At 37.4% G+C, this 72,089-nt stretch overlaps 2 protein-coding genes across 9 annotated transcripts; one reads left to right on the top strand and one right to left on the bottom strand.

Annotated features, from left to right (window-relative positions):
* Positions 1-20,964: 20,964 nt before the first annotated feature.
* Positions 20,965-55,261, top strand: CIBAR1 (CBY1 interacting BAR domain containing 1). 2 transcript variants are annotated; one of them, XM_066266078.1, is made up of 9 exons: positions 20,965-21,202; positions 21,620-21,854; positions 24,306-24,374; positions 25,504-25,605; positions 28,242-28,247; positions 30,106-30,210; positions 42,161-42,274; positions 48,203-48,322; positions 50,618-55,261. In XM_066266078.1, exons 1-9 carry the CDS (start codon positions 21,177-21,179, stop codon positions 50,702-50,704), a joined length of 864 nt encoding a protein of 287 aa, XP_066122175.1. In that variant the 5' UTR covers positions 20,965-21,176; the 3' UTR covers positions 50,705-55,261. The 2 variants fall into 2 exon arrangements, with proteins under 2 accessions (XP_066122175.1, XP_066122174.1); XM_066266077.1 differs by lacking the exons at positions 25,504-25,605; positions 28,242-28,247.
* Positions 54,859-63,047, bottom strand: RBM12B (RNA binding motif protein 12B). 7 transcript variants are annotated; one of them, XM_066266073.1, is made up of 4 exons: positions 62,807-63,009; positions 62,153-62,339; positions 58,816-58,869; positions 54,859-58,267 (listed from the first exon to the last, which is right to left on the bottom strand). In XM_066266073.1, the coding sequence occupies exon 4, from the start codon at positions 58,237-58,239 to the stop codon at positions 55,483-55,485; it is 2,757 nt and encodes a 918-aa protein (XP_066122170.1). In that variant the 5' UTR covers positions 58,240-58,267; positions 58,816-58,869; positions 62,153-62,339; positions 62,807-63,009; the 3' UTR covers positions 54,859-55,482. The 7 variants fall into 7 exon arrangements, with proteins under 7 accessions (XP_066122170.1, XP_066122167.1, XP_066122169.1 ...); XM_066266070.1 differs by lacking the exon at positions 62,153-62,339 and adding an exon at positions 59,119-59,275; XM_066266072.1 differs by lacking the exons at positions 62,153-62,339; positions 62,807-63,009 and adding exons at positions 59,119-59,275; positions 62,561-62,794.
* Between the last annotated feature and the right edge of the window lie 9,042 nt (positions 63,048-72,089).

Raw genomic sequence — 72,089 nt, 5'->3', positions numbered from 1 at the left:
CTGAAAGAGAGGAACTTTCAGCCAAGAATACTATACCCATCAAAGCTATCCTTCAAGTACGAAGGAGATATAAAAACATTCACAAATACAGAAAAGATGAGGGAATTTATCATCAGAAAGCCCCCACTCCAGGAAATACTAAAGGGGGTTTTCCAACCAGATTCAAAGAACAAAAAAAAACAAAACCACAAGTAACAGCTCCACCAAGAAAACAATAAAATCAAACTTAAACTGTGACAACAAAAGAAAAAAAGGGGGGGAAGGATGAAGATAAACAGTAGCAAAAGACAATGAAGCGCAGAAATACTCATAAGATAGGGTACTACAATGAATATGGTAGGTACCCTTTTCATTACTTAATGGTAACCACCCTTGAAAAAACCACCACAAAAACACTTGACTTAAAAAAGTTAGCAACAGAGGAAAGAAGTATAGAATACAAACAAACAAAAACAAATGATAGAAAAAAAAAAGAGAAGAATCAAACAAGATAAAAAACTAACAGAAAGCAATTTATAAAATGGCAATAGGGAACTCACAAGTGTCAGTAATTACACTAAATGTAAATGGATTAAACTCACCAATAAAAAGGCACAGAGTAGCAGAATGGATTAAAAAAGAAAATACAACTGTATGCTGCCTACAAGAAACACATCTAAGCAACAAGGATAAAAACAAATTCAAAGTGAAAGGCTGGACTACAATACTCCAAGCAAACAACACCCAAAAAAAGCAGGTGTAGCAATACTCATATCTAATAATGCTGACTACAAGACAGAAAAAGTACTCAGAGACAAAAATGGTCATTTCATAATGATTAAGGGGACACTGAATCAAGAAGACATAACAATCCTTAATATATATGCACCAAACCAAGGAGCACCAAAATATATAAGACAGCTACTTATTGACCTTAAAACAAAAACTGACAAAAATACAATCATACTTGGAGACCTCAATACACCGCTGACGACTCTAGATTGGTCATCCAAACAGAGAATCAATAAAGATATAGTGGCCTTAAATGAAATACTAGAACACTTGGATATGATAGACATCTACAGGACATTTCATCCCAAAGTGACAGAGTATACATTTTTCTCTAGTGTACATGGAACATTCTCAAGAATTGACCATATGTTGGGCCACAAAGACAATATCAGCAAATTTAGAAAAATTGAAATTGTACCAAGCATATTCTCTGATCATAAAGCCTTGAAACTAGAATTCAACTGTAAAAAAGAGGGGGGAAAACCCACAAAATTGTGGAAACTAAACAACATACTTATAAAAAATGAATGGGTCAAAGAAGAAATAAGCGCAGAGATCAAAAGATATACACAGACAAATGAAAATGAAAATACGACATATCAGAATCTATGGGATGCAGCAAAAGCAGTAATAAGAGGAAAGTTCATATCACTTCAGGCCTATATGAACAAACAAGAGAAAGCCCAGGTAAACCACTTAACTTCACACCTTAAGGAACTAGAAAAAGAAGAACAAAGACAACCCAAAACCAGCCGAAGAAAGGAGATAATAAAAATCAGAGCAGAAATAAACGAAATAGAGAACAGAAAAACTATAGAAAAAATCAATAAAACAAGGAGCTGATTCTTTGAAAAGATCAACAAAATTGACAAACCCTTGGCAAGACTCACCAAGGAAAAAAGGCACAGGACTCAAATAAATAAAATCCAAAATGAAAGAGGAGAGATCACCACAGACATCATAGATATACAAAGAATTATTGTAGAATACTATGAAAAACTATATGCCACCAAATACAACAATCTAAAAGAAATGGATAAATTCCTAGAACAATACAACCTTCCTAGACTGAGTCATGAAGTAGCAGAAAGCCTAGAGACCAATCAGCAGGGAGGAAATAGAAAAACTATTAAAAACCTCCCCAAAAATAAAAGTCCAGACCCAGACGGTTATACTAGTGAATTCTATCAAACATTCAAAGAAGACTTGGTTCCTATTCTACTCAAAGTCTTCCAAAAAATTGAAGAAGAAGCAATACTTCCAACACATTTTATGAGGCCAACATAACCCTCATACCAAAACCTGGTAAGGATGGCACAAAGAAAGAATACTGCAGACCAATATCTCTAATGAATACAGATGCTAAAATACTAAACAAAATACTGGCAAATCGAATACAACAACATATTAAAAAAATAATACATCATGATCAAGTGGGATTCATCCCAGAATCTCAAGGATGGTTCAACATACGTAAAACGGTTAATGTAATACACCATATCAACAAAACAAAGAACAAAAACCACATGATCTTATCAATAGACGCAGAAAAAGCTTTCGATAAAATACAACACAATTTTATGTTTAAGATTCTCAACAAAATGGGTATAGAAGGAAAATATCTCAACATGATAAAGGCCATATATGATAAACCATCAGCCAACATCCTATTAAACGGCATAAAACTGAGGACTTTCTACCTTAAATCAGGAACAAGACAGGGTTGTCCACTCTCTCCACTCTTATTCAACGTGGTGCTAGAAGTTCTGGCCAGAGCAATCAGACAAGACAAAGAAATAAAAGGCATCCATATTGGAAAAGAAGAAGTAAAGGTATCACTGTTTGCTGATGATATGATCCTATACATCGAAAACCCGAAGGACTCCACAAGAAGATTACTAGAAACAATAAGCCAATACAGTAAGGTTGCAGGATACAAAATTAACATACAAAAGTCCATAGCCTTTCTATATGCCAACAATGAAATATTAGAAAACGAACTCAAAAGAATAATCCCCTTCACGATTGCAACCAAAAAAATAAAATACCTAGGAATAAACATAACAAAGAATGTAAAGGACCTATATAACGAAAACTACAAGGCATTGTTAAGAGAAATAGAAAAAGACACAATAAGATGAAAAAAATATTCCTTGTTCTTGGATAGGAAGAATAAATATAATCAAGATGGCTATATTATCCAAAGCAATATATAAATTTAATGCAATTCCCATCAAAATTCCTATGACATTTTTTAAAGAAATGGAACAAAAAATCATCAGATTTACATGGAACTATAAAAAACCCCGAATAGCCAAAGCAATCCTAAAGAAAAAGAATGAAGCTGGGGGCATTACAATACCTGACTTTAAACTATATTATAGGGCCACGATAATCAAAACAGCATGGTATTCGCAGAAAAATAGACACTCAGACCAATGGAACAGAATAGAAAGCCCAGAAATAAAACCACATATATATGGTCAAATAATCTTTGATAAAGGGGCCAAAAACACACAATGGAGAAAAGAAAGCCTCTTCAACAAATGGTGTTGGGAAAACTGGAAAGCCACATGCAAAAGAATGAAACTTGACTACAGCCTGTCCCCGTGTACTAAAATTAATTCAAAATGGATCATAGACCTAAATATAAGACCTGAAACAATAAAGTACATAGAAGAAGACATAGGTACTAAACTCATGGACCTGGGTTTAAAAGAACATTTTATGAACCTGACTCCAATGGCAAGAGAAGTGAAGGCAAAGATAAATGAATGGGACTACATCAGAATAAAAAGTTTTTGCTCAGCAAGAGAAACTGATATCAAAATAAACAGAAAGCCAACTAAATGGGAAGTGATATTTTCAAACAACAGCTCAGATAAGGGCCTAATATCCAAAATTTACAAAGAACTCATAAAACTCAACAACAAACAAACAAACAATCCAATAAAAAAATGGGAAGAGGACATGAACAGACACTTCTCCCAGGAAGAAATACAAATGGCCAACAGATATATGAAAAGATGCTCAGCTTCATTAGTTATTAGAGAAATGCCAATCAAAACTACAATGAGATACCACCTCACCCCTGTTAGATTAGCTATTATCAACAAGACGGGTAATAGCAAATGTTGCAGAGGCTGCGGAGAAACGGGAACTCTCATCCACTGTTGGTGGAACTGTAAAGTAGTACAACCATTATGGAGGAAAGTATGGTGGTTCCTCAAAAAACTGCAAATAGAACTACCTTATGACCCAGCAATCCCTCTACTGGGTATATACCCCAAAACCTCAGAAACATTGATATGTAAAGACACATGTAGCCTCATGTTCATTGCAGCACTGTTCACAGTGGCCAAGACATGGAAACAACCAAAAAGCCCTTCAATAGAAGACTGGATAAAGAAGATGTGGCACATATACACTATGGAATACTACTCAGCCATAAGAAATGATGACATCAGATCATTTACAGCAAAATGGTGGGATCTTGATAACATTATATGGAGTGAAATAAGTAAATCAGAAAAAAACAAGAACTACATGATTCCATATACTGGTGGAACATAAAAATGAGACTAAGAGATATGGACAAGAGTGTAGTGGTTACCAGGGGTGGGGGGAGGGAGGGAGAGAGTTAGGGGGAGGGGGAGGGGCACAGAGAAAACTAGATAGAGGGTGACGGAGGACAATCTGACTCTGGGCGAGGGTTATACAACATAATTTAATGACAAGATAACCTAGACATGTTTTCTTTGAATATATGTACCCTGATTTATTAATGTCATCCCATTAACATTAATAAAAATTTATTTTAAAAAATTACTTAAATGAGTCAGATATAACCAAATTACCAGATGCAGAGTTTAAAATAATGATTGTTAGGATGCTCAAAGATCTTAGAACAACAATAGGTGGTCATAATGAACCCCTAAATAAAAAGCTAGCAAGTATGAAAAAGGACATTGAAATAATAAAAAAGAATCAGTCAGAAATGACAAATACAATATCAGAAATGAAGACCACAATGGAAGGAATTAAAAGCAGGATGGATGAAGCTGAGGATCGAATCAGCAAGTGAGAGGACAAGATAAATGAAGACATGGAAGTAGAACAGCAAAAAGAAGAGAGACTCAAAAAGTCTGAGGAAACTCTAAGACAGATCTGTGATAACATGAAGAGAAGTCACATCTGCATCATAGGGGTTCCTGAAGAAGAAGAGAAAGAACAAGGGATAGAGACCTTGTTCAATCAAATCAGAGCTGAAAATTTCCCTAAATTAATGCAGAAAAAGTTACATAATTTAAAGAAGCTCAGAAAATTATTAAAGAGAAACCCAAAGAAATCTACACCAAGACACAGCATAATTAAAATACAAAAGCTACGTGATAAAGAGAAAATATTAAAAGCTGCTAGAGAGAAAAAGGCTATCACCTACAAAGGAGCCCCCATAAGGATGACATCCGACTTCTCAACAGAAACATTTGAGGCCAGAAGGGAATGGCAAGAAATATTTAAAGTAATGCAGAACAAGAGCCTAGAACCAAGACTACTTTATCCAGCAAGGTTATCGTTTAAAATTGAAAGAGAAATAAAAAGCTTCCTAGACAAAAAATAAATAAAAAAATAAAAACCTCAAGAAATTCATTACAACCAAACCAATGCTGCAAGAAATGTTAAGGAGCCTGTTGAAAACAGATCAAAGGGGGAAAAGAATATAGCAAAAGAGAAATATAGCTTAAAAGAATAAAATGGCAATAAACAAATACATATCAATAATAACCTTAAATATAAATGAATTAAAGGATCCAATCAAAAGACATAGGGTAGCTACGTGGTTAAAAAAAATAGGACTAATACATATGCTGTCTATAAGAGACACACCTTAAAAAAAAAGATGCACATAAATTGAAGGTAAAAGGATGGAAAAAAATATTTCATGCAAATGAAATGAAAAAAAGCTGGGATAGCAATACTTATATTAGACAAAATGGACTTTAAAACAAAGGCTAGAGTAAAAGATAAGAAGGTCACTACATAATAATAAAGGGAACAATCCAACAGGAAGATACAACCATTATAAATATCTAGGCACCTACTATAGGAGCACCTAAATATATAAAGCAGACTTTGATAGATATAAAGGGCAAGATCAACAGCAATACTATAATAGTAGGGGATTTCAATACCCCACTAACATCACTAGATAGATCCTCAAGAAAAAAAATTAACAAAGAAACAGCAGACTTAAAGGACACACTAGATCAACTCAAATTAATAGATATCTTCAGAACCTTTCACCCTAAAGCAGCAGAATATACATTCTTTTCAAGTGCTCATGGTACATTCTCTAGGATAGACCACATGTTAGGGCACAAAAGAGGTCTCAACAAATGAAAAAAGATTGAAATCATATCAAGCATTTTCTCTGATGTTTCTCTTAGTTTCATAATGGCATGAAACTAAAAATCAACCACAACAGAAAAACTGAAAACTACTCAAACACGTAGAAACTAAATAGCATGTGATTAAATAACAAATGGGTTAACAATGAGATCAAAGAAGAAATAAAAAAATTCCTAGAAACGAATGACCATACAACAACTCAAAATTTATGACACACAGCAAAAGCAGTACTGAGAGGGAAGTTCATAGCATTACAGGCATACCTTAAGAAGCTAGAAAAAGCTCAAATAAACACTTAACCCTGCATTTATAAGAGGTCGAGAAAGAACAGCAAGTAAAGCACAAAGGTAGTAGAAGGAAGAAAATAATAAAGATCAGAGCAGAAATAAATGACATAGAGGCTAAAGAAGCAATACAGAGAATCAATGAAACAAGGAGCTGGTTCTTTGAAAAGGTAAACAAGATCGATGAACCTTTAACCAGACTCACCAAGAAAAAAAGAGAGAGGACTCAAATAAATAAAATTAGAAATGTGAGTGGAGAAATAACAACTGACACAACAGATATACAAAGGATTGTAAAAAAAAAATACTATGAAGAAATGTATGCCACAAAATTAGACAACCTCGATGAAATGGACAAATTCCTTGAAACATATAATATTATAAAAATCAATCTGGAAGAATCAGAAAACCTAAACAGACAGATTAAAACAAATGATCTCAAAACAGTTATCAAAAAACTATCAACAAATAAAAGTTCAGGGCCCAAAGGCTTCACAAGTGAATTCTACCAAATATTTAAAGAAGAGCTAACTCCTATCCTTCTCAAGCTATTTCAAAAAATTCAAGAGGAAGGAAGACTTCCAAGCTTCTTTTATTAGGCGTGCATTATTCTGATTCCAAAACCAGGCAAAGACAACACAAAAATAAAAATTATAGCCCATATTGCTGATGAATCAGATGCTAAAATTCTCAACAAAATATTAGCAAACCGGTAGCCCTGGCCAGTTGGCTCAGTGGTAGAGCATCAGACTGGCATGCAGGAGTCCCAGGTTTGATTCCTGGCCAGGGCACACAGGAGAAGTGCCCATCTGCTTCTCCACTCCTCCCCCTCTCCTTCCTCTCTGTCTCTCTCTTTCCCTCCCGCAGCCGAGACTCCATTGAAGCAAAGTTTGCCCGGGCGCTGAGGATGGCTCTGTGGCCTCTGCCTCAGGCGCTAGAATGGCTCTGGTTGCAGCAGAGCGACGCCCTAGATGGGCAGAGCATCACCCCCTGGTGGGCGTGCCGGGTGGATCCCAGTCGGGCGCATGCAGGAATCTGTCTGACTGCTTCCCATAATAAAATTAAAAAAAAAATAGCAAACCGGATCTAGGAATATATGAAAAATTCATACACCATGATCAAGTGAAATTTATTCTGGAAAGGCAAGGCTGGTACAATATTCACAAATCCATTAATGTGATTCATCACATAAACAAAAGGAAGGAGAAAAACCACATGATAATTTCAATAGATGCAGAAAAAGCATTTGTTAAAATCCAGTACCCATTCATGATCAAAACTCTCAGTGAAGTGGGAATACAAGGAATACATCTCAACATGATAAAGGCCATCTATGACAAACCCACAGCCAACATCATACTCAATGGGCAAAAATTAAAAGCAATCCCCTTAAGATCAGGAACTCAGAAATCAGAGGTTTTATTATACACCAACAATGAACTGTCAGAAAGAGAAATTAAGGAAACAATCCTCTTCACTATTGCAACCAAAAAAATAAAATACCTAGAAATAAATTTAACTAAAGATATTAAAGACTTGTACTCAGAAAATTATAAAAACATTGATAAAAGAAATCAGGGATGATAGAAACAACTGGAAGCGCATACCGTGCTCATGGTTAGGAAGAATAAACATCATTAAAATATTTATATTACCCAAAGCAATTTATAAATTCAATGCAATACTAATTAAAATACCAATGACATACTTCAAAGATATAGATCACATAATCCAGAAATTTATATGGAACCAAAAAAGAACACGAATAGCCCCAGCAATCTTGAAAAATAAAAATAAAGCAGGAGGTATCACACTTCCTGATATCAAGTTATACTACAAGGCCATTGTACTCAAAACAGCTTGGTATTGCCTTGGCCGGTTGGCTCAGCGGTAGAGCGTCGACCTAGCGTGCGGAGGACCCGGGTTCGATTCCCGGCCAGGGCACACAGGAGAAGCGCCCATTTGCTTCTCCACCCCTCCACCGCGCTTTCCTCTCTGTCTCTCTCTTCCCCTCCCGCAGCCAAGGCTCCATTGGAGCAAAGATGGCCCGGGCGCTGGGGATGGCTCTGTGGCCTCTGCCTCAGGCGCTAGAGTGGCTCTGGTCGCAATATGGCGACGCCCAGGATGGGCAGAGCATCGCCCCCTGGTGGGCAGAGCGTCGCCCCTGGTGGGCGTGCCGGGTGGATCCCGGTCGGGCGCATGCCGGAGTCTGTCTGACTGTCTCTCCCTGTTTCCAGCTTCAGAAAAATGGAAAAGAAAAAAAAAAAAAAAAAAAAAAAAAAAAAAAACAGCTTGGTATTGATATAAGAAAAGGCATATAGATCAATGGAACAGAACAGAAAACTCAGAAATACACCCACACTTTCATGGACAACTGATATTTGACAAAGGAGGTAAGAGCATAAAATAGAGTAAAGACAGCCTCTTCAACAAATGGTGTTGGGAAAATTGGACAGCTACCTGCAAAAAAATGAAACTAGACCACCAACTTACACCATTCAAAATAGATAAAAAACTTAAATGTAAGCTGTGAAACCATAAGCATCTTAGAAGAAAACATGGGCAGTAAGCTCTCCAACATCTCTCGCAGCAATATATTTGCTGATTTAACTCCACAGACAAGGGAAATAAAAGACAGTATAAACAAATAGGATTATATCAAACTAAAAACCTTTTGCTCAGCTAGAGACAATAAGAACAGAATAAAAAGACAAACTACACATTGGGAGAACATATTTGACAATACGACTAATAAGGGATTAATAACCAAAATTTATAAAGAACTTGTAAAACTCAACACCTGGAAGGTAAATAACCCAATCAAAAAATGGGCAAAAGAAATAAACACTTCTCCAAAGAGGACATACAGATGGCCAATAGACAGATAAAAAAATGTTCAACATCACTAATCATTAGAGTAATGCAAATTAAAACCACAATGAGATACCACCTCACACCAGTCAGAACGGCACTCATTAATAAAACAACACATGATAGGTGCTGGTGAGGATATGGAGAAAAGGGAAGCCTCCTGCACTGCTGGTGGGAATGCAGACTGGTGCAGCCACTGTGGAAAACAGTATGGAGATTCCTCAAAAAATTAAAAATAGTTCTGCCTTTTGACCCAGCCATCCTACTTTTAGGAATATATGCCAAGAACACCATATCACCGACTGAAAAAAAAGAAATGTACCCCCATGTTTATGGCAGCATTGTTCACAAGAGCAAAGACCTGGAAACAGCCCAAGTGTCCGTCAGTGGAAGAGTGGATTAAAAAGCTGTGGTACATATATACAATGAAATACTATGGGCCATGAAAAATAAGGAAATCTTATCTTTTGCGACAGCATGGATAACCTGGAAACTATTATGTTAAGTGAAATAAGCCAGACAGAGAAAGAAAAATATCATATGACCTCACTCATTTGAGAAATCCAAGGAACAATGAGAACTGAGGAACAAAATTGAGACAGAGGAGTTATCAAAGGGACCAGAGGAAAAGAAGACAGAGGGAAAGGGGATGATAAAATGGGATAAACCTGAAGGGAAGGGGGGAGGGCATTGAGGAAGGGGGACAGGGAGATATAGAGGGGAATATGGGGGAGGGAGGATGCATTTGGGGCGACCCTAGAATCTGTGTAAACACAATTAATTAATTAATTAAATAAAAATAAACCAGGATAGAAAAGTAGGAGGAAAAGAGAAAAAAAAGAACAGGAAGGGACTATAGATGAAGCAGTTGTGGGAAACTACTAATAAATGTAGACTCTGGGGGATAGACTTATGGGTGTTTGTTGTATTATTTTCTTTTGTGTTTTTCTATATGTTAAAATTTTTCATAATAAAATATTTAAGTAAAATAAATAAATAAATAAATAAAAAGATCATATACCATGATGAAGTGGTATTTGTGCCAGGGAGGCAGGACTGGCACAATCTTTGCAAATCAATAAACATGATTCATCACATTAACAAAAAGAAGGGTAAATATTACATGATCATATTATTAGATGCATAAAAAGCATTTGATAAAATCCAGCACTCATTTCAAATCAAAACTGTCAGCAAAGTGGGAATACAGGGGACAAACCTCAACAAAATAAAGGTCATGTATGACAGAGAGCCAACATCATACTCAATGGGCACAAATTAAAAGCAATTCCCTTAAGATCAGGAACAAGGCAGGAGTGTCCCTTTTCACCACTTTTATTTAATATAGTACTGAAAGTCCTAGCCATAGCAATCAGACGAGAAGAAATAAAAGCATCCAAATTGGAAAGGATCAGTAAAACTGTCATTACTTGCTGACGGCAGGATACTGTACATAGAAAAGCCTAAAGTCTCAGCCAAAAAACTATTAGACCTGAAAAATAAATTTGGCAAAGTGGCAGGACATAAAAGTGATATTCAGGAACCAGTGTCATGTTTATACACCAATAATGAATTGTCAGAAAGAGAAATTAAGAAAACAATCTCATTTACTATTCCAACAAAAATAAATAAATAAATAAATAAATAAATAAATAAATAAATGAAATACCTAGGAATAAATTTAACCAATGAGGTAAAAGACTTGTACTCAGAAAATCATAAGACATTGAAAAAATAAATTGAGGAAGATACAAACAAGTGGAAGCATATTCCATGTTTGTGGATAGAAAGAACTAACATCATTAAAATGTCTATATTACCCAAAGCAATCTACAGATTCACTGCAATTCCTTTTAAAATACCAATGCCATACTTCACAGGTATAAAATAAATATTCCAAAAATGTATATGAAACAAAAAAGAAGTAGAATAACCTCAGCAATATTGAAAATGAAGAATAAAGTGGGAGGTGTCACATTTCCTGATATCAAGCTCTACTACAAGGCTATTGTAATCAAAACAGACTGGTACTGGCATAAGAACAGGCATACAGATCAATGAAACAGAGCAAAGAACCTCAAAATAAATCCATGCCTTTATTGGCAATTAATAGTTGACAAAGAAGGCAAGAGTATACAATTTAGTGAAGATAGTTTCTAAGAAATGATGCTAGAAAAAAAACGGGCAGGTACATGCACAAAAAATTAAACTAGACCACCAACTTACACCATTCACAAAAATAAACTTAAATGGGATAAATCCTAAATGTAAGTTGCAAAACCATAAAAATTCTAGAAGAAAACATAAGCAGTAGACACAGACATCTCTTGTAGCAATATTTTTGCTGACATATCTCCTTGGGAAAGTGAAAAAAAGGACAAAATAAACAAATGAGACTATATCAAACTAAAAATGTTTTGCACAGCAAAAGACACCAGTAACAAAATAAAAAGACAACCCACACAATAGGAGAACATATTCACCAATACATCTGATAAGAGGTCAATAACAAAAATTTATAAAAACTTCTAAAACTGAACACCAGAAAGAGCCATTTTTTTAATCCATTTTTAAATCCAATTATAAAGTAGGCAAAGGAACTGAATTGACACTTCTCCAAAGAGGACATACAGATGGCCAATAGGCATATGAAAAAGAGTTCAACGTCACTAATCATCAGAGAAATGCAAATTAAAATCATAATGAGATATCACTTCACACCTGCCAAAATGGCTTTTATTAACAAATCAACAAATAAGTGCTGGTGAGGGTGTGTAGTAAAGGGAATCCTCCTGCACTGCTGGTGGAAATGCAGACTTGTGTAGCCACTGTGGAAAACAATATGGTGTTTCCTCAAAAAATTAAAAATGGATATGTCATATGACTCAGCTATCCCACTTCTAGGAATATATCCTAAGAATCCTAACACTCATTCAAAAGAAGACATGCACCTGCCCCCCAATGTTCATTGCAGCATTGCTTGCAATAGTCAAGATCTGGAAACAGCCCAAGTGTCCATCAGTGCTCAAGTGGATAAAAAGACTGTGTTATATTTACACATTGGAATACTATGTGGCCAAAAAAAAGAATGAAATCTTACCTTTTGTGACAGCATGGATGGACCTGTAGGTTATTATGTTAGGTGAAATAAGCCACACAGAGAAAGACAACTACCATATGATCCCACTTATCTGTAGAATCTAATGAACACAAGGAACAAAATAGAAACAGAGACAGGCTCACAGGGAACAAATGAATACCTGTCAGAGGGAAGGAGGAGTAGGAAGCTAGATCAAATAAGGTGAAAGGGCCCTGGCCGGTTGGCTCAGCAGTAGAGCGTCGGCCTGGCGTGCGGGGGACCCAGGTTCGATTCCCTGCCAGGGCACATAGGAGAAGCGCCCATTTGCTTCTCCACCCCCACCCCCTCCTTCCTCTCTGTCTCTCTCTTCCCCTCCCGCAGCCAAGGCTCCATTGGAGCAAAGATGGCCTGGGTGCTGGGGATGGCTCCTTGGCCTCTGCCCCAGGCGCTAGAGTGGCTCTGGTCGCAGCAGAACGACCCCCCCAGAGGGGCAGAGCATCGCCCCCTGGTGGGCAGAGCGTCGCCCCTGGTGGGCGTGCCGGGTGGATCCCGGTCGGGCGCATGCGGGAGTCTGTCTGACTGTCTCTCCCGTTTCCAGCTTCAGAAAAATACAAAAAAAACAAAAAACAAATAAGGTGAAGGGATGAGCCAAAAATATATACACATAGCACATATATACAAACAACAAAGTAGCAGTAGCCAGAGGGAAAGGGGTGGGTGGCGGTAGGAGAGTGCAAAAGAGGAGAATTGGAGGTGGAAAGAGACTTTGCATGGGCCACAGGGGTATGGGGGACACGATGAGGTATGTAGAGGGTTTTATATTGAGTGGGACACTTGAGAAACCATGTCAACCCAATAAATTAAAAATAATTCTTTTTTAATTTGCTTAAGCTACTTAACATGGAACAGCTACATTTGAACAGCTATATTGTTTATGCATAATCAATAGCAAATAAATACAATCTATCATCGTTCTTTATTTCCAAAATATGACAATGAGGAGGGGAGGAGAAAACTAAGATTGACAAAATAATAACTTAATTTAAATAAAATAATGTAATTTAAACTACTTCATTACCTCCAAATAAGACGTTTCTCAGAGCACTTGGGTTAAAGAATGGTAAATCCAGCACCTAGTACATGACAAGTTATCAGTAAGTCGTGCTGAATAAATGAGTAAATGAAGTTAATATAATTTTTTGCCTCTATTAGATCTCTCTTAAATCATTTTTAAATAAATTGGAATTCATCTAATGTGATGCAAAAAAAAAAGATTGTGCTGTTTTTACAAAAATATGCAAATATCATGTAGTAGTTCAGAAAAGTCTATAAATAGTCAGTAGTAATTTAAGAAAATTCACTGAAAAATCATGTTATACTGCCTGTAACCTGAAAAAGTAATTTCCAGTAATTTTAGAATATTATATCCAATGATTAACTGATCATAGACACACACTCTCCTTATTCCAAATAAGGAATAACATTGATTGATTACTTGAAGTAATTGATTTATATTTATATTTAACAACTTTGAAAAAAATATCAGAATGGGAGAGAAAAAGAGAGAGGGAAAGAGCCAGAGGAAGAGAAAGAAACATTGCTCCTGATACAGTGGAAAGAGCATTGGAGAGGGAAGATAAAGGATTTGATTCCAGCCCCTCTGCTTTCTCAAAATGTGACACTTGGCCTCCCTATTCCCAGCTCCTCTTCTTTGAGATGATATGTCCTAGGAGAAAGTATAGCAGTGAAAAGACTTGAGGATGGTTGTACTGATTCATGCTTTGAAATGTCTGTTTTAAGATCAAAGAGCCCAGGTCTCAGAATGTCTGTTTTAAGATCAAAGAGCCCAGGTCTCAGAAGAAGGGTTTCTAGAACACATTTATTTCATATACTGGGTTGAGACTAAAAGAGTATAATTCAATATATATTTGTTCAACAATTACTACTCTATACATGAGTCATTTACTAAGAGTTAAAGGTTACATGACTTGCTATGACACATTAATACCTTCACATTGATACTAAAATAAGGACTATAATGTTTAATTTGTGTCAACTTAATTGGACTACAAGATGCCCAGACTTTTGCCCAAACACTATTCTAGGTGTGTTGGTGAGGGTGTTTCTGGATGAGATTAACATTTGTTGTAAACTGTGTAAAACAGACTTGTCTCCCTAAAGTTGAGTGGGCCTCACCAAGTCAATTAAAGACCTGACCAAAAAAAAAGGATAAGGAAGAGAGGGAACTCTCCCTTCCTGATTATGTAAGCTGGGATATTGGTTTTTTGCTTGTTAGTTTGCTGTTTTTTCCCAGCCTTCAGATGCAGCCAGAAGGATCAGATCTTCTTTGGTCTTGAGCTTGTCAAGTTTTGGACCAGAATTTGTACTATTAGCTTTCCTGGGTCTGCAGCTTGCTGGCCACATACATTGGGATTTAGCCTACATGCTCACATGAACCAATTCTTTATTTAAAAAAAAAACAAAATCATACTTTTTTGCTATTTGTCTTGTTTGTCTGAAGAAATCTGATCAAACTCCTTATCATAGTCAAAATGCCCTGCCTGACCTACATACACCTCCAACTATATCACATTTCATGCCAACCTCCTCCAATCCACCCTCATTGGTTTTCCTCCATTCCCTCACATATACCATGCTCCCTCTTTCATGAGATTTTCACTCACTACCTCATTTATTCACTGATAAACTCAATAATTATTGAGTTCCTTCTATGAGTCAAGGATCATGGGGCACGAGAAATATAAGCAAATATAGCAAAATGTCTAGTTTAATAGAGGATATATTCTAGCCACGGAAACCAGAAATAGCATTTAAACAAATAGTTTAATTTTAGAGCATGATGTGCTTTAGAGGAAGCAAAACTGTGTGATGTGGTAATAAGTTGGTCATCAAAGAAAGGCTCACTCTGTAGGTACCTTTGAAGCAGAATTCTATGTGATAAGAAGGGGTTAGTTAGGTGATGATCTGAGGAAGGTGTATTCTAGGCAGAGAAAATAATAACAAAAATGAGTCTGAAATGAGCTAGATATATGCTAAGACCAGAAAGATATGGTAGTTATAACACAGTGTAACAGTGAGAGAAGGTAGATGGGTAGGCAATAATGAGATAAAACCTTAATAGTAGAACAAGAATTTAAATTTTTATTTTAAACATACTTAGTTCAGCCCTGGCCGAATAAGAATCAACCAAGGAATGCATAAATAAGAGATACAACAAATTGGGTGTGTGTGTGTGTGTGTGTGTGTGTGTGTGTGCGCGCGCGCGCGCGCGCACGCATGTGATTGCTTTTTCTTTCTCTTTCTCTCTCTCTATCCCCTTCCTCTCTGAAATCAATTATTTTTTAAAAATTTTTAAACATAAATTTAATTTGTACTGTTCTTGAGGCTGTGAAGTCCAAAATCATAGTACTGGCAAATTCAGTGTTTGGTAAGAGACTCTTTCTCTTTAGTGGCCATCTTTTTAGTGTAACCTGGCAAATGAGCTGAGGATTTCTCTGGGGTCTCTTTTTATAAGATCATAAATCCCATTCACAAGGGGTCTGTTCTCCTGATTTAAGCACATCCCAAAGGCCCTATGTCCTAATACCATCATCTCAGGGGTTAGGATTCAAACATATGAATTTGGGGGAGGCACAAACACTGGATCAGTCAGCAGAGGCTTTGAAAGGATAGCATGATCTGGTCTACATTTTTTATTTTGCATTGCAGTGTGTAACTATGGCATGAAGAGACCAGTAAAAAGATTTGTAATAAAGATAAATGATAGCAGCTTGGATTATGGTGTTGTAGAAGAAATGAAGAAGGAATGATTCAGGGTATTTGTTTTGAAGGTGCAACTAACAGGAATTGCCTGTATGCCTGGGGAAGAGAAAGAATGCCTCCTATGTCTTAAACAATCAGCTGGAAGGTGGTACCATTTTCTGAGAAGTTGAAGTTGGGTAGAGTTAAAAATGGGGTTGGAGGAGGGCAATTTACCTAGTGTCCCACTCTCTGAACTGTTTTTCCCTTTCTCTTCACCTAGCTAACCCCTTCCCAATCATTGGGTTCCAGCTCTAATGTTACTTTCTCAAATGAAGTCCGTTCCCTTGACAATGCAGTTCAGACCAAACTTGCACATGCTCTCTCGGTCCCATATACTTTTTCTTAGAACCTCCATTATGTTGTAAAAGTGGTCACTAACATGTTGCCTCTGTTGTTTCTATAACTGAGGCCATACTAGCTCATCCAGCCACCAGAAGACCCACCAGTTGACCAAAAAGGTATGAAAGAACCAAATGTAGCAGACCCAAAGTAAAGGCATCACCCAGCCCACTCATAGAATCCTGAGTTAGCTAAAGGATCGTTGTATGCCACAAGGTTATGTGGTGGTCTGTTATACAGCAAAAGTTGATACAATAGCACATATTCACATTTGCAATTTTACATATATTTGTTTGATTAGTGTCTATTCCTCCAAGAGACTGTGAGCTTTATAAAAGCAAAGACTCTCCCAATGTTTAGAGCCAGGCATAATATCTGTGATACACCAGGCATTCAGTAGATAACTTGCTGAATGAGCAGAAAGGGAGAGGAGAGGTATATACCGTAACATGTGAGAAGAGTAACATGTAACAAGAGCTCAGAGTGTAGACTACTAGAGACAGTACAAAATCAACAAAATATAGCGCAGAGGAAGGGGTCCTATGGCTGTCTGGAAAAGGGAAGTGTGAGAGTTGTCAAGGGAGGTTTCTTGAGAGAAATAAAGCTGGAATAGTCCTAAAGGGGTTTACTTGGAAGAGCAGCACAAACAAGGCCAAAAGGGCCAAAAACACAAAATAGGGTGTTTAAAGCAGTGTTTTTCAACCAGTGTGCCATGAGACATGGTCAAGTGTGCCGTGGGGAAATTAAACATGGGTCCCCAAACTATGGCCCGCGTGCCGGATACAGCCCGTGGAGGCTTCTATTTATCCAACCCGCCACCAGCCGCCTCCATCCAAACATAAACATTCCCCTCACAATCCCTCCAGCTATCAGTGACAGGAAGAGTGGAGGCACAGGGAACATTCACTGACCAGTCACCTTCTAGGATTCATCCCGTCCACTAGCAATGAACCAATAGTAGGCCGCCTCTCATCCACACCCAGGAAGGTCCCCGCTTGGGCTGCCGTGCACTTGTCATTGTGTGGCCGTGGCCAGTAGTTGAAGCTGCTACTCCTCCCCATGGTCCCGATTTCTAATCCTGGTCAGGACTGGAGGTAAATGTTGCCACCATTAGATGAAGCCTCAGCCTCAGCTATTTATGTCTATCCTGATGGTGTATATATTGTGATATACTACCTCATACCTGTTAGAATCAATACACAGTAAGTGCTGGTGAGGGTGTGGCTAAAAGGGAACCCTCCTACACTGCTGGTGGGAATGCAAACTTGTGCAGCCACTGTGGGAAACAATATGGCGTTTCCTCAAAAAAGTAAAAATGGAACTGCCTTTTGACCCAGCTATCCCACTTTTAGGAATATATCCCAAGAATCCCAGAACACTGATTCAAAAGAAGATATCCACCCTCATATTTATTACAGCATTGTTTAACAATAGCCAAGATCTGGAAACAGCTCAAGTGTCCATCAGTGGACGAGTGGGTAGAAAACTGTGGTACATATACACAATGGAATACTATACAGCTGTGAAAAAGAAGGAAATCTTACCTTTTGCAGTGGCATGGATGGACATAGAGATTATTACGCTAAGTGAAATAAGCCAGGCAGAGAAAGACAAATATCATATGATCTCAGTTGTATGTGGAATCTAATGAACACGGTAAGGAACAGAATAGGGGCAGAGGCAGGGTCAGGGGAAGCAGAGGGACAGCAGTCAGAGGGAAGAGGGATGAGGGGATGGGATCAGAGAAGGTGAAGGGATTAGTGAAATTACATATATATATATATACACACACACACACACACACACACACACACACAGATAACAAGACAGCAAATCGCAAAGGGAAAAGGGGAGGGAGTCAAGATGAGGGGGGCAAAAGGGTGATATTTTACCTTTTTCTTTTTAAAAGAGGCCCCCACAGAGGGTGATATACAATGCATCACAATGCATCACAATGTTACCTAACTTTAAAGCTAAAGTTTGCTGATCTTCCTTTGGACAGTTTTTGGTTATCTGTTGCCAAGGAGTTCCCCATTCTGGCCAACAAAGCTATTTTGACATTGCTCCCATTTTCAACCACATATCTATGTGAGCTGAGCTTCTCAAGCTTGACTGCGATAAAAACTAAAAACAGAGCGAGACTGAGAAGTTGAGGAAGAGCTTCGTGTGTGTCTTTCTACCATTCCTGCCAAGATATCCCTTTTGTGTTCATTGAAACAGGCGCAGGTTTCACATTAAGTGAGTATAAATACATTTAGAAACTATATTATTAACTATATGTATAATATGTACTGTGTTAGAGTGTCATTTTGGTAGGTGGTGTGCCCCAGGATTTTGTAAATGTAAAAAATGTGCCACGGCTCAAAAAAGGTTGAAAATCTCTGGTTTAAAGGTTTAAAAAAAAAAAGTCTTCTGTTCCGTTGTTTATCTTAGGATATTGTTACAATTTAAGTATCTCTCTCCTGGCTGAGGCGGGGGAAGGGGGGGGTGTGAGGGGTGATCTCATTATCTTTAAATTATTCCCAGTGTCCAAAACAACTTTTTCATTAAATTTTTTAATTTATTGTGTTAACATGGATTCAAGTGTCCCACTCAATGTAACACCCTCACCCCCCAACAATGTGCCCCCATTACACCCTTTTGCCCTCTTCATCTTGACTCCCTCCCCCTTTCCCTCTGCGATTTGCTGTCTTGTTATCTGTACATATATATATTATATATATATAATTTCACTAATCCCTTCACCTTCTCTGATCCCATCCCCTCATCCCTCTTCCCTCTGACTGCTGTCCCTCTGCTCCCCCTGACCCTGCCTCTGCCCCTATTCTGTTCCTCACCATGTTCATTAGATTCCACATACAACTGAGATCATATGATATTTGTCTTTCTCTGCCTGGCTTATTTCACTTAGCGTAATAATCTCTATGTCCATCCATGCCACTGCAAAAGGTAAGATTTCCTTCTTTTTCACAGCTGTATAGTATTCCATTGTGTATATGTACCACAGTTTTCTACCCACTCGTCCACTGATGGACACTTGAGCTGTTTCCAGATCTTGGCTATTGTTAAACAATGCTGTAATAAATATGAGGGTGGATATCTTCTTTTGAATCAGTGTTCTGGGATTCTTGGGATATATTCCTAAAAGTGGGATAGCTGGGTCAAAAGGCAGTTCCATTTTTACTTTTTTGAGGAAACGCCATATTGTTTCCCACAGTGACTGCACAAGTTTGCATTCCCACCAGCAGTGTAGGAGGGTTCCCTTTTAGCCACACCCTCACCAGCACTTACTGTGTATTGATTCTAACAGGTATGAGGTGGTATCTCATTGTGGTTTTAATTTGCATTTATCTGATGATAAGTGACATTGAACATTTTTTCATATGCCTATTGGCCATCTGTATGTCCTCTTTGGAGAAGTGTCTATTCAGTTCTTTTGCCCATTTTTTAATTGGGTTGTTTAGCTTCCTGATGTTGCGTTTTAGAAGTTCTTTATAAATTTTGGTTATTAACCCCTTATCAGATGTATGGGCAAATATGTTCACCCATTGTGTGTGTTGTCTTTTTATCTTGTTAATGGTGTCCTTTGCTGTGCAAAAGCTTTTTAGTTTGATATAGTCCCATTTGTTTATTTTGTCCTTTATTTCACTTGCCCGTGGAGATATATCAGCAAAAATATTGTTACGAGAGATATCGAAGAGTTTACTGTCTATGTTTTCTTCCAAGATGTTTATAGTTTCACAACTTACATTTAAGTCTTTTATCCATTTCGAGTTTATTTTTGTGAATAGTGTAAGTTGGTGGTCTAGTTTCATTTTTTTTCCCCATGTACCTGTCCAATTTTCCCAACACCATTTGTTAAAGAGACTGTCCTTACTCCCTTGTATACTCTTGCCTCCTTTGTCAAATATCAATTGCCCATAAAGGCGTGGGTTTATTTCTGGGTTCTCTGTTCTGTTGATCTATATGCCTGTTCTTATGCTAATACCAAGCTCTCTTCCAACACATTTTTTTCCACAAAATAGGAACTCAATAAACATTTGCCAAATAAATGAGAAATTAAAGATGACACAGCAAGCATTGCTCCTTCCAAAGGCAGGTTCCAAGAGGCTGCATTTTCAGACTCAACACGGAGACTCAGAGAAGTTGAACATATATCCTAAGGCTAAATGTCACATAAGCAGAAACTGGACCCCACTGGCCTTCAGTTTTGCGTTTCAGATGGGTTGGCTTGGAATTTTCCTCCTTTGCTTACAGTTCGACTTGCAGAGACTGGAGACACGCTATATCAGCTCTGCTCTTCAGGATGATGAAAAGCCCAGCTTCCGGAACGCGCGTGGAAATGCAGATACAGGATCCGCGGGATGAGGTGGCGGCCACAGCCCTCCGCCCTCTCGGCGCCCTCCCTGGCACAACTCCGGCATTGAACGCGGGGGCGCGCGCGCCGCGTTGCCGTAGAAACGCCGGGAAGACGCGGCCACGCGCGGGCGGGCTCTCGGGCTCCAGCGGCGGAGGCTCGCCCGTGCGGGCCATCGCACGCCGGGCACTCAAAGCCTGGTCGTTGAGCCCCAGTCCGCGGTTTCTGTGGTGCGTGGGACAAGATGTTGAGGCGCAGCTTGGAAAACCGGTAACAGCCCCGGGGCCCCTCCGCTGCCCAGGGTGCCACACGCGCGAGGGCTTGGTGGGAGGAAGGGGAACCTCTGTACTGGGACCCAGTTCTACCCCGGGTCGGCCGCTGGGCCCTCCCCGCTGCGCTACAGGGCCTAGCTCCCCGGGCTGCGGCGAGCCCCGGGGACAGCTGGGCGCCCAGGCGGAGCAGCCCTCGCAGCCACCACCCCGCAGGGAGCGGCCGCGGGAGCCGGGCCTCTGTGTGCGCCTAGTGTCGGGATAGGAAAGCAGGGCCGAATGGGGACTTAGAGGAGGGAAATCTGCCTCCGGAGAAGCTGCAAAAAAGCCCCGGAAATGATTGCCTATCAAATTAGCGTGAAGATGAAGCCATCTTGATCCTAACATGATTTCTTTTTGTGTCGCCTTTTTTTTCTAGGGACGCTCAAACCAGACAACTGCAAAATGCTGTCACAAATGTGGAGAAGCATTTTGGAGAGCTGTGCCAAATATTTGCTGCTTATGTGCGGAAAACTGCCAGACTTCGAGACAAAGCAGACCTCCTGGTGAATGAAATAAACGAGTATGCCAATACAGAGACCCCAAATTTAAAGCAGGGCCTGAAAAACTTTGCTGATGAGTTTGCCAAACTTCAGGATTATCGACAAGCAGAGGTATGAAGTGAAGTCACAGCGTCATTTTTATGAATGAGCCCCGAAGTAGTGGATGAAGGATCCATGAAGACTCACTCGTAATCTGCAGTAGTGAACACACACTTGATATACCTACCTTTTCGTGTCTGTAACACTGTGTGAGTCCATTAAAGGGAAGCTTCCTGTGATTTTACCGTTTTCAAACTAAACTTCAGGGTGTCTTGAAGTCTTGAATTTCCCCATTTCATTTTCCAACTTTTGGCCAAGGGGTGGCTGTTTACAGGGGGGTCTTAAACGTAGTGCTCATGGGGAAGAAAAGGAGCGTGACTTGTGTCTTGTGGTCAGTCAGGTAAGTATAATGTATGTCTGGAGATGGAAGCTGTTGGGAATGGTCATGTGAGTGGATATGTAATAAAATGGACAAGAGATCTTTGCTGTGTCTGTGCTCAGGGGAATTGACCAATGTTTCCCTGGGGGTGAGGGAGAAGTACTGATTTATGTTGTGGATGCAAACCAGTAGTGAGACTTTGTAGAAACTTTTTTGCTTGGGCGGGTGTGGAGGGAAGTGGAGGTGTACTTGTTTTTATTCCAAAAGCCCATTTTTTCCTTTAATACCTCATTATATTTATTTTAGGTTTCAAAATAGGTTAACTTGTCAGAAGTTGCCCAGTTAAAGCTGCATTGTTTCTGTGGCACTTTTCTCATCAGTTATTTTGGTCCTTTTTCTAGAGCCTAAAACAGAAATTTCAATTATTTAAAAAAAAAAAAACCATATACAAGCAAAATAAGTATATGGTCTTTGAACCTATAATTGCTATTCATACAGAAAAATGAGTAGTAATTACATTTGGGTGCACTCTTTTTGGGAAGCTTGAGTTTTTGTCATATATTCCTTCTGTAATAAACAAGCAACTCTCAGTTTTACATAATTGGTGACTTACTATTTCAGAAATAATCTATACTCACAGATAACCCTAAAAATCCCATATTAGCCAAAGATTGCAGTGTCCCTTTCTAGAAAATCTTTATGCTAGTTATCAAATAGCAAAGTGAATTGATTCACTTTTGTTCTCCTTTTTATTCCCTTGCTTACCAAATGGTGGAGGTGCTAAAGAACGAAAGGTAGGCAACAAAAAGGAGAACAGAAAAGACTTGGATAACTCTTACACTGAGTAATCAGTGTATGGATTATTCAAAACGGTATAGACTAAACTATTCTGAATATTCATGGTTTTGACTTTAGGATTCCTAATATTCAAATGCTCAAGGAGAACTTGATTTTCTTTGTTCTCCTAAAATCTTATAAAATATTCAGATACATGTTATTTATAGAAGCTAAAGAAAAATCAATATGAAATGTATTCACTATCTAAAACTGTATCATCAAAAAAGCCCTTTTTCTGCCACAAGAATAATACATGCTTCTTAAACAGTGAAATATATATCTTATATTACCTATCCTAAAAAAGAATATTTTAATGTCTGAGTTATTTATTTATTTAGGCAAGAGACAGAGACACACACAGGAAGGCAGAGAGATGAGAAACATCAACGCTTAGTTGCAGTACTTTAGTTGTTCACTGATTGCTTCTTATATGTGCCTTGACCAGGGGCTCCAACCGAGCCAGTAACCCCTTGCTCAAGCTGGCAACCTCAGGGTTTCAAACCTGGGTCCTCAGCATCCCAGGTCAAGGTTCTGTCCACTGTGCCACCACCGGTCAAGCCTATGTACTTGCATTTTTAAAATCAGTTTTTTCAGTGTCTTCCACTAATGATATTAGTAAAAGAATTATCCAATATGTAATAAAAATTGTAATGTTTCAAAAAACTTTATTTCTAAATAAAAGTGAGATCAACCATACAGAGTGACAGCTCAGGAACACTTGGGACTATTTATCTTGCTTTATAAGCTTTGATAATTTATGAATGGCTTCCTAGGAAAAAAAATTCAACTAATACAATGATCTGTAAGCTTTCTTGATTTTAAGGATTGTATTGCTTTAAATGTTTCTAATGAGTTGTATCTTTCAGCTGTGCTTTTTTTGTCTCTAAATCTGGGCTACTACATGTTAGAGATTATATGTATAAAGTACCCAACACTGTGCTAAACACACTCAAAGTGGAAACTGTTAAAATTTGAGATGTCTTAAAACTTACCCGAAAGCCACTTTGAGATACAAAAGTAATACAGAGATGGTGGTATGGTAAGAATGAGCTCCTTAGAAACCTGACACATTTTCTTGCCATATTACTCCGAGAGCTTTTCTGCTTTGTTACTGTACAGCTTAACGGTTTTTAATGTGTTTAAGTTGAGATTCTGAGTCTTATCAATTTAAGTTTAACTGTGACATTTTAATTTTTTTAAATTTAATTAGTCTGTGTAGTAATTATGTTCAGATTAAACAACACAGCTTTTATTTCAGAATTAAAATCTGTTTCTTTTCAGTTATATTTTATAATAATTTTCAATAGGTTGAAAGACTTGAAGCCAAAGTAGTTGAACCATTGAAAGCTTATGGAACCATTGTAAAAATGAAACGAGTAAGTAGTTCATTATTTTTCTATTATTAGGTATTCTGGCAAAGAGTATAAGATTTCCAATAATTGTTCTTTTAATAAAAAGTTCAACGTATTGTTTAGTCATTTTTTCACACACTCTGAAGAGTCATCATTTCTTGAACTTTGAGAATTATGAAATATTTTTAGTGAGCTCACTAAGTATATTACTGTAGCAACATAAAGTATTATTTTGTTTATTATGGACACTTTATATAGTCATGAATATATGAACAGAACTTATTTTACTAAATATGTTTATACTTTTTATTTTAAAGCAGGTAATAACATTAGACTAAAAATGAGTGTGACAAAGTTCTATTTTTTTATTGAGCTATAATTGACATTAGTTTCAAGTATACAACAATGATTTGATAATTACATATATTGTGAAATAATCACAATAGGTCTAGTTAATATCTGTCACCATACGTAATTACAAAAATTATTTTTGTGAAGAGGGCTTTAAGATCTACTCTCTTAGCAACTTTCAGATATACAGTACAGTACCGTTAACTAGTCAACATGCTGTATATTACATCTTCAGAGTTCTATTTTTTTAAATCAACTTGTGGTGTAATATACATGTCATAAAATTCTTCCATTTTAAGTCTTCATTGAGTTTTGACAAATGTGTTTATACATGTTATTACCGCCACAATCAAAATTACATATATTTATTTGTATTTACATGGTTACAGTTTTGTATTGAAATTATGTGTGATTATTTTGAGAGGATATTAAAGAAACATATATGTGTACACTATCACACAAAGATACTAATTATGCAGTAGTAATTCCAGTGGTAATGATGTCTGGATCAAACAAAACCATTCTCCCAGTCTTAATTTTTTTTATTATTATTTATTGGTCTGAGAGAGAGAAACATCAGTTTGTTGTCCACTTAATTTATGCATTCATTGGTTGATTCTTGTATGTGCCCTGACCCAGGATTGAACCCTCAATCTTGGTGGTATCGAGATGACACTAACCAACTGAGCCCCCCAGCCAGGGCCTCCATACTCCCATTCTCAAAACAGAGTGTGTGTATTTTATTTCTAAAATTATAGATTATTATTAACAAAAAAACAAACAAAAAAAACCCTTTTTGCAGGACGACCTCAAAGCAACATTAACAGCAAGGAATCGAGAAGCTAAACAGTTAACTCAGTTAGAAAGAACACGTCAGCGAAACCCATCTGACCGACATGTTATTGTATCCTTTGAATTTTGATCTTTAAAATTTTTTTGTAAGGTATGCAGTACAAAAGTAAATACATATGGAAATTATGCATTCTACTTTTAAATGTGTGTGCAGAGAATTGTAATATTAAGGTTGGAAAGAAACATGCATTTATGAATTCTCACTATAGAAATTAGATCATTCTAAAGAAAATACACCACCTGTTAGTCCCCTTTTATTGTTTTTCACACTAGATATTTTAAAAATTACTCATAACTGTAGATGTTTTTATAAAGAGTAAGTTCAAAAGTCTGAGATTTTTTCACATGATAATGACTAAGTATTTAGTATAAAATTAAAGATCTATCATTGTAATTTAGCAGTGCCATTTGCCCTGCTTTTAAGAAAAGGAAAAACTTGTTTTCACCAGTATAATTCCCTTTATCTTAAAAAACAAAACAAAACAAAAAAGAAAACCACAATTATGACTTCCACCCACAATCCTGAGAAGATTCAAGAGTATAATTGATGTCCACAGCTGAACACAAAGTGATCTAGATGGGAGTGTCTACTTAACAAAGTTCTTTCTGTTAAGAAAGACTTTCTTAAACTCTGCCTTGGTCCTGACTAAACAAAAGAATAGAAAATAATGCCTAGCTAATTCTAACTGCCAGCAATTGGGATAGGTGCAATTGTGTAGAAAGTACTAACTTATCCCACTGCCTCTTTTCCCCATTCCTTATGTCTCCTTCCTACTTCCTTAAGGTTTTTACTGCCTGTCTCAGCCAGAAACCACATGAGGAGTGGCTCCTTGGAGCCATTTGGGGTTCCAGAACACCTCCATGCCTGAGGGGAATGAATCCCTTGAGCAGTGATTTGGGGCTCCACCCATTGCCTGGTCCTTCTTTGTACCAAAGATACATATGCCCAACCTTGTAATACACAAAAATGGGCAGCCACAGGGCTGGGACTACCCATTGGCAGCTGGGACAGAAACATGTAGATAGTACTTGAGGCTTAAGATCTAAAAACTAGAGATTATAAAGTCTAGGTTTTAAGTAAGTCAGACAAACCAGAGAATGCTGGAAAATTTATGACTGACAGGGACTGAGGCAGAGGCCAGAGAGTGTCACTAGTTTTTTTGTTTTAATTTTTAATTAAGCCAGAGATCTTGTTGTTTTGTATATAGAAGAGTACATAAAGTCAGAAAAAATGTCACACCTGGAATTTTGAATGGTTGGCAAGGTTGAATGAGGGGTATTAGTATCGACACTCAGTATGAAAATAAATCTGTTCCTAAAACAAAGACATTACTGACTTAGATGCTGTTCTTTCAATACTACTGTGGAGGAGGTAGTCTTGTACTGTAAATGAAGCAGGTCTGCAGATTCACAAGGGGAGAAAAATTCAACAACTGAATAGCTTATTGCTATAGGTGAATTGCTGTGCTCACAGGAAAGATTTGTGAATCCAGTGGATTTTGACAACCTAAGACAAGAAAATAAAGGACAATCTACATATAAATGTATTTGATATAAATGCAAATATTAATATTTTCAATCATAGCATCATAGAATATTAACCAGGATAGGTCCTTAAAATTCATCAGGCTATTATTCAAAAGAAGCACATTAAAGTTCAATATGTAAAATAAAATGGAGTACTGGTACAAGAGGGTAAGGTAAAGAATCCAGGGGCTGTGCCTGCTTACCTTACCTCCCAAGACCCCCCACGGCTTGTGAACAGGCTTCCTGTAACACAATTTGAAAATCACCAAGCTGGCTCACCCTTTTATAAGCTGTTTTACACTCGTGACTACTTTTATTACATATACCGATATTCATAAAGTCATAAAGTACTTTAATCAAAACCATTTCCTACTCAAATTAGTCCATTATAGTTTGAGGAATTTTCAACAAAAGGAATAAACAGACATCTATGTCCTCTTTGTTAAAAATAGCTGCATAATTTGGGGAAGATGCTGTGCTGGAATAAAAAGATTTGAGACGTAAAGAAATGAAGAGTACTTGCTGCAGGGTGGTAGACTTAAGATACCGACGTTACGGCTTCTGCTTCCCCATTATTCCTCGTTTAGCCAAATCTACCTACCCTTCCAAAATTTAAAATGAAACCATAAATGGGGAGGGGAAAGACAGAAGTCAAAAGGAAATATTCACAAGAACTGTCTGAGTCACGTGTAATAAATGGTATTAAGAAATTAATCTGCTTGAAACTCATTAATAAAAGGTTAACATGCATCAAAGAACTAAAAACTTTTTCATACTAATGAATATTTAAAGGAGCTCTATTTTACTTTTGAATTTCCTTTGATGAAGTTATATTTTTTAAAATCCCAAGGCAGTAATTACAGAATTGTGTTTTACTACTAGTTATGATTAAAGTTAAAAGTTTGTATGGTTTTAAAAAACTTTACACCCTACATGGCAAACATACACACTGACACAAAAGGATAAATGAATATATTTTTAAATGCTTACTATCTTGAAACTGAATTAACCTAAGTGTAAGAGTAAATAACTAATATATAGTTATAATTAATGTATCATCTAATTGTAAGAGTATATAATTTTTTAAGAGTATATGATTTTAATTTATTGAAAAAAATTGTTCTCTTTGAAATGTATTTTTTCCTTTATAAAAAATTTCAGTCACAGGTGGGTAATAAAGTGGTGTGTCGAGATGGATCCTTAGAGTAAACCATTTTACTTATTTCAATTTTATACATTTTCTTGAAAAAGAAAGCAAGGGCTAAATGTCAGAATATTGTGTCAAAAATGTTGCTGACATGCAAATTTCTCCCATGAGTTACTGTTAAATGATGATATATGTGATACTTTTGAGCAAATACAATAGGCAGTCCCCAGGTTACAAATAAAATAATTTCTATAGGTTTGTTCCTAAGTTGAATTTGTCTGTAAGTTGGAACAGGTACATTTACCTGTTAAATACAACTTGGACAGATGTTTGTCTTAATGTAGTAATTATTTTTACCTCTCTGTGTATATAAATACTTATAACCTACAGAACCTATCTCATTTGTAACCTGGAGACTGCCTAATATTACCATAGGAGATAAAACTTTACTATTAAGAATTGAACCAGAAAATTGGCCAGTCTTTTACAACCTATGTCTTACTGTTTAACAAAAAAAAAATCTTAAATATTTTTGGGTAACTTGTCCTAAAAGAAGAGTTGCTTTTTTTTATTTTTAAGGGAAATACATGATTAGATTGGAAATGTTCTGCATTTTACAGTACTGTAGCCACTATCTATAAATAGCTATTGAACTCTTGAAATGTAACTAAGAGTGACTGAGACCAGATTTAAATTTTTCATTTAATTTTAATTTAAGTATAAGTAGCTGCATATGGCAAGTGCTACCATTGACTATAAAGCACACAGATCTAGATAGTATGAGTACTTATTAGAGTATATGAAGTAAAGCATTAGACTTGTCATCTAATTTTTTAGTTATTGGTATATATACATTTCTTATAATAAGCATTAACTAAATAGTAACAATGTAATATTGTTAGCTTTTAAGAATATACAGATAGCTCTGGCTGGTTGTCTTAGTGGTAGAACATCCACCCACTGGCATGTAGATGTCCCAGGTTCGATTTCCAATCAGGGCACATAGGAGAAGCTACCATCTGCTTCTCCACCCCTCCCCCTTTGTGTGTGTGTGTGTGTGTGTGTGTGTGTGTGTGTGTTTCTCTCTCTCTCTCTCTCTCTCTCTCTTTTTCTCTGTTCCCCTCCCTGCAGCCATGGTTCAATTGGTTCCAGCAAGTTGGCCCCAGGCATTGAGGATGGCTCTGTGGCCTCCACCTCAGGACCTAAAAATAGCTTGGCTGCCGAGCAACAAAGCAACAGCCCCAGATGGCCAGAACATCTCCCCATAGGGAGTTTGGCAGGTGGATCCCTGTCTGGGCGCATGTGGGAGTATGTCTCTCTGCTTCTCCTCCTCTCTTAAAAAAAAAAAAGAAGAAGAAGAATATACAAATAGAAACAATGCTAAAATAAGTATTTGTAGTGATATTCTGCTCTACCTGATTAGAATATTACAGAATTAGAAACATTTAATGCATTTGGAGAACTAGAAATTTGAAAATAATTAAATCACAGGCCCTTTGTTTTTGGGGGAGAGAAATGATGAGAAAATGAATAGTATGATGTACAGTGCTATACAACACAGTGATATAGGTGAAAGTGATAAAGTAGAAAAATACAGAAAATTGTTTAAATCATCCAAGGGTGATATAGGGAAAAAATTATTTTGTAGAAAGAAAGGGAGAAGTTTTTTCTTTTTTTGAGATCATGAGTCATGACACTTAATAGATTTTCTTTATTCTGCATGTGATTATTATATAGTTCATTTTATGTGGCAAGGAAATTATCCAACATTTATACTGTTATGCCAAAAAGCCAATTCTGCAATGGTAGCATTTACAAATAGACTCAAATTTCTGATTTAATTTCTTTCATATCTTTTGTTGACCAATACTTTTGTAGGCAGAAACTGAATTACAGAGAGCTACTATGGATGCCACCCGAACAACTCGTCATCTGGAAGAAACTATTGACAATTTTGAAAAGCAGAAAATAAAGGATATAAAGGTAATAAAGTAACTGTTAAGGTTCAAAACATGCTTTTAAATCTTTATATATTATTTAAGTTTATGAAAAATTTAAATTATTCTGATTTTTTGTTTTTCAATTACAGTTGACAATGTTTTTTATGTTAGTTTCAGATATACAGCATAGTGGTATAACTTACAAAGTGATCCCCCCAGTCAATTTTGCATCCGTCTGATACTTATTGACTACATTCCCTAAGCTGTACTTTAAATCTCCATGATTATTTTGTAAGTACCAGTTTGTACTTCTTAAAACCTTCACCTTTTTCACCCACTCCTCCCCTTGCAGTATTGCAAATTGGTGCAGCCACAATGGAAAACATTACAGTGTTCTCAAAAAAATAAAAATATAACTACCTTATGACCCAGCAGTTCTATTACCGGGTACTTATCTTAATAAATCTAAAACATGAATTCAAAAATATATATGAACCCCTATTTTCATTGCAGCATTGTTTACGGTAGCTAAGAAATGTAAGCAACCTTAATGCCCATCCATAGGTGATTGTATAAAAAAGAATGTGGTACATACATACAGTGGAATAATACTCAGCCATAAAAAAGGAATGAAGGCTACTCATTTACAAACACATGGATAGATCTAGAGGGTATTATACAGAGTGAAATAAGTCAGACAGAAAAAGAGAAATACCATATGATCTCACTTAAATCTGGAATGTAAAGAAAAAAATAACCAAAACAGAAACAGACTCATAGATACAAAGACTAAATTACTCTGATATTTTTAGCCCATAGTCTGAGTGAAAAAATACTATAAAAACACATTAAGTGTTATTTTCTTACAGAAAAGAAAATGGTATAAAGCCCTGGCCAGTTGGCTCAGAGGTTGAACGTTGGCCTGGCATGTGGAAGTCGTGGGTTTGATTTCCGGTCAGGGCACACTGGAGACGCACCCATCTGCTTCTCCACCCTTCCCACTGTCCTTTCTCTCTATCTCTCTCTTCCCCTCCCACAGCCAAGGCTCCATTGGAGCAAAGTTGGCCCAGGCACTGAGGATGGCTCTGTGTCCTCCACCTCAGGTACTAGAATGGCTCCCATTGCAATGGGAGCAACGACCCAGATGGGCAGAGAATCACTCACAAGTGGGCTTGCTAGCTGAATCCTGTTTGGGCAAATGCGGGAGTCTGTCTCTCTGCCTCCCTGCTTTTCACTTTAGAAAAATAAAAATAAAATTGAAAAATTTTAAAAATGGTGTAAAGGTGCTACATCCAACCAGAGGCCAGATATTCAACTTTTTATCACAAATACTGTTTAGTCAAAAGGAACTAACAACCTGACTGGTGGTGGCACAGTGGATAAAGCATTGACCCAGGACACTGAGGGCCCTAGTTCAAAACCCCAAGGTTACTGGTTAGAGCGTGGGCTTGTTGGCTTGAGAGCTGGGCATGCCAGTTTGAGCGTGAGGCGTTGGCATGAGCATGGGATCATCAATATGATTCCAAGGTTGCCGGCTTGAGCCCAAGGCCACAGGCTTGAGCATAAGGCTGCTGGTTTGAGCAAGGGGTCCCTGGCTCAGTTGAGTTCTCCAGTCCAGGCACACTAGAGAAGCAATCATTAAATAACTAAACTAAAGCAAGTATGAGTTGATGCTTCTCATCTCTCTTAAAAAACAAATGGAACTAACATTTATTATGTTTATATGTATCAGGTGCTGTTCCAGTACTTTATATAAATTATTTTTTATCTTTACAGCTACCCCTTGAAAATGAGATGGCATTATCTATATTATACAAAAAAATTAAGCAGAGCTGTAAAGTAACTTATCCAAAGTATCACAGCCAAAATTTGAACTATGTTTATAAAAATCTGTGCTTCCCATTATAATGCAAATATACTATTATTAATTTTTTAACATAATGCTAATAACTACATATTATCAAGTAAATTAATAGGGCAAAAGTAGCTAACCATGTAAACTTGGGTCCACCATGATAAGGTGTTACAAGAACTGCTTTACTTTATAGCCCATCAGTAGATAGAAAGCCTTTAGGATCATGGACACCAGGTCTTTTTCTAGGCATCAATGGGAAGATTTCAAGGATTGCTTATGACGACATTATGTCCTTTAAGACAAGTCATCTGAGGATGCCTTTTGGCTTACTGCAGATTTTCCTGTAATAAGCTTTTTAAAACAGTATTTTTGTCATTTTTCAACTGTTAGCAAAGAAAACATTGTTTTCAAAAGTTATGTTCTTATTAACAGGCCACTTAATTAGATCATTCCTCTCTACAATCCATGAAACAAAATCCATTTATTTGCACCTTTAATTTCTTTTAAGGCTCCCTGCCAGTTTCAAAGGACTTTAGAACTTGTTTTTCAAATAACTAGGCTCAAAGGTCTCCCATTTGGTCCTGAAAACCAAAAAAAAAAAAAATGATTTAAACCTGTCAGTTCAGTCTGCATTCTTCTGTGTAACAGTGGCTTGCTACACATGAGAAGAATCTCAGGAAGATGCCGAGACAAACATCTTTACTGAGGTGGGAGTGAATGAGCAGGATATATATTCTAGTTTAACCTGAAAAATGTGGAGACTTGTGAAATATGCGTGATTCCACTGCCACTCAAGGTCTTCTTGAGTGATGGGACTCAAGAAGAGTGATTCTTCACTCTCACCAGTGTTCCTCAGGTCTACAGAATTTTCTTTTACACATGGTAATCCTGTCTCTCCTCACTTCACTGTTCCACCTGCATGCTGACTGTTTCTACGGGTGCTGAGCACCACCAGTTACAAAACTAAGGCAGAGTGAGTGTGGAATTCCCAACTACAATTCCTAATACCTGGGATTTCCTGAAGCCACAGGACACGGATTGAGGGCCTGCACAGTGAAAGGTATACAAAGAAAGTGGCTTCCAGGTTCCTCTCTGCCTTTGCGTCATTCCCCTGAAAGATAGGTCTCCTGATGGTTACAAAAAAGGGAAGATAGGAAGACACCCACTTTTAAAAAATTGATATGACTCATTACTATACACTCACCCATTTAAAAAGTGGTTTTTCATATGTTCAAATACGCGCAACCACCACCACCACTCAGTTTTAGACCATTTTCACACTTTTATCATCTTCCGAGTAAAACCTAGTAAACTTTTGCTTTTACCTCCCTGCTCCCCCTACACCCATACCCCAGCCCTAAGCAACCACCTCTACTCTCCTGTGAATTTGCCTATTCTGGACATTTCATGAGTGGAATCCTAAAACACATGATTTTTGGAACTGGTTTCCTTCATTTAGCATAATGCTTTCCAAGCTCATCCATGTTACAGCGTATGTTGGTACTTTATTCCTTTTTACAACTGAGTAATATTCCACTGTATGAATATTGCTACATTTTACTTACTCATTTTTTAGGTGATGGACATTTGGGTTGTTTCTACCTCTTGGCTATTATGGTTAATGATATTTATGTACAGGTTTTTGCATGGACATATATTTTTATTTCTCTTAGGTATATACCTAGTTGAATTGCTGGATCAGATGGTAAACTCTTTCATCATTTGAGAAACTGCCAGACCATTTTCCAAAGTAACTGAACCACAAATATAAGGATAGCAGTTTCTCTAGATTTGCTGTTCATTAGGCTCTCATTATAGTCATCCTAGTGGATGTGAGTGAAGTACTATTTCACTGTGATTTGCATTTCCCTGCTGATACTTAGTGGCTTTTTATCTACCTTGAAGAAATGTCTACGTAAATTCCTCACCCATATTTTAGTTGGGTTGTCTTTATATTATTGGGTGAGAGAACTTTGTATATATATATTTTAAGATTTTATTCATTTTAGAGAGGAGAGAGAGAGAAGGGGAGAGAAAGAACAAACAAGGTAGAAAGAAGGGGGGAAGTGGCAGGAAGCTTCAACTCCCTTATGTACCTTGAATGGGCCAACTGGGGTTCCAAACCAGTGACTTCAACGTTCCAGGTTGATGCCTTATCCACTGCGCCACCACAGGTCAGGCATACTTTGTATATTCCCTTATCAGATATACAGTGCATTATTTTCTCCCATTTTGTGGATTCCTTTCACTATCCTTTTTTTCTTTTAAGTGAGAGGAGGGGAGATAGTGAGACAGACTCCCACATACACCCAGACTGGGATCCACCCAGCAACCCCATCTAGGGCTGATGCTTAATCAACTGAGCTATTTTTAGTACCTGAGGCTGATGTGCTCAGACCAACCAAGCTATCCTCAGCACCTGGGCCAATGCTCGAACCAGTTGAGCCACTGGCTGCGGAAGGGGAAGAGGGAGAAAAGGAGGAGTAGGGGGAAGAGGGAGTTCTCTTGTGTGCCCTGACCAGGAATTGAACCTGAGACATCCACACACTGGGCCAACATTCTATCCACTGAACCGATCAGCCAGGACTTCCTTTCACTTCATAATGGTGTTCACTGATGTGTAAAACTTTTAATGAGTTTTATTTACACATCATTGCAGAATTTATATATTAATACTTTAACTTAATATTGAGGGAATATCTCTAAACAGATCAAAACGGAAATCTCCCAAGTCAGCTCAGAAAACTTCTCGTAGATTGACAAAATCAATGTATTTTTTCTTTTGTTGCTCATACTTTTAGTGTTGTATCTAAGAATCCATTGCCTGATCCAAGATCATGAAGATTTGTTTTTTCTTACCAGTTTTTATAGTTTATTTCATGTTTTTGATCTGAGTTAATTTTTATATTGCATTAGCTAAAGGTTAAAACTTCATTTTCTTGCATGTGACTATACAGTTGTCGCAGTACCATTTGTTGAAGAGGCTGTTATTTTTCTGGTGAATAGTTTTGGTACCCTTGTTGATTTTTATATAGTTTAAATCGTTTCACATGATTTTGTTACTGGGTTCTTCTTCTCTTTCATTGATTTATGTCTGTCCTTATGCCAATACCACAATAATTTGGTTAATTAGCATTGCTTTAAAGTTTTAAAATCAGGATGTGTGTTCTTCCTCTTTGCTCTACTTTGGATCTGTTGCAATTCAGTATGAATTTTAGAATCAGCTTGTCAGTTTCTATAAGAAGTCAGCTGGGATCTGATAGGGATTACATCAAATCTGAAAATCAATTTAGGAAGTACTGCCATTTTAAGATTAACTCTTCCAATCAATGAACACGGGATGTTTTCCATTTATTTCAGTCTTACTTAATTTAACAATATTTATAGTTTTCACAGCTTTGTGCTCAAACTTTTTCCTAAGTATTTTATAATTCTTGATATTATAAATGAAATTTTCTTAATTTTACCTTTGAACTGTCATAAATGCACAGAAATACAATTTATTTTTGTACACTGATCCTAATCCTGCAACCGTGCAGAATTCATTAGCTCTGATATATTTTTAGTAGATTCCTTAGGTTTTTCTACATACTGATCATGTCATCTGCAACTGTACACTTTTAATGCTATGAGTCTAGCAAACTCCCAGAAATGAGTTCCAGAAATAATACCCTTGTCTATTAGGGTTTTAAATCTCTAATCAATGTCTTTCGCTGCTCATAACTGTTACCATGTTTGAGGTGGGGTTTAATCAAGTCCATCTGCATTTTGGTGGCAGCATTAATCAACAAGACACCACTATTTTATTTTTTATTTTTTTCAGTGAGAGAGGGACAGGCAGGGACAGAGAGCACAGACAGAAGGGAGAGATGAGAAGCATCAACTCATAGTTGTGGCACTTTTAATTCATCAATTGCCTTCTCATATGTACCTTGACCAGGGGGCTCCAGCCTAGCCAGCAACACCTTGCACAAGCCAGTGACCTTGGGGTCATGTCTGTGATCCATGCTCAAGCCTACAACCCACTCAAGCTGGTGAGCCCATGCTCAATCCAGCAACCTTATCCCAAACCATGGCTCTAACCACTGTGCTACTGCCTGATCAGACAGTAGCACAGTTGTTGTTTTTTCCTTTTTCAAGTGAGAGTAGGAGAGATAAGACAGACTCTGCATGTGCCCCAACCGGGAACCACCTAGCAATCCCCATCTGGGGCATGCTCGCAACCGAGCTATTTTTAGCACCTGAGGTGGAGGCTCCATCCACAGAGCCATCCTCAGCACCTGGACTCATGCACTTGAACTGATCAAGCCATGGCTGAGGGATGAGAAGGGGGAAGAATCAGATAGTTGCTTCTCCTGGGTGCTCTGACCAGGAATCAAACCCGGGACATCCACATGCCAGGCCAACACTCTACCACTGAACCAACCAACCAAGGAACACAATTTTTAAACAAAGACTTTTCATGGGAACCTTGCAAAGTATTTGTCTTTATAAGAAAAGCTGGTATGAAACTTAATATAAATAATGTGGAAGAAAAATCACAGTCCCATTTGTTTCCCATGTAATAGGAAAAGTCATCAGCTATATGGTATCAAGCGAATCTCAAAGTTATAGAATGGATCTTGACCAGCGGTCATTCCTAAACAAATAGGGACAGGAATTCAGAATGTGGTAAAGTAGTAAATATGAGCAAAACAAAATCTTCTAAATAGCTTTATTTTTCCTTATAAAATCACCATAAACTTTTTAATAAAGTTGAAGAAAATGTACTAATCCCACTAATCAGAAATAATCAGTTAGCAATATCATTTCAGGCTTTTTATTGCTATGCACATATACAGGATATATGGTAATATCATTACATTTCTTAGGCATTGACTATGTCCCATTCTGAACATTTTATGTAAGCCTCATTTACTCCTTATAACATCCTTGAGAAAGCTAGTATTATTCCTCCAGTTATATTTAAAAAGGACTACACTATATTATAGCATCTTTTTTAAAATTTAATACATCATGGACATATTTGTGCTAAGACACAGATCCATATAATCTATTATTTTTAAACTTGTCCACAAAGCTTGACTGGTTTACATGCCTACAAAACCTTGCATGAGCACCCCAGTGTAACAGGAGCATTTTAACAGCCCACCAGATAGGTTAAAAAAAATCAGTCTTAATTGGCAGTTACTACTGTTGAAGTACTTTTAGATATATTTAATGACACATTTTTTCCTTAGTAAATTACTCACACTTGTCCTTAACCTAATTTTTATTAAATGTTATTAATTTGTAGCAATTCTTTATATCTTGAAAACTAAACCTTTAAAGAGAAGATACACAGATGTATTTCCCCATTTTGTTGCTTATTGTGTATTTTTGCCACTTTAGAACTTTTATTTTTGTTGCCACCTCTATTGGTCTTTTTGGTTTCTATCTTGGTGTCATGGTTTAGAAAAATTGTTTTCATCCTCAAGATTACATAAATATTTGCTTATAGTTTCTTCTGGTATTTGTATGATTTTTTTTTATTATTTTAAATATTTAATCTTGCTGTTGTGTTTTGCATATGATATGAAGTAGATATATGGATGTCTTTATTATGGATAGAAAGTTCTGACATCATTTATAGAACAGCCTCTAATCTGGAGAGCTGTCGTTTCTCCTTTATTTGCCAAAATGTGAACAAAACCATTTATAAGTTTTTTGTTCAATATCCTGCTTGCTAATTTAACTAGATGGAGGCTTTATTAAGATATTTTCTAATTTAGCTGGTTTACATGAGCAATAAAAATACCTAACTTGTATTGAATACTTACTCTAAATTCTAAGCCAATAGCCATTCTATACCTTTTATTGGATTAATTCCTTTAATCCTTAAGGCAAAATGTATGAGTTTGATCTATTGTTATCCCATTGTATAGATAAGGGAAAAAAGCAGATAAACTGTTTAATACTACTACATAGCTGGTATGTTTCAGTAATGATGTGAACCCAGGTGTAGTTTAATCTAAAGCCCATATTTTTATCTACTATGCAATCCTATTTATTTGATGGTTAAGAATTTCAGATTAGCTCCCTGCCCACCACCAATAAAAACTGTCTTCACTCACACAAAATAAAAATGAAAGGAACAAAGTAACTCATTAATTCTTCTGTCCCTGACCATACTGACCCATTCCAGATAAACAAATTACCTGAGATTAACTGAAAGTTAGCTGTTTATTTGAGAAAAATTATTTCTAAATATGATTGAGTCCTAGAAAATTTTAGTGACAAACTGAAATTTTTTTTAAAAAAAGCATGTTTTTCATTCTTATACCATGTACCATCTAACTTTATTGTTCCTTGAAATTATTCTTCTCCCTTCTGCAAGTTTTCAGTTATTTTATGAAATTCTAGCTAGAAATAAAAGTATAACTGGCATCCCCCTTCACTATCTCAGGGATATAATTTTCCTGTGACAATCTTACAGCTTCACGACTCTTGCATCAAAAATTCCAAATCTACAATACTAGCTTAGCAGTGCCAGTGATTCCCCATCAGTTTTTGACAAAATAAACAGTATAAAAAATTAACATGGCTTATAGAGGTTTATAATATAAATTTTGTCAAAAAAAATGTTCAAACCACAGGACTAAACCGAATCAGGAAACTTGAGAGTGATTCCCCCCCACCTTCCACATAGTAAATAATCATTTATAGATTAAAGTTACTTTTTAAAGTGCTTTATCACTAACTGAAACTAAACTTTAAGACTGGAAGATGCTAAAAGACTCAGTTCACCCCTTTTAAATACATTATCTTACCAGAGGATATGTATAAACAAAAATAATGTACAGTATTTCCCCATGTATAAGATGCACGTTTTTTCAAAAAAATTGGGGTCTAAAAACTGGGTGTGTCTTATACAGTGGTTGTAGAGGTTTTAACTTGCATTTCCTGCTTTTTCAAAGCACTTGTTTTTTCACTCATTGTTGAAGACAGAGTGATTCATCATCAGACACAGATGAGGACAAGATAATGGATGGGAGTTTTGACAGTGATGAGGAGTTAGTTGTATGAATTTTATGATGAATAAAACATGAGTTCAGTAAGTGTATGTAATACTTTTTTTTTTTCTTTCAAATTTCAAGTCCCAAAATTAAGGTGCATCTTATACATGGGAGCATCTTATACATAAAATAGGGTATTTTTCTTCAATGACAGATATTTACATATTTTTCAGGGCTTACTTATGAGCTAAGGGAAATGTAACTCCTATAAAATGAATTTTAAAATTTTTAGTTTGGAGATGAAATCACCTAATATTTCACAAAATTACCACAATGGAATAGATTTGAATTTTAAATCTAAACCCACAGATTTAGGTCTGATAACATTGGAAATATTTGGATTTAGCTAGGTATTAAATAGTGTGATAGTCTGTTAAAAGATTTAGAATGTCCATTTGTAAAAATATTTTAAAATAGGAATACCCAACTCACCTGAGTGATTTAAACCTCACTCCTTACTTAAGGCTATTTTATTTATTTCTCATGTGCTTTTATAGAGTACTTTCACTTCTTCCTTAATGTGAAAGAATTTTCTTTCACATAAGTATAGGCAGACCTTTGAAATATAATGGGTTGTTACAGATTACCACAATAAAGCAAATATCACAAGTCATAATTTTTTTGATTTCACAGTGCAAATACAAAAGTTATGTTTATACTAAATTATATTCTATTAAATGTACAATAGCATTGTATTTTAAGAAAAAACAACATACATACTTTAATTAAAAAATACTTTATTGCTAAAAAATGTTCATCATCACTTGAACCCTCAATGAGTCGTAACCTTTTTGGTGATGGAGGGTCTTACCTTCAAAAAAAGGCAGTATCTGCAGAGCACAGTAAAGTGAAGAGCAATAAAACAAGGTATGCCTGTAAACAGATCCACATTGACAGGTGGTCTCTAAATCCTCTACATAAGAGAAATTAAAGTGAGAGTATCTGACATTCTAAAATGTGTATTTGCCATCTCTCTCTGCACTCACCTTAAATAAGTCTAAAGGCTTATCTGTAACTTTATTTTAAGCCTAAATAATTAAAAATAAAAAATTTCTGTTTCAGCCTTGAATAAAAATAAAGTCAAATTATGTCTACAGTATTTTTATATAGTTCTTTATTTACTATATATAAATGTAGACAACCTTTAAATTTAAGATTCAGAAGGAAAGGTATAAGCCTATGCTAGTTTTTTGTTTATCTGTTTGTTTTGGCAGAGGTAGAGTCAGAGAGAGGGACAGACAGGAAGCGAGAGAGATAAGCATCAATTCTTTGAGGTTCCTTAGCTGTTCATTGATTGATTTCTCAGATGTGCCTTGACCCAGGGGCTATAGCAGACAGAGTGACCCCTTGCTCGAGCCAGCGACCTTGAGCTCAAGCTGGTGAGCCTTGCTCAAACCCAATGAGCCCGCACTCAAGCGGGCAACCTCAGGATCTCGAACCTGGGTCCTCCATGTCCCAGTCTGACGCTCTATCCACCGCACCACTACCTGGTCAGGCTATGCTAGTTTTTATTAACCTAAAATGAGCCTTCAGACCAAGAACCAAGTAAAGGTCCTTAATGATTTGGCTTTTCATTGACTCCTAGTTCTGCTGTTTTCCCTCTAGTAGTTTCCATGCTCCTAAAAGGACATCTGACTCCTCTCTGGCTAGCCAATTATCTTAGGAAGACTGACAAATTTAAGAGAGTAAGTCCCAGCCCTAGTCAAAGCCATTTCACCTCTACGGTATTCCTGGGTTATCTGGAGATTCTTGGTGTGAAATCAAAAATTGTATCCTGGCATAATGTAGTTTATCATCAGTTGCCAGTCCAGTATACCAGAGTGTTCCATGACCTATACGAAGTGATAGTAAGCATCACTGTTATAGTTATGTCTCATATCCCACGTTCAATCTTTGCAGCCAGACTGACATATGTGGTTGGCAGCTCAGAAGGGGTACTTTTCAACTACAGATTTTCCCATCGAGTAGTGACCCCTACTCAATGTTAGTATTCCCTTAAATATTTTTCTAGTTCTTAAGAATAAAATAGAGAAAAGGAAATCACAGGATAGTGAGGAATATCTGTATGACTATCTTCCAAAATTCAGGAACACTCCTTATCTGGATGGTTAACAAAGAACAGCAGGGATGAAGGGAAGTAGGTTTCTTACCTTCTAGCCTAACCCCTCTCTTCTATCTTTTACCCTTTAAGTACAAAACTTATTTTTTACACTGTCCTTATTCTGCCCATTTCTTTCTATATTAATGCTCTGATTTTTCATTTGATAAAGGACAAAATAATTAACAAAAGGGTAAGATCCTATATTACTAACTTTGTCTAGTTTGTATCCTTTCCCTACCTACTTCTGTTTAGACAGACACCCACATCTTCATTCTCTTTGTTCACGATCTTGTCATAAGATGTCATCATGCTCATAGAGATTAACTGCAGTTTATATGTAAAGGCAATGATTGTTTGCAGCAACAACAACATAGTAAATTGAGCAAGGGCTATAACTTTTTGAAAATCAGATTCAAGCCTCAATGTTCCAACTGAACAAAACTGGGCAAGTCATATATTTGTAAGCTAGAAAGCTTACAAATGTATGCAAATGCTATTATTAGTGGTAGAAGTATCATTATTACCAAGTAATTCCTTTGTGGTTAGAGAATATAAGTAACATACAGTCAGAAATATGATGGGATATAATTCCTGTCCAAAAAACATTCTATTGTTTAAACAGCCGTTCTAGGTGCCAAAATATCAGCCTAGAACTGAAATGCTTTATCTAATACTTATAGGCATGTGGTAACAATACATAATGGTATATATTCTAGTCACATCTATTTTATCACAAATATCCACTACAAGATATAAACAGGACTAAAAAACAACAGGTAAGTAAATAGTGAGACAAAATATTTTGTATAATTTGAAGGTTTTGCTGCAAAAGGTCTTGCAACTATTTTTTATCTTTACCTTGTAGAAAAACAGGTACCTCTGTACTTCATGAAATGGCAAGACTATATAATAAGGGATAACATTACTACTGTCACAATACAATTTCTGTGATTGTTTAAATTCACATCTTTGTGTTTTTTAGACTATATTTTCAGAATTTATCACTATTGAAATGTTATTTCACGGCAAAGCTTTAGAGGTCTACACTGCTGCCTACCAAAATATACAAAAGATCGATGAAGAAGAAGATTTAGAGGTAGGACAATGTCTATGTAAGCTCAGTTCTTCTATTAATATGGAAATATTTAAAAGAGAACATTAGTTTATTTCAGTGGTAGTCAACCTGGTCCCTACCACCCACTAGTGGGCGTTCCAGCTTTCATGGTGGGTGGTAGCGGAGCAACCCAAGTATAAATAAAAAGATAAAGATTTAACTATAGTAAGTTGTTTTATAAAGATTTATTCTGCCAAACTTAGTGAAAATCCGACATAAAGTACTTGGTAAGTAATTATTATTATATGCTTTAACTTGCTGTAACTCTGCTTTATAAATTTTATAAAGATACTTCCCTACTTTATAAATCACCATTACTGTGGAACCGGTGGGTGGTTAGAAAATTTTACTACTAACATATACAAAAGTGGGCAGTAGGTATAAAAAGGTTGACTACCCCTGGTTTATTTGGTTAAAAATAATCTGAAATTAAAATTCTAGAATGGTTACTAAATTAGAGTATTACAATGGTTAATTTGTTATTGTATACAGTTTCCAATAGCTGAACTTGTATGATTTTCCATTTATTTTTAACTTTTCAAATTAACCATGGTAAAGTTACAAGAGTTTATTAAGAGCTAGTAAAATATAAAGCCATTATATGAAATAATGTATCACTCTGGTGAAATAAGTCACTTAAGTGTGCTGAAAGTAACATTCATTGATTTGAGTGTAACATTTGAGTGTTTACACCATGCACAGTACCCAAAACTTGACCTGCATTTTCTCATTCACTCCTCAAACAATCCTGTGAGGTAAGTGCTTTTATTGTCATTTTACAGCTACAAGAACAGGTTTAGAGGCCTTAAATTACTTGCCCATGGCCACTTAGCTAGGAAATAACAAAATCAGGATTCTAACCAGTTTTCTGTGACTTAATCAGTAAGCTATGAAATAAATCCATGTTTATATATTTGTACTGATAGTTAAGTGCAAATAAATCTAATTTACCAGCTAACATTACAGCAATTAAATCTGGCTAAAATTAGCGTAGCTGAACGTCTATGCCCTACCCTCTTAATTCCAAGAGTGGGGGGTGGGGCACAAAAGTATGTTTGTTGAAATAGATACTATGTTCAAGTCATACTTTGTACATAGTATCTCTGCAGTAGAAGTGAAAAAAGCCATGTATTCTCAGAAGTTGGATGTTGGCCATTTTACAATTTTGAAGATTTCCCCCAATTTCTTATTTACTAACTTAACTTCCACAGGCTTTCCACTAACCCACTGGTTCCAGGAAACTTAACATAGTCAAACCAGATTATATGTAAAAAGGTACATGGTTTAGTATGCATAGTTTTCTGTTGCCAAAATCTATCTCATGGTTTTATCAGTTATGTATACATGGTCATATTTATATTTACTGTTTACCAATGGTTGGCTTCCTGAGTATCTATTCCTTCCAAATACTAAAGCTTAAGTTTCTTAATTTTCAATCCCTTTCATGATCTATTTTTTTAAAAATAGATTACTTTGTTCCAGCTACTGATGAATGTACTTTATTTTAATGCTCCCATCAAACTTTAAGAAAAGTACTTATTATTCTCCTTTATGTGTAAGAGAAAACTGAGACAAAGTGTAGTTAAGAAACTTCCCAGAGGTTCCCATAGCTAGTAACATCTCTGGGGTCCAAATCCCAGCCACTTTGTATGCTCTCTACACTCATCTGCCAGAAGCGTGGTTCTTCATGAGTGACACGAACCATTTCCTGCAGAAACAATACTATATTGAGTAGCAGGTCCAGAATTGATCCTGTACCTTTTCTACAAGACTGGAGACCCCCTTTACAGATATTTTCATTCTTTCTAATACCCTTGACATGTAATTTAACTGACATTAAAGTACCTTCTGGATCTTTGGACCCCAAGACTTCCCTCCTCATTCCAGAGGTCCTAGGTATCTTTTATGTTGCACCACTTCCTTTACACCTTCTCTTACCATTATACAACAAGGTAAGTAGCTTGTGGGGGAAAGAGATTCATAAAAAACTAAAGATATCAGGGGTCTGTGGCAGATATGTTTTTGAGTATCAACTTCCCCACTTTCTAGTTGGAAAAGACTGAGTAAGTTAACACTTCAGCATCTTCATGTCTAAAATAGAAAGATTTAACACTTACCTCATAAAATGTTCACCACCTGTTATATGCCAGGCACCATTCTAAGTGCTGAGGATTTAGCATTGTTAAGTTGGAAATGGTACAGCTTGTCAAAGCAGAAATTTAAAAAATCTACCATGGAGTTCAGACAACAAAACAGTTCTTTAAGTTTTATAATGCTATCAGTCTCATAAAAAATGTATACAATGTGCTGTAAGTGTAATGTGATGACGGATTCAAATAGGCTGAAGCATGAAGAGAATGATTTAATTAGAGGTTTGAGGGATGAGTAGAACAATGCCTGGCAATAACTTTCAGGCACAGAGTGCAGACAGATATACAAAGGTTCTGAGGCATAATGAGTTACAGGCATGAACTGTTAATAATACGCCATATAGAAAGTATGGAATTCCCGGCCAGGGCACACAGGAGAAGCGCCCATTTGCTTCTCCACCCCTCCGCCGCGCTTTCCTCTCTGTCTCTCTCTTCCCCTCCCGCAGCTGAGGCTCCATTGGAGCAAACATGGCCCGGGCGCTGGGGATGGCTCCTTGGCCTCTGCCCCAGGCGCTAGAGTGGCTCTGGTCTCAACATGGCGACGCCCAGGATGGGCAGAGCATCGCCCCCTGGTGGGCAGAGCGTCGCCCCACGGTGGGCGTGCCGGGTGGATCCCGGTTGGGCGCATGCGGGAGTCTGTCTGACTGTCTCTCCCTGTTTCCAGCTTCAGAAAAATACAAAAAAAAAAAAAAAAGTATGGAGAAGAGAGGACAATAGTTTGGGGAGAGTTGTAGGGCCAAAAGCAGCAAAATGATATGATGAGGCTGATACCAAGAAGAGGAATAGGTCCTTTAAATGCAAGCTTTCTTAGAAACGTAGATAAAATGCAGAGGATGACAGAAAAATAATTTAATATTCTCTTCTTAGCTAGTCCATGCTTTATGAGAACTATCAAGACATACTGGCAGCACCTAATGCTTTGCAGTTAGACATCTAACTATATCACAAACCATCTTACCTTATTTGTTCTTCATATAAAAAGTACTGTCAGGCCCATTTCTCTGTGCAATCACTTCAGAGCATACTCAGATCTTGAGACTCACTCCTAGAAGAGATCTTGGACCATATTGGAAAATGCATTATTGCCAATATATCTGTAAATCTGTTGTTTTGTAGTAAGAGATTAATCTTAATATTTTAACTAGTTTAAAATTTTATTCCAAAGGTGTTTATTGCCTTCTATTTCTACTTATAACTTTATTTTGCTAGGAGAGTTGAAAAAAAAAATGATTGTTATTCTAACAAAACTATATCCTTTCCAAATAATGGTTGATTAATCTCATCAGTTTTTATATCGCACCAGGATGCCGGTATTCCATGTCTGGCACCAAAATACAATTGGGTCCTCAGTAACCTGCTTAAACATCCTAACTAGCATGCCTGAATTGCCCTGAAACACAAGTCTTGCCTCTAGTGTCAAGTTTCATGCCTTGATTTCCTTTTGTGTTCTGTATTTCTCTAAGGTTTAAAGAGATGTATACATACACACACACCCAGTTTGGGTCTCCCCCAAAATATTGGATTAAGTTCATGTTAACATCATTAATTTACCAGTCAGTCTTAAGCTAGGAAAAGTTGCAATGATAAAACAGAGCTCCTTGCTTTACCTTTTTGTGAGTTTTGTTTTCTTTTGGGGGGGAGGGCAAGGAGGCTGTGTTTTTTCTTTAGGGGGGGCTCCTTGCTTTTAAGGAACTTAAAACTAGTTGGGTAGACATGTAATTACAAAACAGTGAGATGAAAGCAATACTGAGAGTATGAACAGTATTGACTATAGACCGGGAAAGCAGGAGATAGAATCTGACGTGGTTCTTGGAAAATGAGGAAGTTTACTGTAGAATGAGAAACCAGCATTGCAAAGTCAGAGTATAACTTGTTCTGCATGTAGATACATAGGCTAGAAATGAAGAGCTTTGGATGTCACCTAAGACATCTGGACTCTGGGTAGTGAGGAGCCACAAAATTTTTTGGTATAGGAATCGTATTTTTGTCTTGTAAGACAATTCTAAGTAAGCCATAAGAAAACTATGTAGTCAAAAATTAAAGTAGGAGGGAGAGAGGGAGGGGGAGGGGCACAAAGAAAACTGATAGAAGGTGACAGAGGACAATTTGACTTTGGGTGATGGGTATGCAACATAATTGAATGACAAGATAACCTGGACATGTTCTCTTTGAATATATGTACCCTGATTTATTGATGTCACCCCATTAAAATTAATAAAAATTTATTTTTTTAAAAAAAGTAAAACTACCTCAGGTAAGAAATTCAGAGAGAATGCCAAGGCTTCTAGCTTAGTCTACTAACTATACAGGGTGCTGCAAAGGTGAGTTTACAGTTGTTCATATGGAAACTACTACAGTAACAATAGAATAATACACTGTTTCACATATTCACAACTGTAAGCCTACTTTTGGCCCACCCAGTATGGTAATGTCTCTCACTGTAAAAGTGAATCTAGATCTATACTGTTCAGTATTTGTCCCTATTTACAGTTAAAGTAAAATTAAAATTTTAGTTCTTCAGTCAAAGAACATTTCAAGGGCTCAGAAGCCACATGTGGCCTTTTTAGACAGCCTAGAACAGTAAGCATTCCCATCATCTCATAAAGTTCTAGTGGACAGCTGGTCTAGAACAGAAGGTAGCTGGGAGCATAAGTACAGTTATCAGAAAAGAGTCCATAGAGAACTGGTTGAAGGGTAACCATTAATCACTGTATGTCAGATCTTTCAGAGAAAAGTCAAAAAAGGGAAACATTTTAAAAATATTACAGTACAAGCAATAAAAAAGGAGATATGAAGAATTAGGGCAACTGACACATGAAAAGTTTCATAATGGCATGCATGGAAAGTTTTAGTACAAGGTCAGTGAAAATGAAGACAAAAAAATAACTGGGTGGTTTTTGGCAAGAACAATTTCAGTGGAAGGCGAAAGCCTACTTGTAGTTTACTGAAAAATGAATTGAGAAGTAGAATATTTGAGAAAATTTTTAAGGAGTTAAGTTTTACCTTATAACTTTTAAAAATACCAAAAAATGATTGACCTTGAGCTTGTTTGCTGGGGGAGAACCAGTGTAGAAAGCTTTTGTTTGCTGGTTTGAAGTCTGGACAAAGGAAAATGCACTTTGGAAAGAATCTGAATATTTTAAAAAGATGAGGTAAAGAGTTATGGAAAAAGGGAGGAAAGTTGAAGAAATTCCCACCTTATAACTCTACCTATTAGTCTACATGTTAGAGAAATGGGGAAAGAAAAAAGATAAGGATAGGGAGGCTAAAAGTGGTTAAGATTTGGAACCATAGCTTTAAGGAAAAAGAACTGACAAGTAATGGCAATCCAGATCCTAGTGAGATTAGAATACAGAAAGTACAGTGGCTCCAGTTTCCTCTTATATAATATACTACAGTGAAGTTAAATTGATAAGAGTTAAGGTTAGGCAGAACAGAAAGAATCAAAGGTGACTTGTAGCCTTCCTGCTGGCTTGCATTATTTTGAGGGTAGGAACTTTCACATTTCCCCAGCAAATCTTTCAACTCACTGTTTCAGGACCCATCATCATTATATATAGTTCAAATATATGATACAAATTTTTAACCTTCATCTTTACAACTTAAATTTTTTGTATTTAAGTTTACAATATGTAATTGAAATTTTGTACTTGGGGAATAGGGAGGGGGTTGCTTTTTAAAAAAATCTTAAGAGGACTTCAGAATTGCTTTCTAGATTCCCATTTTTAGTATCAACTTTGTTTTCTTATCATTATAACAGGTTTTCCGAAATTCTCTGCATCCATCAGATTATTCGTCTCGTTTAGATATTGTAAGAGCAAATTCAAAGTCGCCTCTTCAGAGATCACTGTCAGCTAAGTGTGTATCTGGAACAGGACAGGTGAGCTAGAAACCATAATTTAAAAGAATTTGAGCTGCTGCCTTTGGGACTGTTCAGTACTAAAAATGTTTCCCTTAAGTCATATGACCTCATATAACTTACACTTTCTTGTCCTCTTAGGTAAAATGATATCAGATTACCCTAAGTGCAGCTCTGTTATGTCTTATATATTTTGTATACTATAACAAATATTACTCTAAAGTAGAACACTTTAGAGCAAAGGTGAAAGAGACAAGAGAATGCTAATCTAGATTTGTTTTCTGGTATAACATGAATAGATTCTGTAGTCAAAGTGAACTTAGGGTTTAAGTCCCACTACCATGAGTTAGTAGAAATTATACTTAAAAATTATACCTTTTTCTCTAAGGGACCACAAGAAAAAAAAATAGACTGTGGGTTTTATGGTCTGTCCCAACTAAGAGCAGCCATAAACAATACATTTAAAAAATCAAATGGCTGAGCTGTAATAAAACTTATTTTTGAAAAACAGGCAAACTGCCCTGGCCAGTTGGCTCAGTGGTAGAGCGTCGGCCTGGCCTGCAGAAGTCCCGGGTTCGATTCCCGGCCAGGGCACACAGGAGAAGCTCCCATCTGCTTCTCCACCCCTCCCCCTCTCCTTCCTCTCTCTCTCTCTCTCTCTCTCTCTCTTCCCCTCCCGCAGCCAGGGCTCCATTGGAGCAGAGATGGCCGGGGCGCTGGGGATGGCTCGTTGGCCTCTGCCCCAGGCGCTAGAGTGGCTCTGGTCGCAACAGAGTGACGCCCATGGTGGGCGTGCCAGGTGGATCCCGGTCGGGCGCATGCGGGAGTCTGTCTGACTGTCTCTCCCCGTTTCCAACTTCAGAAAAAAAAAAAAAAAAAGGGCAAACTGGCCATGACTGGTTGGCTCAGTGGATAGAGAGCATTGGCCTAGTGTGCAGACATCCTGGGTTTGACCCCTGGTCAGCACAGAGAAACAACCGTCTGCTTCTCTTCCCCTCCCTTTTGCCTTCTCCTCCCTCTCCCCCTTCTCTCTCCCTCTTCCCTCTCATAGCCAGTGGCTCAACTGATTCGAGAATAGGAGCCGGATGCTGAGCATAGCTCAGTTGCTCCAATCATCAGCCTCAGGCACTGAGGATAGCTCAGTTGATTAGAGCATCGGCCCTAGACGGGTTGCCAGGTGGTTCCCAGTCAGGGCACAGGTGGGAGTCTTATCTCACTATCTTCACTCCTATCACTTAAAAAAACAGGCAGACTGGCCATAGCTTGCCAACTCCTAATTCAGAGTTATGTTTTTCATATCTTGCCTTCAGAATTTATAACTGAGCAAAATATTTTCAAAATATAACTTTTAGGTAAATTTAACCAACAACCTTCTATTTGCATGTGATTCTCCTCTAAGCATTTAGTTACTGCTTTATAGTCATGCATCTCTCCCCTTAACTTAATCTTTGTGATTCCAGCATTAAATACCATACACATAAATTTAGTATTACAAATACAAAAACTGTTTTGACTATTCAGAGCTAATGTTACCTAAGTTAACATCTGTGTAGTACTTTAGAATACCTTATCCCAGGGTTTCTCAACCTCAGCATTAGAGACTTGGGCCCAGATTATGTTGGTGGTGGAGGAGGTAGTACTGCCCTGTGCATTGTGAAGATGTTGAACAGCATCACTAGTCACTACTGACAAGATGCTCGTAAGACACAAAACTGACAATGTCTCCCAGTTTTGACAACTGACAATGTCTCCAACATTGCCAAATGTCCCCTTGTAGGTACAATCACTCCTCGAAAGGTTTGAAACAAGATGACCCACGTGATAACTGTCAGGACTTTAAGTGATGAATTTAGATTATCAATTCATTCCATTTAAATCACACTATTTTTAAAGTTCAATATTTCAATTGCCTCATTGAAATATACTTGTTTTTGCCATCCCTTTGATTATTCCTATTCAAATACCTGTTTTGTGATCCAAGAATTGTTTAACCTAAAATTTGACATTCATAATATAGTGAGACTCGACTTTTTTATGAAAGTATTTTATGTTGTTGAAATACTGGTATCCAACTGGAATGATTAATTTCACATTTTTATTCAACAGATAACATGAGGGAAAAACCTTTTGACTGTTTTCTACCTTAAATTAAAATACAGTAATTCATAGGGAATTTTCATTACTAAAAATCATTATGTATGAACATTTTTCTGAAATATTTGTTCTTTATGCCCTTCACTATGAGGGCATATTTAAGATACTAAGCATGTAAAAATATTTTTAAGTTAGAATTTTTAAAAATTTGTTTTTTAACAGATGTCCACCTGTCAACTAAGAAAGGATCAACAAGCAGTAGATGATGAAGACGACGAAGACTTAGATGTAACAGAAGAAGAAAATTAATATTCTTAAGTAAACTTCACATTTTCATTTTTATCTTAAATGACTTTGAATCCATTACTAAATTATAAAACTTTATACTGGCTTGATACATTAAACCTCAAAATGACACCCTACTCGAAATGGAAAATAAAGAAAATTTATGCTAACAAAAATGAAGGCTTTAGAAAACATTACACACGAGTCATTTCAACATCTTATCTAGCAGTATGTGATCTTTTTATATAGGTTCCACTTTTTAAAAGATCATGTATTTAAAAAGTATTTCACATTAATGCACTATATATACCTAGTTGAGGCTGCAACAGTTAACTAGATGACAAAAAAGATATTTAACAATTCCACTTGCTTCTTTTAGGTTAAAGATAAAAGGTGCTTCGTCATTCTGATTAAATACAAATTCTATTCCATAAAGCCTTAATCAAAGTCTCTCCCCCTTTATTCACTTTTACTACACCCTGAAGTCTCATCATTTAATACATAAATTTACTTTTCAACAAGAGTATAATCACTTCTTGATTAAAATGGGAATCTAGAATATCAATATCAATGTTTTACAACTATATAAATAGCATCTAGTTTAGCTTTAAAAAGAAAGCCCCCTTCAGACTGATTCTGGTCTTAAACCTGCTGTCACTCAAGTTGTCATGGTACTACAACTTTTGGACCACTGTAATTTGGTAGAATGCTGCCTAAGAAAATATCATGGAAAACCGTAAATCATTAAAAATTCTATAAAAATCTTACCAAATTGTCATGTAATAAAAAGGAGTATGTAGCCACACTTATTGCTGAATATGTGAAACAATTTAATCAGAGCCTTTAAGTACGTCAGATGTTTTCGTTTCTTTAGACGGAGAATTGTACTTCTGTTATTTCATGGATCCCAGTCAGGCATATAAAAATTATGAAATTTATAAAATCATTTAGGAAAACTACAAAAAAGTTATTCATAAAAGAAAAATAGAGTTACTGAAAATTTTTTGACCTATTCATGGTTCTGTTCTTAAGAAAACACTACTTGGATAAAATTACTTCAGTGCTTTTAAAATATTCAAAACGTTTTAAAATCCTAAATAAATTTTCTTAAGAAACTGAGGATATCGTTGCATTTTTATTTTCCCAGTAAATGTAGTGTTGCAGTTAAGAAAAAAATGTTAAGGCCCTGGCCACTTGGCTCAGTGGTCGAGCGTTGGCCTGGCATGTGGAAGTCCCGGGTTCGATTCCCAGCCAGAGCACACAGGAGAAGCACCCATCTGCTTCTCCACCCCTCTCCCTCTCATTTCTCTTTATCTCTCTTCCCTTCCCACAGCCAAGGCTCCACTGGAGCAACGTTGGCCCAGGCACTGAGGATGGCTCCATGGCCTTCACCTCAAGCACTAAAATGGCTCTGGCAGAAATGGAGCAATGCCCCTGATGGGCAGAGCATCCCCCTGGTGGGCATGGCAGGTGGATCCCACTCGGGGGCATGCGAGAGTCTGTGACTGCCTCCCCCATTTCTAACTTCGGAAAAAATACAAAAATAAAAGTTACATTTCTTTTGCTGCTTACAATGGCAACTCACTTCTCTTGAACATCAGTAGCCCTATTTATAAAGTCAAAATTGTGTCTGATACATAATATAATCAGCAAATAATTCTAATATGTATGCTCTGCTTCAAAGAAATATCCTAAGAACAAAAGGAATACTACATAAAATACTTTCATCCATGTAAAATTAAGTTTCTTTTAGAGCAGACATAGGTTGGCAAACTTTTTCTTTAAAAATCAACCATTTAAAATGTAACTACCTTTAAAAATGTAAAAACCCCTTTAGGTTTCTTGTAAAAAAAAACAAGCCACCACCTTGACCAGTTACTTAGCCTACAGTTCTCCATTTCTTATGTCCAAAACAGGTTTAAAGTTATTAGTTATTGGGATTAAATGACAGTGAATTCATGATTACAGATCATAAATACACAGTACCAAATGCAGCTCAATAAATGATAGCTAACATTTAATACAAACATGGAGGTGACAGAGTCACTACCTAATAGGTGATTTATGGAATAAAGCCACTGCTCTTCACCATGTTCAGTTAAGCGATGAAAAGTACACTCCTGATTCTTACCTACCTCTTGGTTATAGGATTTAAGTTTACTTTCTACTAGACATAATCTGTATTTTCCACCTACTTCCTAGACAAAAATGTTTAAGATAATTAAAATGGTACTGGTATTAAACTAAAGAACCAATATGCCCTAGTGTACCTGATACATCTGAAAATTAAGAGAAAGTAAAAATCAGCTTTGAGATAATTACTGAAGCAGGATTTAATACACTATTCTCTTCCATGTGTTTCAAATTGATGATGTGCTGGAAAGCCGGTTCTCTACAGTGAAAAATGCCCTGATTTGTCACATTTGCCAATTTCCATAGTGTAATACTCCTACCACAGCCAATTTTGGTCCTCAACATATCACTGAAGGCAGAATTGGGAAAAGATATGAAAAAATGGCTCCTAACGAGTACAGGTCAGTTATGTATAATAAACTTATTTAAAAACCTTTTATTTTAAAAAAAGTTTAAAACTACATTAAACTAATAGATTACAGAGTAAAATTAACATATCAATTCTGTATAATACACTTTTTATTTTAAAGTTTAAAAATATATTAAACTGATTACAAAAACTAACTATTCATAGCAACTCATTAATTGTACATTTATAATCAAAATACAAAGCTTGTGTTTACTATTGTTGGCCTCTTACTGACTACCACCAAGCCACCCCAGCCTAGTTTTAGCAGTTCTACATCAAGTGATATTTCACTTTTAATCTTCCCCTTAGCTTTTATTGATATGTATTTGAGAAGTGTTTTCAAGTCTTCCATACATACCTCAAGAATGCTGATCAAATGAATCATCTATATAATCTTTCAGCATCTAAAAATTTCTTCCTATTTTTTTCACTGTACTTGGTTTTGATATTTATCATTCTCCTGGCTATAAGCTTACTAATTTGAAGAACCATACTGATATGTCTTTAAATCACTGAAGATTATTCTAAAATACATAAAGTACTAATTGGCTAAATACTGACAACATATTCTTACTTCTGCAATATCCTATTATTAAATAACAACTACCATATATAAATTCAGATTTCATACTTATTTGCTCAATGTGGGAAATCTCTGGATCACAAAATTGAAAAAACAAAATTAACTTTATTTAACTATAAAAGGCCAAAGTCTAATCATGTTTAAAATGCAAATTTTTAAATTAGAAGCCAATATACGTTAGTATCCAAAAGAAACCCTGAAATATACTTTTAAAGTTATTTTGTCTTTGATTAACAATGTTTGAGAATACTAATTTTTAGTGCTATTTTTAGAATAACAATGGAAATGTGGTTTACTCCTGAAAATATTTTTAGCATGGTCTTACTAAAATTTAAAGTACCATTTAACAAAGTAGACAAAAGTGTTAAGCGTGTGAACTGAAGTGGTGAATCTGTGTTGAAGCTGTCTCCCTTATATACTAGCTATGATTTTAAGCAAGTTTTTAACCTCTCTAATCTTATCTCATTTTGTAAGAATAGAAATAAATAATACTATATGGTTCTTACCATATTGAGATCATGCATGTAAAGCGCTTATACTTCCTAGCACATAGTAAGTACCCAATATTTGTTAGCTATTAATATAGGTATAGAAAAATCAAATTTAGTATTTGCAAAATATCTACACTAAATGTTGAATATCAAAGAAATCAGAATTCAATCTCACAAAAGTATTGTTAGATTTAGTTACTGAGTCTCTTGAAACAAAGTTTTGAAATTAAGAAGTGAGAACCTATTAAAAAATTGAAGTTATATGAATCATCAGAAAATTCTTCCTAGAAACAATATATCCAGGATCAGGTGTTCCAAGCATAAGTTCGAAAGTCTTCTTATACCTATAATTACTTTTTTTGTCTTTTAAGTATTCTGAATTAATCTTACCAGTTTGGTTGATGAGATGTTGAAAAAACCATAGAACTATACATAGCACTCTACACTAATGTTACAGAATGTTTGGTCACTCCTATCATAAATATTGTTTAATGTAGCTGTTGAAAAACTTCAGAAAAAATGTAATTGTTTTTGTCCTTTTATACAAATACAAGTGCATTAGTTGGTCTAGTCAGTTGCAATTTTTTTATTTTTATAAAACTTTTCAAGTTATGAACATGGAAACTAATAATCTCCTAACTTTTTACATAAGTAAACTTCAAGTTCACAGTATGTTCATTTTGAAGTATTTATAATTAATGGGAAGCTTAACACAGTAATATCTCAGATAAGGAAGAGGGCATTAATTCTGCAGGCAGGCAGTCAGCAATGAAAATGTTAAACCTGAACAATCAGTTACTGACCATTTCCTTATACATTTTGAGTAAAAGATGCAGAGACTACAGAATGCAAACAAAAGTGAATATAAAATTTATCCTCCCCAAGTACAGCTCTACTGTATACAGGTCTTGAGGTTTACCCATGACATCAACAAAAATTAATGCACTCAGGGAATCAGTCCTCTTCCCCACAGTCCAAAAAAAAAAAAAAAAAAAAATTGTAATTTTAATTAGAAAAGGTAACCAGCAATTTGCAAGCAAGAGAAAACGACTTACATTCTATTACTTACATTTGTTCTAGTCACATGTCAAATTTAAAATGTTTCATTAGATAATTAAACACTTTTTAAAAAAAAACATTTTTACTGCATCAATACTGGGGGTAACTCCGAATTCAGAAATGCCCTCTAGAGCAAAATTAACCGAACTTTGCGCGGCCCAACTGGTCTATCATTTAGATCTTTAATAGCAGCCATAGCTTCATTGTAGTTTATCATAGCAACAATGGCTTCCCCTGTAGGTAATCCTTGCTCATTATACTGCATCCTAACTGAATCTGGTATGACTCTATAACCATGGAAAAAGTCAAGAATCTCATTAACATTAGCTTTAAATGGAAGATTCATTATCTTAATAGGTGTTATTCTACCTGAACTACAATTTAATTTTGGATCAGGCATAAATCTACCCTCAGGAAAACTTCCCACATTACGCTTTCCAAAATCAAACCTGCCACCTTCTGGGCGACCAAAATTCATAAAAGAGCGATGACTTCTAAAATCATTATTTAAGCTCCTAAACTCCTCACCAGGCTGTCTAAAATGGTCAGGGAGTCTCGAGTCCTCCGGAGCTTCCCTGAGGTCGTCCACCGGGAGCCGCCGTAAGTCCTCATCAGAAGGGCATCTCATCTCTTCCCCCTGCGGCCTCCTGAAGTCCTCTCCAGGGCTCCTCAAGTCTTTATCCGGAAGGCGCCTGAGATCGACATCCGGCGGGTGCCTGAACCCTTCCTCCAGCGGGTGCCGGAAATGCTCCTGGGGGTGTCGTCGGAAACGCTCCTGGAGCGGCCGCCGGAAGTGCTCTGGGGGCAGCCGCCTGGAGTCCTCCTCAGGGAGCCACCGGAAGTCCTCCTTAGGTCGTCGCCTCCACTCCCCCTGGGGAAGCCGCTTGAAGTCATCCTCAGGCAGCCGTCTCCAATCCTCATCAGAGGGCCGTCTGAACTCTCCCTCGGGATGTTGCCTCCAGTCCTCCTCTGGAAGCCGCCTCCAGTTCTCCTCAGATCGCCTAAAGTCCTCCTTGGGAGGCTGCCTGAAATCCTCCTCAGGTGGCCGCCTCCAGTCCTCCTCCCGAGGGTGCCTGAAATCCTCTTCCCGACGGTATCTGAAATCCTCCCATGGGCACCTGAAGTCCTCCTCAGAAGGCCTCCGGAAATGTACCTCCCGAGGGTGCCTGAAGTCTTCCGGGGTGCACCTGAAGTCCTCTGGGGAACGCCTAAAGTCTTCCGTAGGACACCTGTCAGGCTGTTGGAAATCCCCCTCGGGATGCTTGAAATGGTCCAGTTGCCTCAAGTCCTCTTGCCGATTCCTCAAGTTTTCAGAAAGGCCTACTGAGTATATTGGTGGGTCATCTGAGTCAAATGAATGGGAAGGGTCATCTCTATCCAATGACTGTGAATGATCTTGCCTTCTCTTACTGGACAGCAAGGAAAAATTTACACCAAACTCCTGCATTTGTGCCTCAGATATAAGTCTTAATAATACCTCTGTCCCCAAAAATCTTCGACGATTTAAACTTTCAGCTTTCATGGCCTGTTCCTCTGATCTGAATTTCACCAATGCTTCTCCCAGACCAACTCCTTTGTCATCATGAAGCAAGTAAATGTCATCCTCAGCAAGAGAAAAGTCTGCAAAGAACTTCTGCACTTCAACTTTTGTAATATCAAATGGAAAATTTCTTATATATATGCACAGTTTTTGGCCAGAGGAGCCTTCTTGAGAGTATTTTTGTGAAACACGTCCAAGCCTCTCTTTCTCTATTGATGCTGGTCTTTTCTTTTCATAACATTCAATAAACTTCAGCATTTGTTTTCTAGAAACAGGATCAACAAGAACTGGACGATACTGTAAAACAGTCTTATGTAAACTCAGAGCAGTATTATAGTCTTTTAGAGTCTTGAACATCACAAAGGCATATCTTGTTCTTCTTTCATCTCTATATAAAAACTTAATCTGTTCATTAGTCAGATCAGTATCTCTAAAGAAATTTCTTAAATCTCTTTTGTTAATACTTAGAGATAAATTTTTTAAGTGAACATAAAATCCAAGAGGGGAACGAGAACGTGTTCTTCTGGGAGATTTTGAATAAGATCGTTTTCGAAAATGTCTGTCATTTATTCCTCTTGGTGGAGAATGTTCTCCAGTTCTCGCAGGAATGTCACCCTCCTTAATTGCACTACCACCAGACTCAATCCACTGTTGTTCTGAGCCTTGCATTACTTCTATAAATCTGGAACCCATAAAACTTCTATGACATTTAAGACCTCCTGAAGCATCAATACACGAAGCAAATTTTACTATGGCATCACCATTATTTCGGCCATCATGATGTTTTAAGAAAATTACTCCATCCACACACAAACCAGAGAAAAAGACACGTACATCATCTTCATTTACTAAGTAAGGCAAACCTCGTAGAAACAAGTAAGGATTCTCTGCCTTCAATGGCCGTGTCTTTCTTGGCCTTAAATCACCATGTCCTGTACCATTAGTATGAAACCCAGTATCTTGATTAATCGGCGAGCCATATCCAGAATTACTTGCTTCTTCTTTAATACCCTCAACAAAATTAGATAAGCAGCCAACCCCTGATGCCCTAGATCCTGGTCGCTCTCTTCCTACATGACCAGTTCTTTTCATTTCTATAGTCTTCTGCATTTCTGCCTTACTGCTAAGAGCGAGCTCTACAGACGAATCCTTGATAAACCCTCCTGAACGACTTATGGCACGTCTTGCATCTTCATCAGTTGCAAAAATAATAAAAGCCTCCCCAATTTCCCCTCCAATTATATGCACTCCTCCATCAGGAATAGTCAATCCCGTGAAAAAGTGACGAATATCCACAGGCCCCGCAATAAAAGGAAGCCCCAGTAAACGGATGACTACAGCCATGCTGAGCTCAAATCACAGCAATAATGACCTGCAGACAAAAAGGCACACATAATAGCAAGTCTTACTTTTGCAGTACCTTAATTCCACACTATGTTTAATAATTACTTGTTTCCTACCTTCTTCAGTATTTATAAATGAAAACAAAATATAAGTTCATAAAAATACTGATTGTTTCTAATTCTTTTTTTTAAAAAAAGGAATAAACTTCCTCTATCTAAACATACAAATAAACCACCTACTTTGAAGATATATATATTTTCATACTGCCTATCCTATATAGTATAAACATCAAAAATGTCAAATCTCTGTAAGTATGCCAAGTGCTACTTTACAAGACCAAACTATTTTCAGACTCATTAGAAAACATATCTTCTATTGACACATGAGAACTTTGTGGACTACATTTTACCACGATGAATTTTACATATTTATAAAAGCCAACTGCAATCAGTATATAATTTTTGCTCATGATAATAAATTGCTTACCACTAGTATATCTCTGGCCAGACATAAAGTACACAAGCCATGGGTACCTAAGATGTATTATTCTACTTTAATGAGCTCTGGATATCTTACCTTTTTTTTTTTTTAATTTCTTGGAGACCTGCTAATTCTGTAAAAGCAACTTAACTGTGGAAAGAAAATGAAATATAATTAATCCCAGGACCCTGTAATTGATCTTAACGCCAGATTAGGATATTCACTTCAGAATGACCTATTAAAAAAGTGAAGCAATATAAGGAACAACATCTATGGACATTACAAGGTGCTCTTCTTTGTTCCAAGAGGAAATGAATCATTCTTTAGCAAAAAAGAGGTACAAAGTCCTAGTAGATACCTGCAAATTATTTAAAAACAAAAAACTTTCTATAGCCTGACCTGTGGTGGCACAGTGGATAAAGCGTCAACCTGGAAATGCTGAGGTCGCCGGTTCAAAACCCTGGGCTTGCCTGATCAAGGCACATATGGGAGTTGATGCTTCCAGCTCCTCCTCACTTCTCTCTCTCTGTCTCTCTCTCCTCTCTCTCTCTCCTCTCTAAAAAAATGAATAAATAAAATAAAATTAAAAAAAAAAAAACTTTCTATAAACTAAACTTGACTGGAAATAGTACAAATAAAGGGGGTAATGGAAATGGTATATATTTTAAATGGAGTGTTAGTTACATGGATGTATAAATTTAACAAGGCTTAATGAATTCTATCTTTAAGGTCTGTGCATTTCACTGTATATAAATTTTACACCCACTTAAAGAAAAGACAACTGCTCCACAAGAAAAGTGACAATTTTAAAACACCACAAAAATTCCAAACAACATTCTATCTCTTCCAACAATGAAAAAACCAAACACTTTAACTCATTATTATGTCTGATTCTCTTGCAATTCTCTTCCCTTTGAAAACGTTAAGATCAGATTAAAGGCAACCAACCATTCAAAATGATAAAATGAACAAAACACTAACATTTCAAATTCAAAAACCAATTTTTAAGGCAAAATCCAAACAATGGCTATCCTCAGGATGCAATTTTAAGTTCTATGTATACAGCTCATACTTCCAAACATGGAACCAAATATAATTAAAGCAAATACTGAAACATCCCTAAAATCAAAAATCTCAACTACTACCACTCCTTATCTTAAACTCAACTACTACTACTTTAATTCCTATAAGAATTACTATTAAAATTCATCTCAAGCCAAACAGAAAATGTTCAGATATATACTGTATCTCCTTCAGCTAGTAAGTTTACTCCATTCCAAAACAAGTGTCCTGGGTATAAATGGAGAAATCCAAATGACAATATAGAAAAGTAAAAATAAAAATACATTAATTTGGAATGTTTGGGGATAATCAATATTAACTACTGAAAAATCTCAATTTAGTGTTTAAGGAAATTCCTATCTAATACTTTCAGAGATTCCCAAACCAACAATATTTAATGTAGTCTTTCTAAGTAAGTTTTTAAGACCTACAGCTAGTGCTCAACTTACGACCACGACAGACCAGTAGTAACACGATTTGGTCTTAAGTTGGGTAGGCTATATGTACAGTACTGTAAAATGATGTTATAAAAATCTTTAAGTCATATTTTATAATTTTCTTTCATTATTGTTATATATCATAATTTTCTTTGTTCATTTTATGCCATTTGTATCATCTCTACACCATTTTGTAGTGCTACCAGAAGCTGGTCCGCACTGTCGTAGGCCCAGCTGGGCAATGCTTGCGCTGCCAGACGCGGAGCAGTCGTGGCTAGCGATTGTGGTCGTAAAGTCAAATGGTTGTAAGTTGCATAGGTCCTAAGTCAATCAATACCTGTACTAAATTAATGATTATAAATTTGTTTTTAGTGTGCAAATAAATGTTGCTTTAATTCAGTATTTACATTTAAATACCACTATTCCACAACATGGAGTCTGAAGACATATTCTTTGAGGTTTGCAAGGTTTGTTTTCCTTTGAAAAGAGTCCACAGAATAAACTTTCTAAACTACAGGCTAAAATAAAAGATATCAAGGAATTACTTAGCACATTCTACATCTTAATCATCAATATCAAGTTGGTATTAAATATACTGATAAGATTTACTATTAAAATATTTCTATGGTATGGCAGGGTAGGCATATGGGAAGTCTCTATACCTTTTGCTCAATATTGCTGTGCACCTAAAACCTACTCTAAAAGTCTATTTAGAAGAAAAATTGCACAGCAACAAAAAAACTGAGTATAACCTCATTTCTTCAACAAACATTCACACCAGCATTTCAACAAAAACCATAATTGGCTTCTGGAATAGCTGTACCCATTCAAGTTCTAAAACTTCTTAAGCATACTGACTTAGCTCCTTTTCTACTTTTAAAATATTTTAGAAAGCAGTGTAAGATACACATCATTTGTCCCTCCCAATTTTTTTTAAAGGGATTTTACCCTGAGAACAGAAATCTACAAGAAAAGCTAGGGATGTTTCAAGGAATGCCAAATTCAAAAGACTTCTAGCAATTTATCCCTAACTTAAAAAAAAATTATTTTAACTAGTTCTATAAATGCAAACCCATCAATTCCAGTTCAAGCAGACTATATAAATTATTTGTTTCATTTGCCACTGTTAAATATAACTAATACTTTAACTTTCTGCCCTTGAGATACTAAGGTAATGTACCATTTGCCCCTCTACAATAACACAGGAGACCACCTATAAGGGACCAGTACTCAAAATGAGCACTCTTCCATGGGTTGCCAAGTAATTTCCTTAAGCAAATTTTCCAGAATGTCTATTCTTAGAATATTACACAAAAAGCAAAACACAAAATAATCTAAAGCACTTAAAAATTTTCTACTTATAAATGCAACAAGTATTTTTTTGTGACTGTTGATTTAAAGACAGTGATTGATTAGAACTTCTAAACTATGGAAAGAAGAAAATCAGAACTTCTATCCTAAGAAAAGAAGGAAATGGGTCCTTAAAGAACATTTAGGTGCAAGTCACTGAAATTAATAAACTCATTCTAAACCCAATTTGCTGCCATTTTAATTCAACAATTCATCCCTTGATCACACTATCACTAAACAATAGGAAATGTGCATCTTCCAATCAAGCCCCCCCCCCCCAGAGGGAAACTGGAGGAAGGTTAAATTTAAATAGGTCTTACTTCAGATCCATTTCATTTTAACTAGCGAATAAAAACAAGTCAAACACGGTGAGGGACCAAAAAATGTGACAATTTCTTAAAACCCAACTTTATGAAGCACATTCAAACTCTAAACGCATGAGTTTCCCCTGTAGAAAATAACCTCCCCCTCCCCCCCGTCCACAAATATTCTTTAGGATGACCCCTTTTATCCTCTTACAATGTAGATGATTAAAATAAAAACCAAAGGCATGAAGATCCATTGCCATAGTCCCTAATACGCACTATAAATGAAGACGATTCCACAGGGCACAAGATTTCACAAAACATCCATCAATCTTCAAATGAGGATCCTCTGAAGGCATCGCTTCTCTAGCTCAACGCCTTGGTCAATACGTACGCTGAAGGGTAAGCTTCCTTTTTTTCAGGCCAGGCCAAAGTTACTACGTGCAATCCGATGCTGTCGCCAGACCTTCTGACAAAATCAGCTTTCAAATTAACCTGCACCGCCCAACCTCCGTGCCTTTGCCTACGGGTGGGAAGGGCAAACGTTCCACCCTAACTCACCATAGGGTAAAATAAACTCACAAATCCAACTAAAACACTTTGACCCCTCTCAAGCTCCACGAGCCGGCCTTCAGCGCTTTCCTGCTACCAGTGACTATACGATGACATAGCAAAGAAAAAAATTACCTATGAAATCCCTCGAGATCTCCACTTTTAAGAAGACTGGGAAGCGCAAACACAACAGCACAGGAAGGCTGACCGGAGAGTCAGTGTTTAGCAAAAAATGAGGGTGCCCTAACGGCAGGAGCTACGCTAGGTCCTGGCACGGCTCCCGGCCCCGCCTTTCCCAGTTCTGCCATCCCGGCCGCCAACCCCTCCCCACCCCCCGGCGCCTCCAGGGTAACTGCTTTGCACTTGGCAATAAACACACACCACTGCTGCCGAGTCGGACACACAAGCCGGGGACGGGGTGCACTCGTCGCAGCAGCCTCCCCAGAAGAAGTAGAGAAAGACCTCACTGAGCCTAGAAGATGGCGCCCACTCTCCCCTCCGCTTCGGACAAACGGACGTAGTTTGCCCATGCGCTCTCCAGGCGTAACCCACCACCCCTAAGCCCCGGCCAGGTTTGCGCACGCTCCCTGACGCTCACCCGCTTCCTGTTGTCGGGTGTAAGGAAGGCGCCCGCCTGCCCAAGCCCGTCCGAGCCCGCCCTTTTTTTTCCTGAGCCTCTGCGCATGCTCAGATTCCAACCAACCCGTGAACCTCACCTAGGAAGGGAGAAATTCGTCACGGAACTACGACATTAACCGTTAGCTGTAATGAGAAACTTCAATAAAGAACTGCTTTAGTACACTGCACAGATGTTCGTGATTTCCAGGAGTTAAGGAAAGGGATGTAAAAGCAGAGAAAAGTTGGCGACTTCTTTTTCCTGACAGTGCTGCTGTTACTGTGTGGTGTAAGCATCTTCAAAAAGGATCTTTGTAAACTAAAAGACCACAAAATGTTAGTTTTACTACCTTAGATAAGCAAACACCCGAGAGGCTTAATAAGTGCATGCTTATTCAATTTTATTGACATTAAACTTTTATGTCGGCATTTGTTGTTCCTGGCTTATGGTGTTTTGAAACAGAACAAATAGGCCGATCAAGACAGTTGGGAAGTGAAAAGCACAAGTATAGGCATTTTCTGTAATGCCCGCTCTGGATTAGCTGGTGAAACACTTTGTCTTTGATTTGATTTTATTATTTACAAATAACAAAGCAGCCCACCACGTTCATAACTACATATGCATTTAGTAGTTGATTCAAAGCTCACTTAGAAAGCAAAAACCACATCTTTTTTTTTTTTTTTTCTTTTTTTTCATTTTTCTGAAGCTGGAAACAGGGAGAGACAGTCAGACAGACTCCCGCATGCGCCCGACCGGGATCCACCCGGCACGCCCACCAGGGGCGACGCTCTGCCCACCAGGGGGTGATGCTCTGCCCATCCTGGGCGTCGCCATGTTGCAACCAGAGCCACTCTAGCGCCTGGGGCAGAGGCCACAGAGCCATCCCCAGCGCCCGGGCCATCTTTGCTCCAATGGAGCCTTGGCTGCGGGAGGGGAAGAGAGAGACAGAGAGGAAAGCGCGGCGGAGGGGTGGAGAAGCAAATGGGCGCTTCTCCTGTGTGCCCTGGCCGGGAATTGAACCCTGGTCCTCCGCACGCTAGGCCAACGCTCTACCGCTGAGCCAACCGGCCAGGGCGCAAAAACCACATCTTGAAAGTAGTTACAGATGAGAAAAGAAATGAGTTTTCAATCTCTCAGTGCAAAATACACATTCTTTAATTTAATGATATGATTGTGAGAAAGAAGAGGTAGTTTAACAAATGAAAAACAGGAGGTTCCTGGGGTGAAAGCCACCATTTACTAACCTGGGCAAATTACTTAGCTTCTTTATGCCTGTTTCCTCATTTGCAAAATGGAAATAATAATAGTATGTACCTCTTAAGAGTTGCTGAAAATGTTGAAAGACTCTCTAGTTCTCTCTCACTATACACTATACACACATAAACACAGATAAGTAAATATGTATCTGAGACTATATAGGTATTAGTAACTTGTTTCAACTGCCAAGTTGATCCATAGACAAGCCCTTGGGAAGCTAGGCTCATTGACTAGGTAGCATTTACCTTGATAATTTTAACCTCAGTCCAGGGTTTGGTCCAGGCCTGGCAAGCTCAGGAACCAGAACTTGAAAGCTAACATTTATCGAGGGTTCATTGTACGCCAGGTCCTGTGCATTATCTCATTCCTTTGTTTTTTGTTTTTAGATGCAAGGACTTTTAATTAAATAAGCATAGTTAGGACCAAAAAGATAAAGTGGACACTGCCAACTTATCTTCAGCACTTCCCTTTATTTCCTTTTTTTTTTTCTTTTTTTAAGTGAAAAGAGGAGAAATAGTGAGACAGATTCCCACATGCACCCCTACTGGGATCCACCCAGCAACCCTGGTCTGGGGTGGATGCTCCAATCAACTGAGCTATTTTTAGCACCTGAGGCTGATGTGATGGACCAACCAAGCTATCCTCAACACTGGAGCCCACACTGGAACCAATCGAACCACTGGCTGCAGGAGCAGGAAGAGGAAGGGAAGTGGGAGAAGAAGGGAGAGAGAAGCAGATGGTCGCTTCTCTTGTGTGCCCTGACTGTGAATCAAACTTAGATGTTCATATGCAGGTCTGATGCTCTAGCCACTGAGCAAACCAGCCAGGGCCCAGGCCTTGCCTTTTAACAGGCCGATCAACACAACTTGAAACACAAGTGAGTTGCTATTCTAAGAGACAGTAAAAGAATTTCCTCAGTATTTAAACATATTACTATAAGCAGTTATATAAATCTAAATATGAAACCAATCACATACAGGTTTTGAGATGGTATTTACTATCCCTGAAAAATTGAACATTACTAATCAAGTCCAATTGTATTTTTATTTTTATTTTTTTCCAATTGTATTTTTAAAAGGGGAAAACAATGATAGCACTTGCTGAACCAAAATCACTATCAAAGTTTAAAAAGTTGATCATATTCATTTAATTACAAACAAATCTTATTTAAATCAGGACTGTCAAAAAAATGTTCTATCAGCCATTCATGATCTGAATTCTGGTGTATTAAATCAATTTAAATATAATACACATTCTAAAAAGTCATGAAACATTTCTGTTTTATATAAATAAGGCAGTGGCCAATTATTACTCACTAGTAGCTTTTAAGTGTGCTCTTTCTGCACTATTCTTCCTTCTTCTTCTTTTTCCAAATGAGAGGAGGGGAGATAGAGAGACAGACTCCCATGTGTGTGCCAATTGGGATCTACCCAGCAATCCCTGTCTGGGCCAATGTTCCGCCCATCTGCTAATAAAGATCATTTTTAATCCAGGAGTGTACTTCTGGGAATTCTCCAAATACTCCATCAGTGTATTCTCTCTCTAGGTGATGCCTTTGTTCTTTTTTTCTTTTTTATTTAAGAAATCTTTTTAATGTCTATTTTATTGATTTTAGAGAGAGAGGAAAAGGGGGGGGAGAGAGAGAGAAAGAGAGAGAGAGAGAGGAACATCAATCTGTCCTTGTATGTGCCCTCACTGGGGATGGAACCAACAACCTCTGTGCTTCAGGACAACGCTCCAATCAACTGAGCTATCCAGCCTAGTATTTACCTCCAGAAGTACTTGTAAGAATGAAGAGAGAGTGGAATGTTCTTGTTGCCATCCATGTGAGAAAATCCAGTGGCCTGACCTGTCTTTCCCCAAAATATGCCATAGAGATTTGGCCCAGTCTTGTGCTTACCTCCCTTTTTCACAATTTGGCACTGGGCACACTTCTGAAGAAAAACCTTGCCCTTCTCAACATCGCCCATTTTTAAATCACTCTTTCTTTCATCATGCAATCCAGAGGTTCTGGCTTGCAAGCTGGCTTGTACTATTATTTTTCCTATTTTACAACTAAGGGAAACTGAGGCATAAATGATTACATAGTTTGCCCATGGTTACATAAATAGTACAAGCCAGGAAGTGAATCCTGACAATTTACTTCCAGAGGACACTCTAGTCATACTTCAGTGACATTATGGGTTCTGTTTCAGACTACTACAATAAAGTGAATACCTTAATAAAATGAGTCACATAAATTTTGGGGGTTCCCGGTGCATATAAAAGTTACAAGTAGTTTACAATATACTCTGCCTATTAGGTATGCAAAAGCATTATGTTTTAAAAAGCGGTGCATACCCTTATTAAAAATACTTTATTGCGCCCTGGCTGGTTGGCTCAGCGGTAGAGCGTCGGCCTAGCGTGCGGAGGACCCGGGTTCGATTCCCGGCCAGGGCACACAGGAGAAGCGCCCATTTGCTTCTCCACCCCTCCGCCGCGCTTTCCCTCTCTGTCTCTCTCTTCCCCTCCCGCAGCCAAGGCTCCATTGGAGCAAAGATGGCCCGGGCGCTGGGGATGGCTCTGGTGGCAACATGGCGACGCCCAGGATGGGCAGAGCGTCGCCCCCTGGTGGGCGTGCTGGGTGGATCCCTGTCGGGCGCGTGCAGGGGTCTGACTGTCTCTCCCTGTTTCCAGCTTCAGAAAAATGTAAAAAAAAAAAAAAAAACAACAACAACAAAAAAAAAATACTTTATTGCTAAGAAATGCTAACCATCATCTGAGACATCAAGAAGTCGTAATCTTTTTGCTGGTGGAGGGTCTTGCCTCAAGGTTGATAGGATAAGGGTAATGGTTGCTAAAGGTTGACGTGACTGGCAATTTATTAAAGTAAAACAACAATGAAGTTGGCCATACTGATTGACTCTCCCTTTCATGTATAATCTGTTTCTAGCATGTGATGCTGTTTTATAACATTTTACCCACAGGACTTCTTTCAAAATTGGAGTTAATCTTCTCAAATCCTGCAGCTGCTTTATGAACTAAGTTTATGTAATATTCTAAATCATTTGTTGTTATTTCAAAAATCTTCACAGTACCTTCACCGGGAATAGATCTCACCTCAATAAACCACTTCCTTTGCTTATCTGTGAGAAGCAACTCCTTATACATTAAAGTTTTATCATGCAATTGCAGCAATTTAGTCACATCTCAGGCTCTACTTCTAATTCTACTTCTATTTCCACCACATCTGTAGTTACTTCCTCCACTAACTTTGAACCCCCTCAAAATCATCCATTAAGGTTGGAATCAACCTCTTCCAAACTCTTTATAGTGTTGATCTTTTTATCTCTTCCCATGAACCCTGAATATTCTTAATGGCAGCTAGAATGGCAAATTTTTTTCATAAGGTTTTCAATTTACTTTGTCCAGATCCATCAGTGGAATCACTGTCAACGGCAGCTATAGCCTTACAAAATGTATTTTATAAGTAAATAATATCTTCTAAGCACAATAAAGCAAAGTACAATAAAATGAGGTATGCCTTTATTACACAGGGAGAGGATTCTGTCCTCTGAGGCAAACTTCTTTGGAAAAGTACACAAAAGAGCTCTTGTCGGTCTTCATTTCCAAGTTGATCAAGAAAAGAAGAAACAACAGTTGTGCCAAAAAAGGCCATGGCCATGTGCAAACTATTTGCTGCACCAACTGTGCCTGGTACTTTCCCAAGAACAAAACCATTAAGAAGTTCATCATTCACCTGGCCTGTGGTGGTATAGTGAATAAAGTGTCAACCTGGAACACTGAGGTCACCAGTTCAAAACTCCGGGCTTACCTAGTCAAGGCACATATGAAAAGCAGTTACTATGAGTTGATGCTTCTCGTTCCTCTACACCCCCCTTTCTTTCTCTCTGTCTCTCCTCTCTCTAAAATTTGATAAATAAAAATCTTTAAAAAGAAGAAATTCATCATTCCAAACACAGTAGAGGCTACAGTCACTGGGGACCTTTCTGGAGTGTTTTTGACACCTATGTGCCTCCTGAGCTGTATGTAAAACTACAGTACTGTGTAAGTTGTGCCATTTTCAGGAAAATAGTCAGTAATCATTGCCATAAAATCCAGAAGGACCAAGCACCCCACAGTGATTTAGTACTCTACAGGTACTGCTCCACAATTACCACCAAAGTCATTTAAGGAGCTAAGTCCTTAAGGACTAAAGAAAAGTTCTCTGGAAAAATAAAAATTGTACTTAAATAAATAAATGAAAAGCATACCTGACCTGTGGTGACACAGTGGACAAAGTGTCGACCTAGACAGTGAGGTCACTGGTTTGAAACCCTGGGCTTGCCTGGTCAAGGCACAAATGGGAACTGATACTTCTTGCTCCTTCCCCATTTTCTCTCTCTTTCTCCTCTCTCTAAAATGAATAAATTTTAAAAATCTAAAAATAAATAAAAATTTTAAAAAATATAAAGCACACAAAATAAATGCCCCAGAATGTTAACATTGTCAATGTTAATTAATTCACAAGAAGAAACACCAGCAAAATGAACCTGAGATGAACTCAGCCTGATGAGAACTTTCCAGCTTTATGTACTCTCTATGAAGGCAAATAATCAGAGAGTTATTTGCTAATCCTGGAAACAGAATAAAAGTTGTTACTTAATCTTAAAAAAGGTTTCTCTGTTAAGGGCACCTGGAAACATTCTCATCTATTTTAATAAAAATAACAGCCATCATTTAATAAGCACTTACTATAAGATTCACCTGAGCAAGTGTACTTAGATCAAACTGCCTGCATTTTATAGGCTTAGATAAGGTATTGCCAGCCTCCATTGTTGTTCTGGGATGGCCATTCCCTTCTGTTTACTCAGGTTTTCTCCAAACAGAACACGGCAGTGAACACATGTCTTTTGTAGTCTGCCTCTGTCTTTCTCAGATGACCATACTATTACAATTTAAAAAATCCAAAGTAATTGGGTTTAATTACATAATATTTTGGTTATTGATTAATTTCTTGAGCCTTTAGTCAATATTAAAACCCAATCATTTTAGAGAACAGAGAGAAAACTAAGTTTCTAGAACAGTAAAACAGAAAACTATACCCTGAAACATGGTAACCACACCAAGCCATGGCCATTCTGTGGCTCTGCCTAGACCAGTGGTTCTCAACCTTTCTAATGCCGTGACCCCGCAATACAGTTCCTCATGTTGCGGTGACCTCAAACCAAAAAATAATTTTGGTGGCTACTTCATAACTGTAATTTTGCTACAGTTATGATTCAGAATGTAAATACCTGATATGCATTATGTATTTTCCGATGGCTTTAGGCGATCCCGCCGGGGTTGTGACCCACAGATTGAGAACCGCTGGCCTAGACAATGAGTCAGGCCCCTCCCACCAAGTATATTACCACAACTACAGCACTCCTCACTCTTCTGAATAATTTGGTATCAGACAGTTTTAAGCTGTCCTTCCCAGCCCTTCAACACCCACAAGAATAGTCTTGGATCACTTGGTCTGAGAGTTCCTTGACCTTGTCAACTCCAAGGACCTTCATCTCTCTTGCACACCTTGATTCCCAATCAATTCAACTTGCATTTATTGAGTATGAACTGTGGGTCAAGAACCTTACTTAAAGCTCCTGAAAGACAAACATGAAGAACTCACAGTTCTCTTTCCTCAAGAAGCTCAGGCTGTAGCAGAAGAAATAGTACACAAGTGCAGCTAGTCATCACACACAGGAAGACGTGTAGAGTATAGGAATTAAGACCATCTCGGATCAAGAAGATCCATGGGTACATTCCAGCTCTGCTACCTCATGACTGGAACATTTTATCCTTCGACTTCTCCATGTTTAGAGCAAAGATAGCAGTACCCATAATATCATATAAGTCCATTATGAGGATTAAGTGAAATAATGCTTGTAAAGCACTTAGCACAGTCCTTAACACACAATAAACTCCAATTAAAATCCAAGAAGGCTGACTCAGAAATCAGCATACCACAGTTCCAAGCCTAATTCTGTCACTTGTTAGCTGTATCAGTCTAGTTGCTGAACCTCTCCATGCCTCTATTTCTTCACCTATCAAATAAAGATGACAACCCCTGGGTGGTTGTCATGATCACACACACACACACACACACACACACACACACACACACACACACACATTAAAGGCATATAATAAAGCACCAATAATGGCATATAACATTGAATCTTACATATTACTCTGATAGCCAGTATGCTCCTTTCCTATTTTTCCCCTGCTGTGGTCCTCAGACGCACATCTGCAAAACCCCTAAGGATGGTTGGAGCACTGTTTGGATACTGCTGATTAAATAAGGAGCTTGCTCAGTTGTGTGCAACAGAAGTCAGATCCAAGACTTAACAGAATCAACAAATAAATGATATTGGTAAATAAGAAGTGAACAAGACCCCCAGAATTTTAACTTGGATAACTTCTTACCTGAGGTAAATGGGATTCTTGTCTCCAGGGTAGAAAAATAGAGACTGGGATCCTGAACATTCTATTGATGCTATAGATTAACAAAGGAGGCATGCAGAAAAGGTACTGTATTAAATCTTTGTGTTTTGCTGATAAAATTAAGCTTTGGCCCCAAATCTCAGTGTAGAATCCATTTCTAGTGAACAGTCATGGCTCCTTCTGCTTTGGTTTCCTTTCCCTTTGTTCCATTCAGTCCTAGGAATGTAAAATAACAAGGAGCAGCAGGAGGAAGACTTAAGAATCTACAGAGAAAATTCAAAGACAGAATATAAGGATTAAAAAAAGAGAGAGAGAATTCAGAAGACTTTGTGTTGGAAAGTCTCATGCATCCCACCTCCTCAGCTGCATAAAGATGGGCCAATGACCTGGAACACTTCTTACCAAGAGTTAAAGAACCCACACAGACTGTATGTGTCTTACCACCTTGGGTAGGAATAAATTTCCTTGTTTCAGGCTCAATAAGTACTCTTTTGTCTCTGCTTAAAGTGTGCGCATCGTATGGCACCTGGCCAACCCCACTGTTATATCTGTCCTCCAAGTGGAGAAGGCAAGGTTCCTTCTACTGCAGCATGAGTAAGGTGCAGTGTCTAGGCCAGGGGTCTCAAACTCGCGGCCCGCCGAACAATTTTGTGCAGCCCGTAGACTAATCCACGGGCTTACTTAATTTTATCCAAAATATTTTGAACTTCATGGATTAGTCTGCAGGCCGCACAAAATTGTTCGGCGGGCCACATGCGGCCCGCGGGCCATGAGTTTGAGACCCCTGGTCTAGGCCAATTACCTAGTGTCAGCGGCCAGGAAAGACCTGCTGGCTATTGGAGACTACTGAAGCTGATCACATTCTGTCTCTTCTCTGTATAAGAAAAGTCTTGTCCCACCCACTTTTTTTTCCCAATTCTGATACCAAGATACAATGAGCAGAAGTGTTTGGAATCTTCCCCTTGAAGTGGTAACCAGTACACAGTAATCTACTTGGCACATGCTGTGTGGAAACAAAAAAATTGTGTCTATTAAGACAATGGCCAGAGGCCTTGTGGGTCAGGCCTAACCCACATGTTTTCCTCTCCCAGGGATGAAATCAAGGGAGACAGCATTGAGCTCCCTTAGAGTTTAGATGACAATAAACTAGAGAATGAGGAAATAAAGCAAGTTTTGATTTATTCTTTTCTATTGGAAGAAATGTGTATTAAATGCTTACAGTATATTATGCACAACTCCAGGTACTAAGGAGAAAACTAATAAAGATTTTTTTTGTGTGTGACGGGACAGAGAGAGAGACAAACAGGAAGGGAGCTGAGAAGC

Source organism: Saccopteryx bilineata, chromosome 3, assembly GCF_036850765.1.
Source record: "Saccopteryx bilineata isolate mSacBil1 chromosome 3, mSacBil1_pri_phased_curated, whole genome shotgun sequence".
NCBI lineage: Eukaryota > Metazoa > Chordata > Mammalia > Chiroptera > Emballonuridae > Saccopteryx > Saccopteryx bilineata.
The sequence above is the reverse complement of the archived record's forward strand: the minus strand, read 5'-3'. Positions and strand labels throughout refer to the sequence as shown.

Coding starts and splice junctions, on each gene's coding strand:
- CIBAR1 (XM_066266078.1), top strand. CDS start 21,177: ATGTTGAGGCGCAGCTTGGAAAACCG. Junction 24,375..25,503: donor CCATTGTAAAAATGAAACGA/GTAAGTAGTTCA, acceptor CCCTTTTTGCAG/GACGACCTCAAAGCAACATT. Junction 48,323..50,617: donor GTGTATCTGGAACAGGACAG/GTGAGCTAGAAA, acceptor GTTTTTTAACAG/ATGTCCACCTGTCAACTAAG.
- RBM12B (XM_066266074.1), bottom strand. CDS start 58,239: ATGGCTGTAGTCATCCGTTTACTGGGGCTTCCTTTTATTGCGGGGCCT.